The sequence below is a fragment of the Perca flavescens genome, chromosome 2 (genome assembly GCF_004354835.1).
Source record: "Perca flavescens isolate YP-PL-M2 chromosome 2, PFLA_1.0, whole genome shotgun sequence".
Taxonomy (NCBI): domain Eukaryota; kingdom Metazoa; phylum Chordata; class Actinopteri; order Perciformes; family Percidae; genus Perca; species Perca flavescens.
Window position 1 is genome coordinate 17,356,523 of NC_041332.1, and position 59,022 is coordinate 17,415,544.

A 59,022-nucleotide genomic window follows, 5' to 3' on the forward strand; every position below is an offset into this window, starting at 1 on the left:
GCAGGGATTGAGCATATTGGTTGCATATGTGTGTACCAGATTATCATGTGCATGCTAAAGTAATGTGTTGAACAGCTGAAGAAGTATATAAGTGATGTACTATATTGCTCTTAAATCAGCTGTTTTCCATCAATAAAATAGATAGAAGCTGTGGGCTTCTATTATGTGCAAGACCAAGCACTTCACCACAAACAAAGTTTTGGAAAAGATGGCGCTTCTTTGTGTGCTCTTTACTGCTTTCAACTGCAGAACGTATGCTCTTACTTCTGTACATGTAAAAATGTAGACATTTTACAGAACCTACTACAAATCACGTGTCATGTGCTTTGATGGTACAATATTTCTGTTACATGTATTAAGAAATGTTATGAACTACACTTTTAAAACGACATGTAGTTTATTCTAATTGAGGTATTTACGACGTATTTTTATTCTGACTGGGCTCTTGTTCAAACAGGTTCCATGTTACAGTAACACAGTTACTTCCATGCCCACTGCATCATCCCAAAACGTTTTTGGTTGTCACTGCATGTATGGTTCATCCTTTCAGACTGATCTCATTAACTGGCGTATGTATGACACGCCAATTGGTATGCCATGTTGGCGTGTTATCAAGATGCATAATCACATTTTAGTGTTTATCAACTTCGTTTGGCCTCCATTGACTTACATTATCTTGCGATTGTGTGTCAATTTACGCCAAGTTCTCCTGAAAAAAGAACGGTAGCGAGTAGTATGAAAGGCCGAAAATCCGCATGGGGAGGTTGGTTGGGGTGGTGGATGGGTCAAACAACACAGTACTTTCTCCCAGGAGACCTGTGATCGTGTCCCGCGTGTCACGTTTCCTAAACCCAACCGTCGCTTTCTTCTTTTACTAAACCCAACCCTCCCGTTCTTCTTTTCCTAAACCCAACCATGCCGTTGTTGTCCCGCGTCCCGTTATTGTTTTTCTAAACCCAACCATCCGCTGTATATGGCGTAGACATACACGTGGATAGCTCAAAATGTGTACAGATAACACGCCACTTGGCTTTAGAAAGTGGCGTGTATGTTTACGCCAAGTCATGATGTCACGTTGATCCTTTGAATAATATTTCTTGGGTTCCATCAGTGTACTTTAGACAATCCAAAGCTTCAAAGTGACTGTGCCATGAGGTGAGGCAGCTGGCTCTTTGTCAGCAATGCCTTGATGTACAGAAGTGAGTCCTACTGAACCACACATTTCAGGCTCCTTTTATCCTGTGTTAGTGGGAAAATAAGATTACAAAAAAAAACTAATATTAGCTGAAATATTACTGACAACATAAGCACACAGAAGTACCCATCCAGAAAATAGGTCTGATGTTATGTTGCTAATGGCAGGTAACTTTGAATGAATGCATTCAAAAAGATCATGAAAGGATTTCAAAAGGCCATTCACTGAGGATATTCTGCATGCAGACACCTAAATCATTGCTTTTTTGCTACATCCTGCCTCAAGAAATGGCACAGCGGCATTAAGTTGCTGTCCTGAGACATAATCCACCTTTCTTTGGACTGCAGCTGTGCCATGAGGCAGACGTTCAGCATCCAGTGCTATGCTGTATTTCATTATCAGCTCCACTTTGTCCCGGGGCAACAGCTTCAGCAGATCAGATGCAGCCTAAGTATTTCCACAATAGACGTATGCACATAGAGAGGGGAGGAAGACGAGACATGAAAAAAGAGGTTTTGCACATGAGTGGTAATGTCCTAATTTAAGACCAAAGTAAAGGGTACAATGATCACTAAATGTGGGTCATAGTCCATCCACCTTTATATTTACTATTACATCACTGGTGCTTTCTCTATGCTATCTACTTCTGTGTACTTCTGGTACACTGCTGACCACCATACTGTTTTCATACTTGTGTTGCTCTTGGCTAAATATTTCCATCTCCAAAACCTTCATCCTTTCTGTAAATCACAATTTTCAAATATGTTATGGAATATGTGTGCACCTCAAAATATTCAAAATGACTCAGTGGATTTTTGAAGCGCAACACTACAGCTGTGTTTTCATGTGACAGCAGTGCTATGTTAATTTGCCCTTTTTTGAATGGCACACAGTCCCTGTGGAGCTCTGCCATACATATTTTGGAATAAAATGCTAATGCAGTTTTCAAATGGCATTCATTGTCAACATCCGTGTGTTTTATAGGCTGCCACAGCATCAGTGTATTCAGTGTAGTCACTGTATTATCATCCCAGTAGCTGAGGCATAGGTTGGAAACTTTTTCTGTTTTGGCACATATTTATGGTGACTCATTACCTGGACACTGACCACATGCTGACATGTGGACATTTGAACTCCTGTTGTGAGACTGAAAAGACTCAACAATACAAGAATAACATATCACTTTTCACAAAGAGACAGAACAGTACGGGGTGCCAGATTACCATCTGGCTGTTTGGATATTGTGCGACAGAAGCCCAATGTGAAATGCTGTTAAACTCAAAACAGTTTACAATGACGCAGATTTGGAAAACTCAACAATCTTATTTAAAAGCTTTATGGGGTGGTCACGAACTGAAGTGAATTGTGCAGCTTATTGTCTGTATGGGATACTTGTAGAGAAAGATGTGAAGAAAGGAAAATATTGTTTGGGCATGCTCAGCTCAGCCTCAGTGAAGAATAGTGGGTATGGGTCAAGAGCAAAAGTTGCCAACTTCTTACAACAAGACGAAGAGACTATAAATCATAGGCACATGAAAAAATAACCCACGCTATACTGTAGCATTGGTAAACAGTCAGAGGACAAAAACAGGAGTGTGTGTGCCTTTGTGTGTGTGAGCATGCACTCTGCTGTTCTTTCCCAGCGTTTCGGCTATAAACAAGGTGATGGATGCTTGTGCCAGAGTGTGTTAACTGGACACAGCCTCCTGTGTTTTGATTAATTGATGGGAGATGCAGCAGTTTAAGCTCCCCTTGGTCCTCTTCGTGCTCTCTGCCTGTCTGCCTCACCATGTGTGGAAAGGGTGGCAATGTTACTATGGGGGGAAATTGCAAGGACAGAAGCACTTTCAGGGGCAGGAAAGGCTTATTTTAGAGCTGATGATGGCTTAGTCCAGCCTCAGAAACAAGGTTAGGTTAAAGTTATATCACATTCTTTGTCCCTTATATTTGTCCTCTATCTGCTTTTTTGCTCTGTTTCTGCTGGATGTTTAACATTTACATGATACTATAACACCATATCATTAGCTTTAAAGGTGCCCTGCCATACAAAACCGTTTTTACTTGCATTTTTTGAAATATGTTACGTCTATATGTGTTTGTGTTATGTTGTGAATGTGAAAATGAACTGCTACCTCCTTTGTCAGCTCTAGCCACTGAAAGGAAATAAGCAGAGAAATCAGGCCAATTACAAAAGCTGGTCAGTCTGACATCATATTGCCTGAGCTCATTATTATTTATTAGCTCACCCAGATGGGCTGGGTAAAGGATTCTGACAGCCAGGCTCTCATTGGCTAGCTGTTAGCCAATCAGATTAAAACAGCTTAGCTTGTTGAATATTAATGAGAACTGGCAGAAATCGAGCTGAGTCTTCCTGTAGGCTTTCTGTACCACGCAAGAATGGCTTGAAACAAGGTAGCCAAGGCATTTTATCCACAAAAAATGTTACAGAGTCCATGGTAGAACTTCAGACATTACCACAAAGTAATGAAATACGTGTGGCAGGGCACCTTTAAAGGAACCATATTATGCTAATTTTCAGATTCATACTTGTATTTTGATTTTCTACTAGAACATGTTTACATGCGTTAGGGCTGTTACATAGTGAATGCGAGCGACGCGCTCCCTTTCATATTTTGCATAGCGGACAAGAGCGGACACAAGCATTGCGCTTCGCCCCTGCATAGTATTGGGTGCATCGGCGCGTCACGTAACAAAAACTGGGACTACACATTTTGCTACGCATCGACGCATAATGGTGGTCGAAGCATAGCGATGCGTAGCCTTGCGTACCGATGCGTTAACTATGTAGTGACCCTCAAAGTCTGTAGCTATTGAGGAGGTGAGAGGGGGGCAAGGATACCAAGGGCTCGGTTTACACCTATCGCCGTTTCTAGCCACTGGGGGACCATAGGCAGGCTGGGGGAATGCATATTAATGTTAAAAAATCTCATAAAGTGAAATTTTCATGCCATGGGACCTTTAACACCTCTGATATGCTACCTCCATAGCATATCAGGATTGTCTTGGTGTGAGGTTGTTCAGGAATATTTTGTGCCCGTAGAGGTCAAATAATCAGTTAATCAAGCTTTAACGATTCATCTCAAACATTTTAGTTTCAGTTTTTTCATCATCATAATTGGTTATGAAAGCATTTTATTCATCAAGTGAATTGCCGATCTGGAGATAGTATCATCGATCAGTAGGGTAAGGAACACAAGCTATCAGATGACCACACAACAACCTCCAGTTTAACCATGTTTCCCAACAATTCACTATATGGTAATATGACTCATAGGAATGATCGGCAAAACTGTGAAAATAAAACCCTAAAGTTGTAAAGATTTTTTTTTTTTAAAGCCGGTGATGCATCCGTTTAGGGGAAAGAACAGAGAACATCTACTGTAAATGATGTGCTGCTGCCTAGTTTTTTTTCAGCTTGCCAAGAAAATATTTTCAAGGGACTGTTTAGCTGACATTACTCCACAGTAGATCCCCGGTCTGCCAGTGGAAAATGAAATATAAAGGTTACAAATATCTTAAGGACCTGATTTTACCTGTCAGATGCTTAAACACTTGTCCTCCCAAACCTTTTATTATTATAACTATTTTAGAAAGAAGATATGGGACTAAAGATACTGACCTATCAGTGAGCTATTTTTTACTTAATGCCATTCCTATGTAGGAGGATTTTTTGGTATTTTACACAGGGGGGGAGGGGGTCAGATGTTAGGCTGCATGCTAGCAGCAAACTACATATAACTAACAGCACAACTGTACAGACCCACACTGTGTTTGTTTAATTTGTTTCATAATGACACTTGAGTTCATGATTTTAATGATTTGTTTATTTATTTGTATTTTTGGGTTTACATGACAGACAGTTGAATTCCTGAATAAAAATAATAAATAATTTTGATGCAGAGTTTTGAAATTCATGTTACCCCCCCAACCCCACCCTAGTATGAACTGAATCTAAAAGTGGAACAGAATAAAGTTACAAGTTAATAAATGAAAATACTTGTAGCAAACACTAAAATACAAAGCACGCCATCTACCAATCACTTGTTAAAACTGCTCTAAGTAATATATATATAAGTATTTTTATATTAACAACTGATCAAACGACTGTGTAATGTGAAAGATACCTGTAGGGACAAACAGTGTTTTATCACTCCTCTCTGCAGTTCCTCTAAACTTGACAAAATGTATTAGCAACTTTCAATTCATTGTTTTGGTCTTACAGTCTGCAACTTCACTGTTTTCGTTCAGTCTTATTGCTCTCATCAACCTTTTTTCCAGCAGCAGCAGCAGGCAGATCAGCAAAAAAAGCTTTGATAAACCCACGCTACCTGCTCAGCACCAAACAGCAGACAGACACAGTTGAACACAGTGGAGCAATTAGTAGCTAAAGAGCCAGATATACTCCCTTAAGAGTTGGTGGAGACCAAAAACAGAGCTAAAAGGAGAGTTTGTCCAGTGGCCAGAAGCAAGACTCTGTATTGCTGGATGTGTAAATATGCAACTTTTTACTAACATTTTGCCATAATTATATATGCTGCTGTAAACCTTTGTAACTTGTCATTTTAACAATACATATTTTGTATAGTGGGTATTTTATGTTAAGTGCAGTACATGTTTGCAAGTGTCGTTCTTTTATTTATTAAGTGCCTTTTTGTGATATGTCTGTTCTCTATGCAACAATATTCATGTTCTCCAAGATACATTTCTCTTTTATTAGACAAAGTAACCTTGAACCTTCAAGGCATGCTTAATGAACTGAGAACTAATAAATTAAGAACTGTGGGGACATGAAAGCAAATCTTACGCAGATTGGATGTTAATCTTACATGTTGTCTTCGGTTATGATTCCAAGCATTTGCACGAGTTACACCTCTGATGTGCTTTCTAATGTTTCTTTTCTGTTGAGATTGTGAAAATAAAATGGATCCTTCACTTGGGAAATAGTACATTTATGTGTTCCCTCCCTCCCTCCCTCCCTCGCCCTCTCTCCCTCCCTCGCCCTCTCTCCCTCTATGCTCAAATCTCATCCTGCAGGAATATACTCTCTTCTTCCTCCGCTGCTGCAGCCTGACTCTGACACAACCGGCATGTCTGCAAACTGAGAGCCGCAAAGGAAAACACACAACCCCCCCTTTAAGACGCACAACTTGTGTTTTCTTTCTCCCCGCTGAAGCAGAAAAGGAGGCTGGTTATAACACTGCGACGAGGGTTTTCTTTTTGGAGGGAAAAATACTTGGATAAGGCTCAAAACAAGGTAAACGAAGCCCGAACAACCAAAGACAAGGGATGTGCGTGTGTGTGGCTTTTACTGTACGGGACCGGATGGTGATAGGTTTGTGTACGGGGTAAAAAGATGCTGATGCTTTCACAATGTGCATGTAACGTATTGGCTTCTATGGGATATCTAAGCTTGCGGGTGCAGTAATTTAACAGGGAGTAGGCTACATACTGTACGTTACTGTAATTGTGCCTTAATGCTGCACCGCACCAGGAGATGTGAGTGAATACTGAATGGGTTCACGTGAGGGAAAACTGATGCTGCTGCGCTGCTGCAGAGACTGATGAAGAAGAAGGAAACCAGGAAATGATTTCAGGTCGCCCAGCTAGTGCAGATTCGACTTTGGGGCCAATGAAAATGACTCGAGGACGAAGCAATGATAGAATAATGAGTGTAGCAAGTTTTTCAGGAGGATTTTTTCCCCCCTTCTTGTCTGCTGTGCCGCAATGGCAGAGGGATGCTGTAAAATGCAGCAAAACTACCCGTGGGGTTATGTCGTAAAAAAGATTGTAAAAAAAAAAAAAAAAAAAAAAAAAGTACAAAAGGTCACCTTAAAGTCGGTCTTGAGCTAAAATGACCATAAAGCACATACGGTCTGTAAACTCACAACTGAGTACCTTGGACACAAAGTCCCAGCAGCAATTATTATAGAAAAATAGCAGTTTTCATGTAAGGTTATTATGAAATGTGACTATGATTCACTTTAAATCCCAAGACAAATACTATCCGGTCATATGATAGGGAATAAAATGCCATAATGCCAAATAAAAACTCACGAATGAGAAGTGTAAGACCTTGAAGCAGTCATTCTTTTCTCTGTCATGTAATGCCCTTGCAGTTATGGTCTCCAAGGCCCATGTACTGACATAAACCATGTCTACTTGCTCATCTCTGACCTCTGCCTCTGCTTTTTTATTTATTTATTTTTTCATTCTGGGAGTTATTTCCAGGCAGCGTAAGCATAAATCCACACAAGATGAAGTGTTGGTTGTAAATTGAGGGCGCAGGTGCCTCGACGAAACTCAGGACACCGTATTGTATTGGAGTGTAAAGCCATAATAACCCAGTTTAATCAGCCTTTTTGTTCCTTCAAGTTGTTCACATTTTGAGTCTGTTTAAGATGTAAATTCATACTTCTTAGGAGTTAAAGTGATCTAATGTATATGAAGATATTGTGATTATTGTAAAAGGGGAAGATCGTCTTCGTCCTTTGCCAAACAGGGATCTCCTTCTGGAGGTCATTTCTTGTTCGCGTCGAGCCTCATCATCATCATCCTCCCCCATCCCATCAAACACTTGTGAAAACCAGGAGAGTAAAACTATATGTCCTAACAGTGGTATTCATGCAGTTATAGCTTGTGTATTTTGTCCCTGGCTGCAGGTCTGTCCCCGATTACGTGACCACTGAAGGAAGAGAACACAGAACTGCTTCATCATGAATTTTGTAATGAAAGCTGCGATGGGAGGTGAGTAGTCTGCCTGGCTAGAGTTTGATTTAACAGCACTGCAGTGTAAAGGATTTAAAAGGTTGTTCAGCAGCAATAGTAGCAGTACTGTACTAGTACTGGCCTGGTAGTTGTGGGGATACTGGGCTGAGATAATCCATCCTGCACCAATCTCCTGACTTCAAAGCTACGCATTCCCTCTTTCTTTCTTTCTTTCTTTCTTTTTTTTTCGTTCTATCTGCATCCATCTTTTAAAAACCTCTCAGGGCAGGACATGACATCTTGTTGGTCAAGTCCTTCACAACGCCAGACTGTTATGCTGTAACCATATTCTGCTGTGCACTTGCCTTGTGAATAGTATTAATGACAATAAAGTTAATCTTGAATGACATGATTACAATTATAAAAACCTGTTCATGATTTGAAATTTGGCTATTGTAGAAACAGTGTTTTTTTTCGACCAGTGATTCCCTGAAAGCGTATCAAGTCTCTGTAAACGAGGTTAGGAATGCTGCAGAAAAATAGGACAATAACTGCAGTAGTAGGTCTAGTCAGATACTAATGATGTATCTGTCAAGTGAAACGTGTCCAAAATGTAACCAGCAGTAGCCTTATTTTTGGCTTGATCTTCATACATTTTTAGGTTTACTCAGTGGAATAAAAAAAATAAAAAATTAGAGTTGAGATTTTTACGTGACTTTAATTACCAGGCATTCTATGCTTTTCAAGCCAACTGTTGGCGTCTTTTCAGGCAAGAGAAATAGAGAAGTGCTATTTTGCCAAGAACTATGACTAACATTCTTTTCACAAGACTTTTGTCCTTTAAAGCCTTCAGGTATTATCCTTTAGAATATTATCTTAGCTATTATTTGCCCCCTAATTAGTCCTTCTTATGGCCCTGTAATTCATCCTCCTTGTCAGCTAGGTCTTCAAGGGGAAAGGCAGGAAAGTGGCACCAGTCGTTGTAATGCAGCAGTCACACACATACTGGTCAGTCATGCAGGATATTGAGCTGTTGTTGTCAATGTTACAGAGGTGTTAGGCAGTTACAGTTGGGATGTAGAGTTGAGCCCCTGCTCCTCATTGGGATGCAGAGGATGCCGGCGCTGCCTCGTTCTGCATAGCTGCTGTGCCTCGTGTCTGCGCTATGAAATCTTAAGTCAACTGCATTGCATTGGATGCTGTTTTTTTCCTCAGCAGAGGTCGGGCTGCTCTCTGCCTGCGGACTTTGGGAATAGATTTGACAGTGTGGGTGTTTGCCTGTGTGTGCGTCTGTACCCTGCCCGTGCTGGAGAGATGTTTTATAGATATTGTATAGGACAGAGTGTGTGTACTGCATCTCCAGGTGAGATGAATTATGGAGGCTGCACAGGCGTACTTTAGGGTATAGATTTTTCTGTGTGAGAAAGATAAGATACTGAGAAAGGGTGCAAGAAAGAGAAAGTTTGATAGTGTGTGAGAGTGTCTGTCTAATAATCAATATGTATGCCTATCAGGGTGATTATTCTGCTGTCAGTGCAAGCTGTCTTTGGTTCTGGTCCATGTTTATTGACGGGGACACGGTGACCTCATTCCACTATGTCTGCAAAAATGCTGACAGTGCACTGGACTTTTGAAGCTGCCTGTGGGGGGAGGGGGGAATCAGATAATGAAATAAACCAAATAGCCAGCTAATCAATAAGCCTGGCTATCAATCTGACGGTCAGTGCCAGTTAGTTAATACGTCAATATTAGTGATTTTCTTAAGCTGCTATTGGGTGTGGCTGGTTTAGTGGTCTAAACTGCGTACAATGAAACGTCCTTGGTTTGATTCTGGCGGGGGATGCTTGTTTCTTTCTGACTCTTCCTTTCCACATTTCCTGTCTGGCTTCACTGTCATCTATCAAATAAGGCAAAGAAATTAAGGATTAATATGGTTCCCCTACTTCTAACTTGCAAATAGAGATACCACCATTTTTATCAGCAACGCTAATAAACAGCATAGCTCTAGGCATGGCATTGTCGGTTGGTCGGTCCACCGACATCATATAAACTGTCATGAAATTTTTGCACAGACATTCATGTTCCCCAGAGGATGGATCCTACTTACTTTGGAGATCCCTTGACTTTTCCTCATGAGGTTGACATTTTTGGTTTTGAGTGAAATATCTCAATAACGTTTGGATGGATTTCTGTAAAATTTGGTACCCACAGTCATGTCTCCCTCAGGATAAATTATATTAACTGTGGTGGTGAACCCTTGATATTTCATCTAGCGCCTTTATCAGGGCAAAATTCCTACAAAACTAACGACATTCCCATCAACATTAGTGTTGATTAGCAAATGTTAGCATGTTAACACACTAAACTAAGATGGTTAATATGGTAAACAATATACCCACTAAACATCAGTATGTTAGCTTAGTCATTGTGAGCATGTTAGCATACTGGCGTTAGCAGTAGCAATTTGAAGGGGGATGTAGTCTTGCATTGCCAGACCTAGCTCCACTGGCTATGTCATTGCTGGAGTAAGGTCTGGCTACACCATACATTCTGTAGTCTGTTCTCATGAACCAAATGTTTGAAAAGCTACAAAAAGTTAAGCACTGTAATTTGTATGATTTAAATGTTTTGTTTTTGCTGTATGCACCACATTTACTGCTGCTGTATAAGAACGTGGCTGGCCGCATATGGAGGAGGTGGGGGTGGATGGGTGGGCGTACGGTACAATGGAGAATAGTCCAGCAGCAATTTTTTCATCTGTGTCTTTATCTTGCCTGGCGTATAAAGCTGTAGCCCCCCCCCCCCCCTTGACTGCAGGGTTTTCACCTGGTCCTCCATTTTCGCCCATAGGGGGGCACAATCAAAACCATGGCATTTTCATGCCATGTCTCTGTGTTTAACGTTACACTCACTAGCTCACTGCAGACAATAAATCATGCTTGGAATATAAATGTTTTTTTTTTTAAGTTTATAATTAACAAATTGCCTAGTGGGCATAAGCATTTGGCTCAAAGCAGTGCCGTGTATATATGGCCTCACGGAATCGTCAGTGTGGCTCTAGATTCTAAAGCTTAAACATGCGTGAACATGTCTGCTTATGTAGACACGTGATGTACTATTAACAGTACTGCATGTGTGTCTCCTGTCTTTTTGAAAATGAACCTCTTCCAACAACTTTATTGGAATTATTTATACAACCTTCTTGAGAGATTAGAACCTGAATAAATCAAACCATGTTTTGTCACTCTGAAACTACGAAGGCTCAGATCGTATTTTGCCTGTTGTCACCTTGCTCTTTTCCATCCTGTGGTTGTTCTTCTTCTGTTTGGATGTGGATTTGCGAGACCGTCACTGAGTGTTTTGCAGAGTATGTTAAGTGATGATGAGTGCGTGGATGAGTCTCTGTGAAGAGATGATGCTGCCAGTGCATTAACTAATCCTCCAAGGCTTCTTTGGTTGCAGATATTTGGAAGAAAACAGAGTGATGTTTAACTGCAATGATTCAGCAGCTCTCAAGTCCAGAGCCGCATAGATGCCCAGTTCAGATGTTTGTTGGATGTTCTTTTCTGCCGTAGCCATGCTAGCTCCATATTCCTGCTGTATTGTCTTTTGCAAAGTCTTTGCAAAATGTCTTTTTCCCAATGCATGGGACCACTGGTTACTATTGTGTTGACAACACAACAAGAAGTTTAATCTAAAACTTGTGAAAATGAAAGCTTTAGTCAATAATTATTTGGAAATTATATACCTGGCTGCTCTTTTTACGAGAGCTTTAGTCTTTGCTGTTTCACTGTAAACTCATTAACCTAAATGGGCTACTTGATTACACGCAATTCTGGTACAAATTTGGATGTTAAAACTTGTCACTATGAACTTCTTAAATAAAGTTTATGAGGGATGTGGTCAGTTGTATAAGATACAATAAAAACTTATGTCAACAAAGAAAGATAGAAAGATAGTTGTGCCTATTTTATATTCTTAATCCACACATACCAAACAATAGAGATAACATGAGCTTTCATGGATTGTCTTCTTGCATAGCCAATTTTACAGTAGGTCATTGGATTGTGTTTTAAGTCAGTGTAAGTATTACATATCTTGTGTGCAGACTACATGAGCCCCCCATATCATAAGAAATAATGGTGCACCTTGCCATCTCCATGAACAGTTTAACCTTATGAACAACAGGCGCAGTAATAATAATAATATAATATATAATAATATCTTACAAACGGGCCCTTTGTAATAAGATCCATCCAGCCCACAAGAACAGAGGGATACAGACTTATTACCGCTGATGCAGCTTATACCTCTCATATGTAACCACTAAATAATTGACTTAACTTTTCGATTAAGTAATTTTGAAATTAAAATCTGCCGCACCTTTGGCCCCCTATGTTACATTTTGTTAGTCGCCACTATAGCTATGAAAGCTGTAAAATTAGTTTTAAAATCCTCAGCCTATAAACAAAGGTGATTAAGTGCTGCTTCATTTTAAAATTGGGATTATCAATCCAGCAGTGTTGTTATTTGGGAGCAATGAAACAGACCCTCACACAGCTTTTGCACCTTATCTTAAATTCTTACTTGTGCATTGATTGCCTATGCTCCTGAGAGCTGCAGTGCTGACTCTGCACTTTCCACCTCCTAAAAGCAGAAGTTAGTTTGACAGAATAGGGAGCTGTTAAGTGAGGTAGACATTAGCCCCAAGGTGTGGAGCTCAATCAAACTCTGAAGGCCTCAGGCAGCAGTTAAACCTTGACTATATCAGCAGAAAAGTCAGCGCTACGCAGCCAATAAGTGAATGGTAAGGTTTAATTCCAACAATAAGAAATATTTAACTTTTCATGTCTCAATGATGTCAATTGGAATCTGCTACAATAATAATAATAATAATAATAATAATAATAATAATAAAATCATATCTGTACATAGTAGTCAAATGTTTATGTTTACTTTGTTCAGCTTTGTTGTCCTTGTTTTTAGACCTATTTTTTGTGTATGTACATTGAGAGCAAAAAAAGCCAGAGTCAAATTCCTTGTGTGTTGGCTATTAAAGCTGATTCTGATTCAACAGGAATAAAGAGAGTCTGGCAAACAGTAGTTATTAAATCAATAAATCAGTAACAGATAAATTTCGAGGCATAACTGTAAGTTTAATACCAGGCTCTGCTTGCCTTTACACATACGTTTATATTTATGTATTTTATCCAGTTTTTGGATTGATTTACAGCACCAAAGATGAAGCTATTGCAATGTGAGGTGCAATGGAGTTATGATTTTAATGTTAACCATTTTTTTAGCATTAACAGTTTCATTTGTGTGAGATGAAAACTACCAATTATTTTTTGTTCATGGTAGTTGTACTAAAATGTAACATTGAATTAGACAATAATTTGATGATGTTTAAAAGCGATGCATGAAGCTTCTTTGATTAAGCTATTTTCCTGTAAGCGGTTTCTTTCTAGAATTTCTTATCCATATCATGAGTGTAAGGATACAGGCTGTTGTACAGGCTGTAAACATAAGTAACATGTACTTGACTTGAATAAGGAGGGGACAGTTTTCATTTTGGACAGTTAAATGAAGAATTAGATAGAATCATTGACTCATTGTCTCTAGGCTGACACCAGAAGTGCTAAAATGTATGTGCTTTCTGGATAAGAAACTTGGCTTGTTACTGCGCTGTGGATACCTTAGAAAGCTCATGACAGTGAGTGGCCTTGTCCTGACTAAAGCTTTTAGGGAATTGCCAATTTTTGTTTTTGTTTAGTTTTGTTTTGCAAAATGACGCAAAAATGATGTGCTTGTGAAAAGCATTTTTGAAAAGCTTGTCACTGCTGAGACCTGCAGAAAAGACAAGCGAACTAGAGTAGACCCCCTCATGCTCAATGTTTTGCATTATTTATCAATAACTGTCTAGCATGGGTTACATGCAAAATTAGCAAACAAGCTAATGCTACTTTGACATGATATTGAAAGGCAGTTGACCCATCAAACTGTAGTTTTTGAGTGCAGTGGATGTGTTTGACAAGACCAATAAGGCTGATTGTATTATATGATTGTATTTTCCTATTCAAATTCCATAAAAAAAAAAAACCTGTTTATTCAATCAGCTGTGAGCGAGCAGGTACAAGCATATGAGTAGTGAGTGAGCATCTCTCCGCAACGCGTAGCTCCTATGGTGCCATTTTGATGCTAACAAGCATTCCCCCGCTGTTAGCATCCCATTGACTACCATTCATTTTTATGTCACTTTGACAGTGAATAACTTTACATCTGAAGCGTTTAAAGACTTTATTTGTCCATTGTTTATTTCTAAAGAGACAATGTATAAAAGGCTCCATTACCTTGTATCTCACGTTATGGCTCCGTAGCAGACATTTTTGTAAAAATAGGTTAACAATTATGTCATAACCACGCGACTTACTGTCGCATAGTAGAGGAATTACCGTATAGTACAGGAGAAGCTTGCAGGCAGTTTACATTATGAGTTACATACATTAGCCGTTTAAGTTTAATTACTAATGTTAACTAGCATTTTAGTTAGCAATAATTAGCCTGTGCCTATGTTATCTCCTTACATATACCTACGCTCTCCGTCTCTGCAAGATTCAGAATGATTGAGATTTCTCTTGGCACAGCTACCAGAAGACTTTCAGATAGGTTGCTCACGTCACATTTACGTCTTCAAGCTCAGTTGGAGGCTGCGCAGGAACGCTCAGCCCTCACCGGAAAAGTGCTTCTAATATATTTCACTGATCTCCGTCCAGAGCAACGGGATCTGCTGGTCCATTTCTGTCTATGGATCCTGCTAATAAAATCTAAACTTCCCACCATTTTAACAAGAGTATAATCCCGTATTTTGTCTATACTTGAACTCAACTACTACAGCTCACATGTGCTGTCAAAACCTTTCACCTTTTTTTATAATTATTTATAATTTTTTTAAACCTAACTTCACATGCATTTGATTATATGTCGACATAGTAGGCTTAACAATGTGTCAGCAAGTAGATCAGTTTTCCACTAATGAGTGACATTTTCAGTGGTTAAGTGTGACAAAGCTTTGTGATTTGAAGTGAAATGAAAACAGAAGACACCTTGAGATGTTCTTCCCTCACCATGTCTCCACAAAGTACAGATAATCACATTTAGTAGCACTCAAGTATGATTGGCTAAGAGAATCCGGTCTTCACCGCTGACACACACACACACACACACACACACACACACACACACACACACACACACCTCCCCATCTTTTTGTGCGTTACTCATGCAAATCAAATTCAGTTCATCAAATTGACCTTGAGCTCCTCCTACAGTGCAAAGTGTGTGTGTCTACGCACATGTGTTTGACAGTATGGCCACATCCTATAAATAATGCATTCAACCATCCAAGTCACGAATAGTGAGAGAAAGACTGAAAGAGAGAGGAAAAGCTGTTTCTGTATTAGAAACATGCAGGTGTCTTTGCCCTTTATATAATTCTTTTTTTAAACATATATAAATGTCTTGCACCTGCTCTGAAAGCCAAAAACGTGTTATTACTTTTGGTATCTGTTAAACACTCACAGTAATCATCTTCATCATCGTCATGACCACATGTCAGCAGCAGCAATGGTGAATCCCAACCTTTTATTGTGGAAACAGGGATGCAATATTGCTCCCACCCGGTTAGTCATGTTGATTACAGCTGGTTACATATTATTTGCGACGCCAGGTATTCAAATTCCGTTGTTTCAGTCTCAAATTCAACACCAAACTTTCCACCACATCCTTAATGGAGCTGCAGTATGCAGATGATAATGCTTTGTTTATCCAGTCACAACAAGAACTGTAGTAGGGTTGGATTCAAATCCTTTGAAATCCCTTATCAAATCTAATTAGGTTTCTTGAATGTGTAAACATTGTAAAATAAATTGTAACATACTCTTAAAACTCAGAGATTCAATTTTGTTGCAAATTAAATCTGGCACAACAAATACACTTTCACTTAAAAAACAACAACATATATTTATCAAACTGTGGCTCAAGAGGGTAAGCTTTCATTTGTTAACTTAAGTCCCAGTGCAAAATAAAGCTGCCTCACTTTGTCCTGCCTGATTCATTGTGCAAAGCTGCTCCACCTGAGGGAAATTTAAACTGACCCAAAGCATAACTTCCACCAATTATACAGCGAAACAACAGTGAGCACACTTTCTCTGTCTTACCCATTTGTCACCCTTCCACATTTCTTCTGCTGTTTAATGAGCTGTGTTGAGACAATTATGTCTGTCCTGAAGGCCAAATCTAGATCTTTACACTTATCCGCTTTCCCACCACACTTTGGATTTTTAAGAGGGGATTTGCCTTGAGAACCTGGAGTGGGAAAAACGTAGATAAGTGCTGTTATCTGATGCTGTCAAAAGTTTAAGCGCTGGGAGAGTTAGCTAAGGTTAGTCTTCTTTCCTTCTTTCCCTCATGACTTTGGATTTAACAAAGATTTAGCAAAGAACTTTCAGAAGGAAAGGATTCGAGAGATGACTATAGTACTTTTTATCCAAGCAGTGTCCATGTATCGAGAAAAGAATAACGGTATAACTTTACCTCAAACGGCAAAGTTGGATGGAGATTGTTGCCACAGGAAAACGTCTTAAAAAGCTGAATTTGGCAAGGAAGACAAAACTCCTTAACATAGGGATCAGCTAATTTTTTTTCATTATCATGTGGGTTTCATGTGTGGTATAACCAATGATACAGACCTCTGAGTCAACACCTAAACATCACATTTTATTTAGTCAACTGGCTTTTTATGGGCATTATGGTAGAATAGAATTTCTCTACAAAGTGCCTCTTTGTCTTTGCTGATATTTACTTATCTAATATAATGTGCATTATACAAAAATGGTGAAAAGAGACTAAAGGCTGAACTGTCAGCTTTCCATTACAGGCTTTTATTAGCTTACATACTGAATGTCCTTCCGACGACTACTACAACCTTATGGAGTATGCAGGGATAAAGTAGTAGAGACACTTTTATCAAAAACATAGCTCGACACAGCTTATGTGATGCCTGAGAGCTTAATAGAATTATTCTGGTTTGAAAGGACACTGCTGTATCTCTAAATGGGCTCACAAAGCATGAGCCGGGATCATAGCTCAATATAACTCAGGGCTTTGTCTCTCAGGATAGGATCCTTTTTTTTTTTTTTTTTTTTACATTTGAGCAAAGATGATCTGAATGTGCTAATAAGATTTTGTGAAACAAGACCAGGTTTGTTTTGGTTTGGCACAGTTATATTTACAAGAGGTACTGGAGGGTTTTTTCTGGGCTGTGCATGAGAAGGAAATCTTTTGACAATGAGGCTTAGCTGGTTGTGAGTCATTGCTCCACTTACAGAATTCAATAGCAGTGTTTACATGGACTGTATTGAAGATACTCAGGTACCCAGATCATAAACTGATCCTGAATCCTGTTTGCCATCAGATAAGCTCTTACACTGGCACTGTGAGATCTGGATACATCTGGGATATTCTGAGATATATTGACATTTCTGAGGATAGATGCATGTAAACATTAAGTTTAATTTTATACAGTATGTGCACTCTCGTTTTGCCGACCGAATCCTAAGTCAAAGGAAGAGGGTGTATCAATGAATATCGTTTCTCAGATGCAAACACTGATTCTTAATTGGTCCAATTTAAATCCCTGCGGCAGTGTTTGCGTATATCAGCAGCTGACAGGAAATAAACTTGGATCCAAGCTGTTTCCTAGCAACGCAGTTAAGATGAAACAGACTCTATAAAGTATATGTATGTATGGCGAAAAGTTCAGAGTAACACTTTAACTGTGATATCTCAAATACTGTTTGTATTGTAAATCATGCAAAGTCACACCAGATAGTGTACATACATACACATACTGTAATCTGCACATTCAAACACACATAAGAAGGAACTGCTCAACCACACAAGATGCATGAGAGCTTAAAATGGAACTAAGCAATTATTTATATCCACATGTTTATATAGGGACACTCACTGTAAGTGCTCTTTAGCTCTATGCATCCCTCTCTTCCTCACTATCTTCCTCCCTCACGCATACACATACTTGTAAGAGAAGATGTGCATCATAGTCCGCCAGATATTGCTATGTCAGCTTTTCTGTGCTGTTCATCAAACGCTGTTTGCAGCGCTGTGGAGATAGGTCTAGGAATGCGAGACTAAGCAATACCTCACTTTGGATTTCTGTCTGAATTTCTGTCTCACCTGTCTCTTTCACTTAAATCCAAAGGGCTCATGTATGTGACTGAGCTATTGTTTTATTTAATTATTTATTCGGTTTCCATCTTTGGTGCCGAGCCCTCATTGCTGACGTGTGTTCTGCAACTCCCAGAGAACACCTGTGCATTAAACAAGGTGGTCTGTACAGTGGTGTAAACAGCACTGATCGTTGATACATTTGAAGTCTCTGTTGGGGACCATCTTCTTTGTCTCTGCAGCCATGACTATCATGCTGCCACAGTTCTTTGGTTGGTGTCCATATGGATTGTGCATGTTATATTAAAGTCCAACTGAAATGTCTCACAATGGTGCCCCCATTTTTTGCATAAATCCAATAACACCGTTAGTTCTCTGTCTATGTAGATGGCCAGCCAATCAAATATCTTCATTTTCAACTATATATTTGCGTTAATATAGAATACATTTTAACCAAATTTCCAGAAGGTTATCCAAAGAAAATGCAAGTTAATGTGCATTTCCATCTACTACCATTACGCCATTATTAGGAGTTGGTTCATTCGTTCATAGGTTTATTTTTAGGAGCTTTCTCAGAGAGCTCCTAAAATAAACGTCATTCACTTTTCATAGCCTGCAGGTTTCCTGGTGTTTTTATTTCTTTTTCTACCCTTCCCTTTTCTCCTTCATTGGTCTTGCACTCATCCCTTTCCACTTCATCCTCTCCTCTGTCTTTCCTGTCTTTTATCCCTCCACATTTCGCTGCAGTTTGTTTTTTGCTTTATGCTGATGAGTCAAAACAAATGATCCCGGGGGCAGCTGCAGACTGAAGGAGTACTCTGGCTTTCTTTCCCTCCTCAGATGCCCTTTGCCTGCCTCTCAACCTTTTCCTCTTCCTCCTCCTTCTGACTTAACTTTCCCTTTATTTTTTATCTTTCTTTATCACTCCCCCATCTTCCCTCCCTTCATTTTTTCAACTGTCACACAACCTCCCTCTCTTTCTGGTTGCACAGAAACTGCTGGGTAATCCCACTAACTGGAACAGCTCATAATTGGACTCAACAGTTTCTGACAGATTCTCTCCCTCTCCTTATGCTCTCCTTGTTTTTCCTAAATATGTCTTGTTTTGTCACAAAATTCAGCAGTATGCTGACTCCCTTTCTCCCTTGTCCTTATTACGTCTTCTCTTTTTTCCCCTTCTCTTCCTCCTCCTCCTCCCCCTCACTACTTATCTGCTCCTGTCTTTGTCCACATCCTTCAGACCTTTGGCTTTTCTCCTCATCTTTTCTTTTCTGTTCCATTGAAGCTCAGCATTTTCATGCTTTGGTATCGCAAGACATTATTTTGTGGGATTTACAACTCCTACAGCGACAGTAAGAAGGCTTGCGTAAGACATATTCCAGGACTTGTGCCTTGTTGTGTAATGTAATAGGCAAAGCTCATATTCCTACTGTTTATTTTCTCACATCCCTTTTCCTCCAGTTAGGGAACCAGCGGGGCTGTAGCTACCATTGGGGACATCAAGGTCATGTCTTTAGTATTGCTTATAAAAATTTAGGGGGTTTAAGAATGAATGATAGTCTAAATAACAATCTCTTTATTTCAATTTAATTCGTCACCATGTGTAATTTGTGTTATTGTAATCAGAATTATATTCATTGTAGAGAGGTCTTTGAAAGAGCATTTAGATCTTGTATGGAAATGAAATAGCCAGACAACACGTTTTAACTGAAAGGAATACTGAAAAATGTGAAATAAAACCTGGTGGTTGCAAGTCAACACTTTCCAGGAAGGGTGGAGTTGAGCCGCATGGGAGAATGCAGACTCATGACGGTCAATATTTCTCATAGTCATTAAAACTTGGCCTTGGCACTAGTGGAGGGGACACTGGGCTTGTACCCAGCATGGAGTGTTTCCAGTCAGTCGGTAAACAGTGGGGGGGAGGCATCGACAAATGTTAAGTCCAATATTTGTATTTAAACATCAAATTCAAATGTAACAAACACAATGTGCAAAAAGTGCTTTGTCTCCAGATTGTGCAAAATTAAGAAGCTAAAAGGTAGCAGATGTACAATAGGATTAAATGTATGATAAGTAACAATAAGTGTCAAATTTACAATAAACTAAAGGTATAAGCTCAATATAGACATAAAGCAGGAATACTTTGTAAAGCATCTATAAACATTATTTAGATAGCTATTATCAGTGCACAAATAATCAGTCATCTCTTTTATAGATCACCGAAAAATGGGGCCAAATGCTTTATAAACCACTTATTAATCCTTAATAATCCTTAATTATTATAACCATCAGTTGCAACTTATAAATATAGTTCATAGATGGTTTACAAAACAATTACTAATCATTGATGTTCTAATAACTATATAAATGTATAAACTCATTTTATATTACACTAAACTAATGATACAATAACATAAATTATAACATTACTAATAAGTAAACATAATAAATAATAATTTCATTGTTTGTTATAGGTAAAATAACTAATAACTGAAGTTTAATTAACTATCAATTTACCTTTTATTAATGATGATTATTATGAAGTGTAACCGTCCTACCAATGCATCCAAATGACTAAAACTGAAGGTATATATATATATATATATATATATATATATATATATATATATATTATTATTATTATTATTATTATTATTATTATTATTATTATTATTATTATATTACAACACACCAGTTTTTATAAAAATGGTTCACGGGGAACTGGGTTGTTGAAGTAACAGGTAGTAGTAGGATATAATAAAGAACATAGTATATGTTAATATTAGAGCAATGAGACTTTTATGAACATAAAAACACAGATTTTCACTAAATCTCTGTACTACGAATGGGACAACTGAGTGAGTTCAGCCATTTGGAATATGTGCTTGACATGGGTTATCCTGTCTATAAACTAACAGTAAAAGACAACAAGTGTCCCTTCACGGTCCAAATGGTATTTTAAAAGGCTTCTCCGCCTTGACAAGAATACAGTCCTGCGGGAAACAATAAATCTCTCAATCCCCTTGGAAAGATAAGGAACAAAGTTATTAAACTTGACATCAAACAATATTGGATATTGGCACAATATAACAGCAGCTTCTTATGGCTTCACCTGATGTCTGTAAATTCATCTCTATTTCCCAGAAGTTTATGTACCTTGTCATGTGTCTGCCTGACTTCTCTTCTGCATCTTACAGAATAATGTAGTAGTTTGGCATCTCAGTTTTAGAGGCCTGTTGGAGCTGTCATTGTGTCTTATATTTTTCCCCCTCTCCCTTTTACAGGAGGTCCTCCTGATGTGGGTAAGATGCTGGGTGGGGAGGAGAAGGAGGAGGACCCTGACGCAGACAAGAAAGAGGAGGAGCGACAGGAGGCGCTGAGGCAGCAGGAGGAGGAGAGAAAGGCCAAATATGCCAAGATGGAGGCTGAGAGGGAAAGCATGAGGCAAGGCATCCGGGATAAGGTATAATGACAATAATGGACAATATGCTGTCTAATAATGTAATTGAAAAAAAGTAAATTGTAATAAGTTGTCAATAACCAAACACAAGGAACAAAGTCAGTCGGTGTCTCAGTCAGGAAAACAGCCACCAATACACATAAAACAGTTTGTTTTTTTTACAGAAATGTGAACACCAAACTGAAGAGAAAAAAAGAGACAAGCAAAACCAAAAATCACTGTAAAATAGTGTCACAGATGTAAGACGTTTTGATGATTTTGGATGATGGATTTGAAGTAGCTTCTGAAGGCTTCTCATCTTGGCGGCATGACAACAAAACCCTTTTTTTTGTACATCAGATCTGTGTTTGAAAAAGACTATCATCAGACTATTTTTGTTTGCTTTAATGTAATTTTAAAATAGATCAGTGGAGGATCAGGAAGGAGCTGTACACAACTGAGAGAAGTAGAAAGCAGTAGATGAAGAAAAGGAGCCATGATTAATATGAGTAAATTAGATTTTTTTTTTTATTAAGACATAAGAAATGGGTGGATGCTATATACTGCTATATAAATTATTTTTCAGTAATCTGTTCCAATGCTTTAGGAACAACTGTAACAACAGGATATTAAATGTACAATATGGTATGTATTAATTCTGAAGCCGTTGTCCAGGTATGTTCTTGTTTAGCATGTTTATGCATTGTAATCTGTCTAAAACACGATATACAGTAATGGCTTTGCATTCTGAATCAGCATTAGTATAATGTGTATTTTAGTCTACAGTTAGTATGTTTGCTTTGAGTTCCCCTCTCCACAAATGTGAGGCTGTGGGGCTGCTGTGATGGTAAGGGCTGCAGTGTAACCACCTGATTGCAGAGGCAGTGTGAAAGACAGGCAGTCTGTGGGTGGGGCAGGTCTGAGGGGAATACTGTGAATCAGCAGAATGAAAAGCGTCACTCTTCCCCTGGCTCCTCACCTCCTCTATTCTTCTTAAGTTCTCCCGGAGGAGAACAAAGAGGGAGGAACAAATCCCAAAGTGCTCGTTACCGGAAAGGTTTTTGTCAGCGTCCTCCACAGCCAGATACTGCGAGATGCGTCCATATTATAGCTGAAGTCTGTATTTTTACACATGTTCAGACTAGAGACAGATGACAGAGCAGATTGTGTCAGGTGTAGAGCTGTTTCATCCAGTTGTCAGGAAAATTGAATGGCATTATTATTAACAGTTTTGGTGGCAACAGTTTTCAAAGCAATTGTTATTTCTGTTGCATGCCTTTCAAACAAAATACATATCGCAAGTTTTGACATGCACTGTCAATGGTGAACACTCGAAAGCAGCACCCAAGACATCTACTCTGTTTGTGACATATTCCAAAGCTTTGCTCAAAGACACAGACAGGAACAAGATAAATAGAAAGATGAAGGTTTTGCAGCTGCTCAAAACACAAAAACAGGAAAAGGCTCTATGGGATGGGTGAATCTCAATGTTCTGTAGGATGAATGAGTAGAAGTACATGCGCATGTCGCATTCATGATAAAATGGAGTTACCAACTCGCATCACCATCTGAGTGGCTGATTTGCCTGAAACCGCCAGTATATCCGACTTGGAGCATACCTTAATATGCAAATATTAATATGTTTTCCAAGCAAATGTATTATCACACACACACACACACACACACACACACACACACACACACACACACACACACACACACACACACACACACACACACACACAAATAAATAACTTAAAATTTTGTTTCCAAAAAGAAAAACACTAATCTTAAAGGTCCCATGGCATGAAAATGTCACTTTATGAGTTTTTTTTTAACATTAATATGCGTTCCCCCAGCCTGCCTATGGTCCTCCAGTGTCTAGAAACGGCGATAGGTGTAAACCGAGCCGTGGGTATCCTGCTCTGCCTTTGAGAAAATGAAAGCTCAGATGGGCCGATCTGGAATCTCCTCCTTATGAGGTCATAAGGAGCAATGTTACCTCCCCTTTCTGTGCTTTGCCCGCCCAGAGAATTTGGCCCGCCCATGAGAGAGAGACATCATGGCTTTCAAACGAGCAAAGTGGCAGTTGGTCAAGGCCACACCCCCACCCTCCACCCCCTCTCTCCTCCTACAGACACAGAAATGGCACATCCTAAGGAAAGCTCATTGTGGGACTGGCTCTAGTGGCTGTAATTCTGCACCAAGGCTGAATTTTGGGAAAGAGACTTCAGATACAGTATTAGGGGACCACTAAGGCCTATATAAAAGCATCCAAAAAGCACCATGCCATGGGACCTTTAACATTTGTGTTACTGCAATGTAAAATCCTGTAATTATGGTGTTTTTCCTTTGCCTGCATTTCCTTTGCACCGTTCACACTTCTAACTTCCACATAATTCTATTTCTGTGTTCGACGACCAACAGTATGGCTTGAAAAAGCGTGAGGAGGCCGAGGCTGAGGCTGCAGCTGCTGTGGAGGAGGCTGCAGAGGGCAGCTTGACTCGACCCAAGAAGCTGGTGCCGGCCGGCTGCGGTGACGAGGAGGAAGAGGAAAGCATCATGGACACAGTGATGAAATACCTGCCAGGCCCGCTGCAAGACATGCTGAAGAAGTAGGCTAGCTTGCTAGCTAATGCTAACGTTATCTAGCTTAGTTCATAGACCGCATTCACAAGGTTGGCTTAAATCAGGTTTTTTTTTCCATCCACATGACACGTGGACATTGCAAGTACATCAAATGAAGATTAATCTGGCGTGGTGTTTTGTTGTTTGGACAAATCTAAGTTTTATGGTGGGGAAATGAATCAGATGTGAACCAGCAGTGTGGATTGCAGCCATTAGACTAAGCTAGGCTGACCCAACGAACAGGTGGATGTTAGCTTGACTGACGTTAACGTTAGCTATGTTACACTAATGGAGCTAACAGCAAGCAGAGGGGCTCAAAAAACACAATGTTAGATGGTTTATCCTTCTAGTCTAAGACGTTTTAAACTCCCCTTTTCTCCTCTGCAGAGCTCTCGCAGCACTGACAAATAATATAAAAATAATAATAAATAATAACCCTGTTCACTCAATTTGTACATAAATGAATTAATACATGACGAGCCTCAGTGTGGGCAAACAATCATAAAATATTATATGAAAGTAGTATACTAACTGTGTGTCTGTCTCTAAAATAAATAAAAAAATTCCGTGATAACTTGATAAGCCATATTTTAAAAAGGAAATTTAAAGACTACTGTTGTGTGCTCCTAAAGCTACTGTTTTGTGTTCGACCATGTCTGAAACTTACGTAAAACCTTTTGCACACAGTGTTACACATTCTCTGCCAGACCTATTGTCTGTCTCCCCTACACATAAGTGTAATAACATTCATGTAGTGTAGTGTTTAAAAGGTTTCTAAACCCCTTGTTCAGTGCGTCTCCTTCTTATGTCTTGCATGCCATTTGTCTAGACATGTTTGTTGCGTGAATATGTACAACCCGCCCCTTTTATCCTCTTCTGTATCATGCAAAAAATATTAAGGCAATAACTCCTAAGTTTGTGTGTGTTTTCACTACCATGTCGATATAACCGTTAATAATCTCAGTAATGAAAAAAATATGTATGCATTCAGGAAATTTCATTTACAGGTTTGCAGGGTTTTCTTTTTTGTAGTCTCATTGTTTCGATGAGGAATGACCGTGTAAACGTACAACAGCCAAAACCTTAAGCTTTCAGCCATAAAACCAGAACTTACAGAATTATACAGAAATATACTATTACTATCAGGAACTACTACTAGGGAGAGAATTATGAATGAATATGTATTTAAAAAGAAGAACTGTGTATTTATAATAAGCAGTGTAAACTTGGAAGTGGACTACAAGTCTGAATGTTCCATCATGTGAAGATTTGCGGGAAAGAGATCAATCTTCCTCAACACACACACATACACACAACTGATGGCTATTGATTTAGTTGCACAGCAAAAACCAGACGTAAAGTGATGCTTGATTCAGTTCTACTTATTGTTGGTTTAGATGTGAGGATGAGCCACAGTGGAATGCCATTGAGCAATAAAGGATTATCATGTATGTTTCTGCCTGAGATTAAATAAAAACTTTAAACCTTGTTCACAGACATTAAAAAATGTGTCATCTTCTCTTCTTTGTGATGTGTGGTTGGCTTCAAAACGTGAAACAGGTATGGACAAAATAGCAGGAACAATTGTACAATCTATTAACTCAGAGTGCATAAAATTATAGAATACCATACAAAATGGTTAAAGGAACACGGCGACTTATTGGGAATTTAGCTTATTCACCGTAACCCCCAGAGTTAGACAAGTCGATACATACCCTTCTCATCTCCATGCATGCTGTAATGCTGTCTGACGGCTCCAGCGGCATCAGGCCAGCACAGGAGATGCAGGTGAATGGTTCCAGCAATCCTACTGCTCCGAATAAGTGACAAAATAACGCCAACATGTTCCTAAACATGTTGTGATTTATAGAGTCACAGCGTGTACAAAAAGCAACGTAACATGAGACACAGCCGTCTTCTATCTGTAAACAAACCGGGAACTATATTCTCAGGTGGAAGAATATAGTACTTGGGCGGAGTGATATGCTCGTAGCAAGCCTGTCTGAGAATATAGTTCCCGATTTGTTTACTGTTAGAAGATGGCTGTGTCTCATGTTACGTTGTTTTTTGTACACGCTGTGACTATACAAATCACAACATGTAAATAGGAACATGTTGGTGTTATTTTGTCACTTTTGTCACAATTCGGAGCAGTAGGCTAGTTGGAACCAGTTACCTGCAGGATCTGTGCTGGGCTAAGCTAATGCTGGAACCGTCAGACAGCGTTACAGCACGCACGGAGATGAGAATGGTATGTATCGACTTGTCTAACTCTGGGGGTTACGGTGAATAAGCTAAATTCCCAATAAGTCTGCGTGTTCCTTTAAGGCAGTATGTTTATTGCTCAATATCTTGGCTTTCATCTTTCAACGGCATTTAAAAATGTGTCAAAATACAGTCTTAAAGGAGAACTCCGGCCGATATTTACCTGAATCTTGATCTCTAGATATCTACGAGTACTGTCTCGGCTCACAGGACAACAGCTTCAAGCACAGCTTAATAGTGGTCGTAATAAGCAAGTCTCAGTTTCAACAAAAAGAGAAGACTTCGAGCTGCAGGTTTGATAGGTCGAGTTGCAGCAAGAAAGCCATTGCTAAGAAGTCAGAATAAGAAAAAGAGGCTTGCCTGGGCCAAGAAACACAGCCAATGGACTACTGAAGACTGGAAGAAGGTGTTATGGACTGATTAATTAAAAATTTGAAATCTTCGGTTCATCACGCAGGATTTTTTGTACGCCGTCGAGTAGGTGAAAGGATGGTTCCTCAGTGTGTGACATCCACTGTCAAACATGGAGGAGGAAGCATGATGGTCTGGGGCTGTTTTGCTGGATCCACGGTTGGTGATTTGTACAGAGTGAAAGGCACCCTGAACCAAAACGGCTACCACAGCATTTTTGCAGCGCCATGCAGTACCCTCTGGTATGCGCCTAGTTGGTCAGGGGTTCATCCTACAGCAAGATAATGACCCAAAACATAAGTCCAAGCTATGCCAGAACTACCTTAGCAAAAAAAGAACAATATGGTAAGCTTAAAAACATGGAGTGGCCAGCACAGTCACCAGACTTAAACCCCATTGAGCTGGTTTGGGATGAACTGGACAGAGAATTGAAAGCAAAGCAACCTACAAGTGCCACACATTTATGGGAACTTCTTCAACAGAGTTGGGAAGAACTTTCTGAAGAATATTTGATTTCCATTGTAGAAAGAATGCCACGAGTGTGTTCAGCTGTTATATCTGCCAAAGGGGGCTACTTTGATGAGTCAAATCTTTAGAATACATTTTGGTTTATAAATTGATTCCATGATTTCTTTTTTAACTTTAGTTATTTATTTGTTCTTTCATTTCATAGTACAATAAGACATTGAACTGCATGAATTTCAATAACAACCTGAAAAAATTGGGGTGTTCTAAAACTTTTGACTAGTAGTGTACGTGCATGAGAACTGGTGTAATAATGGGACAATTATAGACAAACACTGTTCCCCTGACCTTGAGTACATGTCTGTAAGATGCCAGCCTTTTTTTCTACCAAGAGAGCTAACAGTAGTGATCGTCACAGCTGTGTATATTTCATCCAATGCCAATGTAAACACGGCAATCTCTCTCCTGCTAAACACCATAAACAAACAGCAGCGGGCCCACCCCGATGGTGTTCATATAATCGCAGGAGACTTTAATAAGGCACAGTGAATGATTTTTATGCAACTATGCAAGGTTCAGAATACTGTGACTAAAAGGCTGTCTGCATACTGAAAAGTAAATTGAACTCTGTGAAGAGAACTAGAAGTCATTAAAAGTAAATGCGTTTTAAATTTTGATCACAGTTAACAGAAGTGCAATACCATTAATGGTCTGAAGAGGGCAATATAGAAAGCGATGGACTGTCCAACTGACTTGGTGTATTTCTTCCATTTTGCCACAGAGTGTCACTGTTGTCTTTATATGGGAAAACACTGTACTGTACATGTCCAACCAAATGCAATGAAAGTTTCAGAACAAAGAAATATTTTTGAGCTTTATTTATTATTAAACAAAAAAAAACAAAAAAAAAAAAAAAAAATGTAACCATCTCACGAAACAAGTCAAGCACTAAAATATCAGAAAACACTAGACAGAAGAAAAGAACTGGATGCACAAAGACTCAAGAGTCTTGCACATGGGACTCCAGGTCCTCTTTTGCCTTTAGCATTCAGCTACTTACTGTTTTTTTTTACAAATGTTTACATCCATAATTACCTTTTGTTGAACAACACCCACATCACTGACAAGAAAGTAACAAAGCAGTGATATTACATGACATGAAATGGGTTATCTAATTAAAAATGTTGTTGACATCAAGGAAACATGGATGGTACAGTAGGGTCAGATTAACCTTTGAGTCTGCAACTTGTAGTTTACCCATTTTCTTTAAGCAGAAAAATACAACGTAACAAGAGTGCAGACCATTTTCCGGTGATTTTTACTGGAGCCGTTTGATTTTCAGACAGCAACATATTAGCTCTAGTTCCTGGTTACATAGCAGCTAACTGTCCTTTTTCTCATTGTGCTGTTCATTTGAATTAAGTGCTGCAAAATACACAGCAGAGTTCATCATTGGCAGCATGTAGTTGGAGTGCGCAACAAGGACATAATCATGTATTCACAGACATGTTTTGTTCCTGATGAGAAGAACATTTTCATCGTGAACTCTTTAAGGATCCATCCAGTATCAGAGTGACATACCATATTTCATTTTGAAACTGCAAAAAGTCTTTAGTTTTATTTAAATACAATGGATGGATTTTGTAATCTGACAGCTGTGAAGACATTAGAGGTTTCCTTTGTTTTTAAAAGATCCCATGGCATGAAAATTTCACTTTATGAGGTTTTTTAACATTAATATGAGTTTCCCCAGCCTGTCTATGGTCCCCCAGTGGCTAGAAATGGCGATAGGTGTAAACTGAGCCCTGGGTATCCTGCTTTGCCTTTGAAAAAATGAAAGCTCAGATGGGCCGATCTGGAATCTTGCTCCTTATGAGGTCATAAGGAGCAAGATTACCTCCCCTTTCTCTACTTTGCCCGCCCAGAGAATTTGGCCCACCCATGAGAGAGAGACATCATGGCTTTCAAACGAGCAAAGGAGCAGTTGGTCAAGGCCACACCCCCACTCTCCACCTTGCCCCTCCCTCTCTCCTCTTCAATAGCTACAGACACAGAAATGGCACATACTAAGGAAAGCTCATTGTGGAACTGGCTTTAGTGGCTGTAATTCTGCACCAAGGCTGAATTTCGGGATATAGACTTCAGATACAGTATTAGGGGACCACTAAGGTCTATATAAAAGCATCCAAAGAGCACCATGTCATGGGACCTTTAAATCTCTTTACCACCCTAACTGAAATAATCCAAACCTGGATAGAGGCATTATCATGAAACTTGTAACAAACAGTCAATAGTAGCAAACATTTTGCATTAAATCACACGTTTTAGCTCCAGTAAATAAAAATAACAATCAAACACAAACAATCATCAAACCAGACCTGGATGAAAGTGTAACAGAAATCCATTCAAGTACTGACAGTTATTTTGGGTTATTATAGTCTGACTTACATAATGGATTGTAGACAACAAATTCTATATTACAAAGTGTTCGTAGAATATTTTACAGTGAGTTTATAGAATATCTAATGTCAAGCAATACAACTTAAATTGGCAGTTGCCATTTCCAGCTGGTCTGAATTGTCAGACTGATCTCATAACGTGGCGTATGTATGACACGCCAATTTGTATGCCATTTTGGCGTGTTATCAAGACGCATAATCGCTTTTTAGCGCGTTTATCAATGCAGTTTGGCCGCCAGTGACATACATTACATGTGAATTTTCGCCATAGCAAGTAGTGCGAAGGGACATAAGTCCGCAGGGGGTGGTGGATGGGTAAAACACAGGACTTCCGCGTGTGGGGTTTTGTGTCGTTTTTTTTTTTTTTTTTTTTTTTTTTTTTAAGCCTTCCCAATGTTTCTTTCCTAAACCCAACCATTTATTGTTTTCCTAAGCGTGTTTTTGATGGTTTTTTTTTGTGTTTTTGTCATTTTTTTGTGTTACTTAAGCCTTTCCTAATGTTGTTTTCCTAAACACAACTTTTTTTTTCTTTTTTTTTTTTACACGCGTGACATTCTCGCGATAGTACGTCACATTCTCGCGATAACACACAACGTGGTGTGAATGTTTACATCTGCTGTATACAGCGTAGACATACACGTGGATAGCTCAAAATGCGTACAGATAACACGCCATTTGGCTTTAGGAAAGTGGCGTGTATGTTTACGCAAAGTTAGTTGTTGGAATTCTGGATAATACAACAATGTAAGTGTAATTAGAGTGTACATTTTGATTTACAAAAACATTTACGTTACACAGGTAATTACTCCATCCAACACAATCGATCTAAGATATTAAGTATTTGAATGGCTCCTGACCCTTTCCCAGGCCTTTCACAAATAAATATATTCTGTATATAGCGACACATCTCACAGTAGCCAGGTTTATGAATCTATCTGCCCATTACTGAAGAATCTGTATAGCTTAGTATCTTAAGGACTGTGAGCCACTAAAATACTGTTTAGACCGAATAAGAAAAAGGCTGTTAACATCAAATTTACGGTTCATGATCCAGTGTCACAGTATTTCTTAAAATGTTTTATTAGGTCTATCAAATTCGAATGGGACATTAGCTTTGGTGTGTAATTGGTGGAAAATACCTTGTATGTTGACCTTGAAGCAACATCTGAAGCTTTTTGGTTCAACAGTAATGACAACACAACTCATTTACAGCATGATATTAATAATTAGAATTCATTCAACTCATCAATAGAAACAGTGATTTCTAAAAGTGTCCTGTCACCTTTCAAAGAGCCCTCAGTCAAAACCAGACCTCCAAACCGCTTTATTAAGGAATCTAGACACTTGAGGAGAAATTAATGGAATTAGGATGACACAGCCTCACCTTGTTAGTTTGTATAAAGAGCTACAGCAAATGTCTATGTCTGGAACCCAAGTCAAAATTCAAACTTCAGAGTACAAAAATAAGCAAACAATCTCCCCTTTTGCATGCGCTGAAAGCTCATAAGGACACTGCTGATTAATCCCATTGGATCCTTTAATATCTACTAAAAAAAAAATTCTGGAAGAGTCTGGAAAAGTAGAAAGAGCTCAGAGACAATTGAACCTGTTGTGATGGGTGTGGTCTTCTGGGTTGACCATCGGAGGGTGTGAGGCTGGAGAGGGTTACAGGACGGGGTTTGGAAAGATGGTAGGGGGCGAAGGGAGGGTTGAGGGTAGCCCTGGTTTCTACACATTCGTCCGACACTTAGGGAAGATGGGTCCTCCCTCAAGCCTTCTCTTTCTTACTGTAGATGGAGAGGAGATGGTACAGGTAGAAGAGGAAGAATTATAGATGCAAAAGGATGAGGGGGAAGGAGGAAGGAAGGGAAACAAGGAGGAAGAGAAAAATTAAAAAAACAGAATGCAAGACGGTTCATCATCATCATCATCATTAACAACAACAACTTGATGCAAAGCAGAGCAAAGTTGTAACAGAACAGGACAGAATGATTTAAATTACAGCACTTTGTCTTCAAGTGGCTGCAAATGGCTTTAGCAGGAGCTCTTAAAGGGGAAAAAACACCAGACAAAAGGTAAGACACACTGATAAGAGCAGAGCTGGATTCACCCACTTTAGCCCTGGGACAAAAATTAGGTGTGGGCCCCTACTGACCCCTAGTTAGTGATCATCATTAATTAGTCTGTGGTAACTTAACTGAGCACAATTTTATTTAGCAAAATACACCATGTGATGACAATATGTACTGAGACAATAAGGGCCAACACAAAGGTAGATCTAGATTTAACCTGTTGCCTTACAATAAGAGTACTCTGATTTAGCACTGAACTCCTAGAACATTGTCACACTCAAAATTCAAATTTTAAACTTGTAGTCTACAGGCCTTGCTGACACTGCCGCAAGTGACATCAATTGAGGCAATTTATCAGATGTTACGCAACTAAGAGAGTTGCGTGAAATCTGATAAATTGCCACAAAAGGTTTAATAGAACTTTTTTGAAGATATACAGTAGTACACCCCAAGACCTGTAAACAGAGTTTGGTATGTAAGATAGGCGCTCCTTCCCTTTAAGGCCCCTATCTTGTCAGTTTATACTGTAATTTAGTGGTGCAGAAAGTATTAATAAACACATCTGCAATGTATTAAATGATCACAAACCGTGAACCTGAATACTTCGGGGCGACTGAGGGTTTGGGGACCCGGGGCAGTAACCCACTTTGTCAGGTTAACAATCCAGCTTTGGATAAGAAAAGTTTAAAAGAGTAGAAGACTATTTGTCTAGAGACTATTGTCTGGAGGCCAAATACCTCCAGACAATACAGGAATGGCAGAACAGCAGGTCAGGAGAAGATAATGATCAAATGGGTAAAAATGCCAAAGAGAAACGTACATAAAGTGGCCAAAGAATAGATTATAGCACTGATTTATTACTGGGAAATATACTGGGAATGTGATGCAGAAAATACAAGTGAAGACCATGAAGGTTTCTGCAGCTTTACAGTGCAGCCAAAAGAAGATGGCAAGCAAAAAAAGGGAACAGTTTCATCCTGCTGTTGTCCTGTTAGTTAGGGGATTAGTGTCTTGCTCAGTGTCTTGGCTCTTGCTCGGACATATGACAGAACATGTCCATTTTTGGAAATTAATCTTATCTGCTGTTCGTTGTTCTGTATTTCAAAAGTACAGGTTATTTTAGCCTTCCAAAAACAATATGTCATAGTAAAGTATACTTGTCATTCTTTTACTTCTGTTCAAAAAGTAATTCAGAATGTCCTATTTCCCTTTTTCTGGATCTTCCAGTCTTCAGTATTGTTGCTGCCTTGTTGGGCAGAGGCTCTTACACTTCTTTTGGAAGAAATTGTGGTAACAAAAAATATATTCAGACTATGGTGGGGGCCGGAGAGCAACAACAGCTACATAAGGAGACACTGTAAGTAGTCTCTGCAAAACCCAACTTTGACTAGAAGATGAAAAGAAGGAAGGCGATGATAGGTGCTGTGGAGAAGTCACAGAGGAGTATGACAGGTGGTGGCAGAGGTTTCCAGTGGTCTGGAAAAGAACCAGGTGATGTTGGCAGAAGAAAGGCAAGGCTGAGCGGTCAAACGGTGCAGTGTTTGTGTTTCTTTCTCTTTTACTTAGTCTTAGACTTGAACTTTTTCCCAAAGGCTCTCTCCAGCTCAGGGACAGACAGAGTGAGGGTGAAGGAGCCGTCCGACTCTGACCTGACGACCCGAGCTTAAAGATGACGAGGGGAAGGAAAAGGTTATGACAAGATTATGACACATACTGTAACTTCAAGTGGTTTGTGATACAATACGAGCAGACTATAAAACCATCTGAACCAAAACAGCCTATAAACAGATATGCAAATGTAACCATCATTCTGAACTTCAACTCAATCCTTTGGTGGAGGTGCATGCGATCGCTTCATATTTATCCTCACTCTCTAAACTTTAAACTGCACCCACACGCAAACGTAAAAAGTACTCTATTTGTAAAGCTGATGATATGAGGTCAAATGTTTAAGACTGTCAGAGAGGAGTTGACTCAACTCTTTGGTACAAAGACAGCAAGTAAAGTAATTGCTGTAGTAATTTGTGCAGGTGCATAACAAGAACCATTTCTTCCACCAGTTTCATTTTGTTTACTAGCTCTCATGCACATGCTCATTAATCTTTTTTTAGTGCTGATGTCATAACTTAAGAGGCAACTGTTTTGATTGGCTGGGGCTTTCTGGCTGTACTACAGAGTTACCGGCCGATGATATCACTCTGATTCTTCTATTACAGTCTGATTAAAGTAGACCCCAAGGAGATATAATGAAGATAAAGTGTCAGCAACAACCAACGCTCCCAAATGCAATACTACTGAAATACTGTGTACGAGACGAGTAACATAACTCACTTAAAAGCACTGTGAGGTGATTATAATACGATATTCACTAGAAATGTTAATCCGTTTAAGTCCAGCTCATGAACTTTTCTCACGTTCCCAATTCAGTTTCTCAAAGCAGGCGTAAACAAAGAGTCTGTGTGTGTGTCTGTAACCCACCCAGGTCGTTGTTGTTCATCATGGCATTGGAGCCTCGGAGGCGCGGGCCCTGCTGGGTGAAATGATATCCAAACTTCAACAGCGTGGTGTTTTTCTCCAGCATGCTGGCTATCTCCATCTCCACCTTGTTGCCTAACGGCTGGCTCTGGAGTTTGGAGAGAGAGAGAAAGTGTGGGGAAGAGAGGGAGGAGGAGATACAAAAAGAGATGTAAAGCAATGAATTCAAAGCGGGTAAAAGAAGGTGATTTGTGGTAGTGACATGAATAAAAAAAAAAAAAAAAAGAGACAACAAGAAGACTACAAAAAATAACTGACATCCTCTCCACAAACCGTGCCACTGCGGATAAAGTGGAGATCTACAGTACATTGGCAACAGAGGATAAAGTTGCAGGTGGTAACATGCTTTTTCAATTTGAGATTTATAGAATTTCAATCAATCAATCAGCCAAATGGAGCCAAATGGCAAAGGAAGCCAGGACCATTCAACAAGTTGAACTAATGAGCGAGCGTGAGTCACAGATGTACAACTCAGCAGTATGACACATAATGCAATCAGGGAGCATTAGACTGAAGTGGCAAAGATGGCCTGTGTACACAACCGGACACACAAACCCACACACACTCATGTATGCATGGTAAGTGTGTATGAGTCTTCATGTCCTCTATGCAAGTGGGTTGTGCATGTGCGTGTGTGTATTTATGTGTGCTGGTACCTGATTGTCTATCTTGAGCTCGTGTAGTGTGGTGTTATTCTGCAGTGACTCTATGAGGGACAGGACTCCAGTCCCTGTAATGAAGTTGGACTCAACGTTCAGGCTCTTCAGCGTCGTGTTCACCTTTAACATCTCTGCCAGGGCCTGAGACAACACACAGCACATACTGTATCTTACTTCACGCAATTCTTCGCTGCCTTTTCTTGCTCTTTATTTCGGACTGGTTGCCAAAATAAGGTAAACATAAAGCGTCTTTGTAAGACTGCTTTTTGCATATGTATTATTATTTCAAAGTATAAAAAGCGGTTAATTGGTAAAGGGATGATATGCACCATCGCTATTAGGAAGATTTTAAGGACATATAAAACAGTTTGGGTTTTTATTAGTGGCATTATCACCATAACCGACAACAAACACAAGGCGGTTGGTGGAACATTTTCAAGGCAAAAGAGACAACTATTTTGTTTAGCCATGAACATGATTTGCATTGAAATATACAGTTACTCAGGTTAAACCCTGACACAAGTTTGAAGACAGAAAAGTGTTAATATTAGAATGATACTTTAACAATGGGGTGGTCTGGATTTCAGAGAAATGGAGCAATAAACCAGGTAAAATGGATTCTGTGCAGCATTTTGTGTTAAATGTTACAGCTGTGACTTACAAATGCTACAGGGTCGTTGCTCCTGGTTCCTACAATACTAAACCTCTCCACCACAGTGTTCTTTATCAGAGCCTCAGCGTACGCTTTCAGAGTCCTGATGGGGATGTTCTGGGGAGAAAAGAACATTACAGCTCAGTAAATGCTGTACGTTTTATTTATTATTCATTCTCCCAAAAGGAGTTTGTGGCACCAAATGAATGTCCTACACACACAAATCCATATTGTTCATTATATAAAAACATTACATAATTTTTTTTCATTAAATGCCTAAAATGCGTTTCACTAAATAACATACATGCTGTGTTCCAAAGAAATCTATTTTATGCTCTGAGAATTAATTATGTGGGTGTATTAATTACACCCACACACCCACACCCCCACACACCCACACCCCCACACACACACACACACACACACACACACACACACACACACACACACACACACACACACACACACACACACACACACACACACACACACACACACACACACACACACACACACACACACACACACACACACACACACACCTTGATGTTGTTGAGGTTAACCTCCACCAGATCAGGGTCGTTACTCTTCATTCTCAACAGGGTCTCTTCTACGTCAGTGGAGTTGGGCTCTTCATCAGGGACTGGTTTATACTGGGTACACTGGATCACACCTACAACACATTCCCAGTACACACTCTCATGTACAGCAGGATACTGTTGATTTATCTAGTCTTACTGTTGGAAAATCACATATTTAGACATGTTTGTAGCCCTTTCCCCAACATCAATGTCTAGATTAAGAGTTTAAGACAGCCAGACTTCACTGAATACGGTAAGCAGTTTTATCTGGACAGCTGACTGCTTGAGACACCATTAATGTAACATATACATTAACATAGCATTCTATACTGTGTATGAAAGTGTTGCATGTTCCCCCAGTCAGATATCATGTGGATTATGGGGGTCTCTGCTGGTTCAGAGGTGAATTTTCTCAATCCACAGAGAAGCCCATCATCCTTCAAAAAAAGAACATTTTTACAACGAACATTTTCCTTTTTTAACTTTTTTTAAGTTCATGTTTTGATGTTTCAACAGCACAAAAAGAGAACAAAACATAACAAACCACACCCTGTTTTTGCATAAGATTGTACAAGTCATGTATATAAAGGATAACACCATGTGTATAGTTGTATTGTTTATCCCGCTTTTCAGTCAATCAGTTTCCAATAATTTTCAAATGTTATGAACATTATTTGTTAAAGAATAAAAACATTTTTTTTCTTAATATAGGTAATTCATCACAGTGGAAGTTTTTTTTTTGCATATAATGCAAACTGGTCAATTAATCTGCACATGTAGCTATTTTGCCACACAAGTATATACCACAGCGGCAGATGTGATGGCTTATGTAACTCAAAAAAGTTTCAAGTCCCTTGACATTTATTTTGTGCAGTAATGAAATTAATATAAAACAGAATAGTTTACTTTGGAAAATGCTTGGCAGTAACCTGTAGTAAGAGTATTGTTTAGGCTTACTGGAGCAATAAATGTGTGTTTTATTTCATATATCAGTAAATAGTTTTAGTAATCAGCTTGAACCAATGTTTTGGTCAGTATACATAATTTCTGTAAGTCTACAGAAAGAATAATAACATTATTGGGACACTAAATCCCATTTACTAAATTAACCAATTTAAAGCATATTATGCATTTCCCTTCCCTTTCCCATTTTTTCCCAAATGTACAGTATCAGATTGGGCAAAAGCAGAAGATGTCACTGTTTTCTTTTAAAATATAGATCTTGAATGTTTTCATGTGAAACAATGCTCAAAATATAACAAAAAAGACCCATTGTTCAAACACTTTTTGATGTCCTGTGTCCTGTCGGCGCTAAAAACAAAACAACTGGCAGTTTCAGCAGGCGAATCACAAGTTCATAGCTGGTTCTCTTTATGAGAGCCGGTCATATTTGGAAGAAAGATGCTCAGCCTCTGTGTCTGTTTAGAGCTGGAAGAGTATCTATAGGGTGAGCCACCATGCAAGATAAACGGGCTCATTAACGTGTGTGTGTGTGTGTGTGTGTGTGTGTGTGTATCTATACACTTAGTTTTTATCTAGTGAATTACTTCGTTTTAAGCGGTGTAATTATATCTGTGCATGCATGAAGTGCAAATAAAGACTGAGTCGATCATTTTTGGTAAAATGAACCAACATACTGCCAAAATGAGATCATTACATTCCAAGTCAAAACTCACTTCAACATTTTTGTTCAATGAGGTGATTGTTTTTTCATTCTTCAAACTAGTTGATTAGTTGAGATTATACTTTTACTTAAATCCCTACACCAAATGTATCTGTGATTGAACCATGCAACTGGCAGATTTCAACAAAAATAAAAGACTCATAGTTACATAAGCTTCAGCACATGTGTGGCAGCGTGTGTGTTTTACGTACTGTTGAGGCCTTGCTTGTTGACTATGGTGCTGCTGGCCAGGGCCTCATAGTACTGCTGATTACTCATCAGAGTGTGCATACCTAGGATGGCTGGAAGACAGTAAGAAGACTGAATGAGGATGAAAGGAACGAAGGGAATAAACAGAGGTTCAAAGGAAGAAACACAGAGAGAGAGAGAAAAAGAGTCTATAGATGTAATGATTGTCTAGTTTCAGCCATACAGTGGACCACCATGCTAATACAGACAGCACATCAGCAGTTGCAGCATCCCAGTTTCAACGATCAAGCAGTTGTATGCTGTAAGGTTTCAGGCACAGTAGTTTTAGGCTCTGTTGGCTGACTACACATACATGTGCTGCTCCAATATCTGCATGTTCAAGGATGTCAACTTGAGGACTACTTGTGTGCTGGCAGCAGTGAAAATGAAATATGTTTTTTTTGACTGGGCAGACCTGATGACGCTACATAAAAGAAACGATTTGGAGAGAATTATCACCTCATCTTTTGCTCAGAGAGCAAGAACAGTTTGTAAAGATGTAAACAGTTAGGGAACACAAGCTACCAAGCTGCTCTTTGTAAAAGTGGGGGATGTTACAGCAACTCCAGGGACTTGTTGTGCTCCTAAAATATTTCTAGATTAGTTTTGTAATAAATGTAGAGACTCTGGTAGTGGGTTAAACTAAATGTGTTTACGTATTGTAATGTATCTCTCTCACAGAGATTGAATTTAGTATTTACATTTATGATCTATCATCTTAACGTAATGCTAATTACCTTTCAAACTTTCATACAGTAATTTTCTGGAACAAAATACTTGTAATTCTTCTAAAACACAATACTTGAGTTCAGCAAATTTCAAAGGTTAATAATGAGACCTCTGTGTGCTGTGTGTGAAACATGGAGTGACCCATCTCGATTGCTCTTTATAACAAATATATTAAAAGTTTGTACATGCAGCAAAATATTTGCCACAGAAATTACATTTGCTAGCCTGGCTTAACTCTCACTTTATTGATTGACTGAATGTCTGCCTAACACAAGCTGACAACACGAACATGACAAGAGGACCAAACTCGTTCCATGCAAACACCGTGCGCAGTCTACAGATACCCTGGATGGTGTTCAGCTAGCGAACAGAGAAATCCAGCAGGGATGGAGGAGGTGGAGGAGATGGAGGGATGAGGGGAAGGGTGGAGGGAAGATGGAAGGAGCACTAGAGGAAACGGAGAAGATTTGGATTAAGGAAAGGTAAATGAATGAGGGGAAGTTGAGGCCACTGATTAGTGAGAGAAGATGAAGAATAATCAGACACCTGCGCTTTAGCGCATTCGACAGATCGGATCCAGTCTATGAATATCATTCATTCAGAGGCTTTTTTTTAAAGTGTGTGGGTGCGCGGGTGAGTGAGTGTGCTTATTTTTTGTTAGTTATTAAAGTTTATCTATATATATTATAGACGTCAGATGAAACAAAACAATAATGTGAAATTCTGGATGAAAATCTGATTATATTCTCCCAATTTGTCTATTCACTCTTTACTATTGAAAGTATGTTCTAAGCTTCACCACGAGGACTCTGTTAACTGTGGTAAAATCAGTGTATTCTTTAAGTAGGAAATAGAACAACTTTTTGATTTAAAACCCAATTAATGAATAATGAAACCAATTTGCCTTATGGATATAGTACATGTAGTCTTGCTTTGCCAGACCCTCCTCCAAAGCGCGCTCAAAGAGGGTCTGGCTACTCCATATAACAATCGGGGATGGGACGAAAACGTGCTCTGGTTTAATGGCATTTCTTTAAACCAATCAGAATCGTCATGGGTGGTGCTAAACTCCGCACAGAGCCGCTGCAAAACAGTCGCGCGAGAGAAAATTCAGATTGGACAGATAGTCTAGCTAGCTGTCTCAATTTACCCTGCAGAGATCTGAGGAGCAGTCAACAATAGTCCTCAGAAATCCACCGAATTTAAAATTCCAACACAAAGAAAGCGGAAGGAAACGGAAAATACATGCATCCGGCAGAATTTCCTGCGGCACCGGAGCAATCCTGGAAGTGGAACGTCAAAGATATAGACTATAGTACACGTGACTGTGAGGTGATGTGACTTGGTGTGATCATGTTACCTGCAATATCACAGAGCTCAGCATCAGAAGCACTAGCCAGGGCTTCTTCTAATTCTGGCTCCAGGGTCACATTCTCCATGATGGGGTCCACCATCTTTTTAGGCACCCAGGCTTTCCCTGTAACATGAGAGGACAGATTTAATACAAAGACATACACACATAACTTGAAATATATTTGCTGGAGACAATTTGTGTTCCCAAGGAATTTAGGAATTAACAGTTTCACTTATACTGGCTAACCAGACCAGAAATCCTCTAAGTCCCAATCATGTGGAAGTTGTCCTGCCCCAACAGGTGCAACAAAGTCGGATATATATTGGACCTTTCAGAAAAATATGAATCTGGATTTTGATGGGAATGCCTTTTACAAGTCGGAAACTCGTGATTACGGTAACTGCTATATGACATCACATCAGCGCTACACAGACACAGTAGAAGAATATATTTATCCGTAGGCAGAATAAAAATATCTCCTCAGTAAGTCAGTACGACCCAGAGATTTGTGTCTTTACTGACAGGTACAGTTTCAACCAGACATTTTTTGGGATGGTTACTGACAGCCTACTGCTGGTGAGGGTGAAAAGGGTGGTGGTCTTGTCAAAACCAGTTTTAGGGAATAAAAAAAATGATCTTCCAACTCATGTATACCTGAGATGTCAATGCCAGACTTCTAAATTAAGGGTTTTTATGAGAACGTTTGAGGTTTGCGGCTTAGTTTAGGTCGTGATTAATTTGAGTGTTAATCTGAATATTTTGACTGGGGGATCCTGAGGCGTTCCCAGGCCAGCGTGGAGATATAATCTCTCCACCTAGTCCTGGGTCTTCCCCGAGGCCTCCTCCCAGCTGGAAACGACTGGAACACCTCCTAGGGAATCGCCCAGGGGGCATCCTTACCAGATGCCCAGACCCCGTCAGCTGGCTAGATAACCCAGCTGACGGGGGTTCAGGCTGAGAGGGTTACTATTTAGGGAAATCAAAGAGTGTTGACGTCCAGTGTTCTTGTCACATCTGTTCATTTCATAAAACACTGCAATGAGCCAGACAAAGCCACATTTTAATCTAAGTTAGGTTTATTATGAGAACAACATTCCATACCTCTCTTCTCCCCTGTGAAGGGCACCGGGTCTTCTTTGTCAGGATGCTCTTTGGCCTGTTTCTCCAGATGGGCCAGCAGGTTGTCTCTCTGAAACGTTCCTGTCGGAGCTTTCTTGGTCTGGTCCTTCTGCCGCATCCCAGCTGGCAACAATGCATTCTACACAAGAATGAGAATGTACGTCATTTAAAGGGCTTGCACTGGGTATCGAATTTCCTTTCCACAGTTTCTGTCTGAAATTGTTTCATGTCTTTTTTGTCCTATTATAGTAGTTAAGTCATATAATACCTCATAACATGAGTGCAAAACAATGAAGAACAAGTGATTCCAGGATTGCTTCCTTGCTAAAGTAATACTACTGAATAAAACACTGATCTCAATTACATATCTTGCATGCACCAGTGGTACCATTCAGTGCACTCTTTATGAGCAGCACTCCAGTCAGGGCTGAGGAACAAATCCTTTATTCATGCTTTGTGGTGATTTAGAGTCAGAGTTAATCGTTAACCTCAGTTTTTTATTCTGAAAAATAAAGACACCTTTAACTCACTGCAGCTATACATACACATACATATGTTCTTTACATTTTGCCAGTTATCAATCAAAATAAGAATAAATAGGATAATAACTCACCAAATACATAAAAAAGACCAAGAAATGCAGGGCAGCAACGTAATTAGCAAGTTTAAAAGAAACCTGCTTAAAAAACAAAAGCACCCAAACCCCAGTGGGAGAATACATTGTGCAGGTGTTCATTAACAATATTACAACGCTGATATGGTATTATTTGCATTAAAAAAATGTTGAACAATTTTGAAGATTCTTTGAGTGAAGATAGATTTAGAGATGGTGGTACAGTATCTTTTCTCTGGTTAATGTTAACTCCCACATCAGTCCTTATCTCTGCTCTAGCCCAACACAGGACCAAGACATTACCCAGAGCTCTGCTGCCCACCAGCTTATTTTCAACCTAAAGCAACATTCAAAACCAAGCTCTTACAAGTGCTACTTCTAGCTTCATATCTTATCTGTCCTCTCAGCACTCAGAGGCCTCTCTCCTCATGACTCGGTGTCTGTCTTTACCTCTCGTACTTAACCCGCCCCCGCCCCCCCAGCAAACAGTTTTCAAAAACAGCAAACAATATACACTGTCAGACCACATTAACATGATTATTTGCTTTGAAATATACTTGTTAAGAATAATCTCCTTTACTAGTTTGTCCGTAAATGTTCACGTGACTTACATTACAGTAGTATTTATAGTAATGTACAGGTTTATCACACTGTCACTGCCCAGCTTTTAACGTCACATGTTTTATCAGCTGTAGGTAACAGGCACATTTCCAGTCCAAGCATGTTATTTTTACCAGCATGAGACTCTGGCTTCCTCTCCTATCCTTTCTAACTGTACTCTCCTCTGTCCTTTCCCCCCCTGTCATCCCACCCCCTCCCTCATTTGGTCTCTATATATCTCTCTTTTCCTCTCAGCAGTCACAGCAGTCATCTATAAGCACATGAATGTAACATGCTGCCATTAACAGAAGGCTGAGATGCCAGGGCTAACTTTTAAGAACTTTTTCTTGGCTATTCAGGAGCAGGGAACATTGACATATTATCACGTTAAAAAGTGGATATGGCAAACCTAGCAAACAGTTGCTTAATATTTACACATCCAGCAGATACAGAGCAACATTAACACTTACATAGGGTCGTGTTTTCTGGCCGCCGGATGAATGTAAGCCCAATATTTACTCTACTTTTAGCTTTGTTTTTAGTCTCTACCAATCAACAATTGAGAAAAAGTAAATTGGCTCTTTGCCAGTAAATTATCCTCTAGGTTCACCAACCTAGTAGCTACCAGTCAGTTAGTTAGCCCCTTGGTGCTGGGCAGGAAGCGTGCAGTGGGTTTACTAGAGCTTTATTTTGCTGAAAATAGTTTCCTTAAGTTGGGGAGCGAACCAAAACAGTAAAATTGCGGCCGGTAAAAACAAAACAACAAGCCGAAAGATGTCAAAAAGTTAAGTAAAAATATGAATGAATGCAGCTTTAAGTTATGTACTTTAAGTGAGTGAAAAAACAACAACATTTTCACTTTAAGTTGAACTTTCCATGAATCATAAAATGTTACCAGTAATCTAGGTACATGGGATTTGTTTTAACCTATTTTAAAAAGGATGTTAGAGCTTTATTCCAAAGATTTCACAAATCTCAGCATTCAACTTACAGCCCCCAGGATGTGACCATGGTGAAAGTAAACAGTGTGAACCAGTTCAAGTTGTAGTGTGTCATTGTATGACCGAGAGGCAGTGAGAAAATACAAAATGTTCTCTAAATGATTGACAATAAATGTATCTTTCTACAAAACAGCTGCCAGACATGTTTTTTTTTTTAAATCCAACATGATGATTTTTTTTTTTTTTTTTAAAGGCTTACTGAAAGTTCTTGTGGGAAGCCTCGTAGGGAAGGTTACAGTGTGTTTCAAAGCAAATGGGTACTTAACTGTTGTGAAACGGGTTACCCTTATAAACAGGCACAAACAAGGTAAGCATGAACGCACTGCCTCTCACTGTTTACGTCACGGAGACCCTCCGTTTACTCACTCCTGGCATCAGTCTCTCTACAGTACGTACACTGAGTCCTGCACATTATACCCTTGCAGTCATCCCTTGGCATTGAGGGGGAATCCAGCCTCTTTATGAGCAGTTAGTCATTCATCAGCTATTACAGCTGCTGTTACCTCCTTGACCCATGATACATCACTGAAAAACACGTCATAAAAAAAAGCACCAGAAACTAAACACAAGTATAACTGTAGCTACTGTAGCATAATTACTAACAACCCTCCCATAGACAGCACGTGATGCTAGTAGGGAAATACTGTAAATGATGATAGGGAAGAAAGCCATTAAGCAGTAGCAAAGCTAGTGTCACTGAGTATTTTCTAGAATTGATCTCCATTTCACTTTAGCCTTAATAACCAACGCTTTTTCCTATACTTTCTCTGTCATGTATTTGACAAATTGCTAATTTCATCATGGATTAATCTGGATGAATTGTTTATGTTTTTCGATATATTGTCTAGAAAAATTACAATAATTGTAAAAATTCATTTACAATTATGTAAAACAGAAAAAGAAATAGCAAAGCCTTATATCCGAGAAGCTGGAACCACCAATGTTTCGCTTTTTTCTTGATTAATAATTAGAAATTCGCTAACAGCAATTCAGATGAAAACACAAGGACATGTAGGTATAGCAATATACAGTACGCTGTAGTATCACATCAGGGGCCTCTGTTAAGCCTGTGTAACCACATAACTCTCCACTGACATCAACATAGTGACAGAAGCTCCTCCTTATGGACTTCATATTATAAACTTACATCAGGATCCAGTTCTTCTAATTCATCCTCTAATCGCTGCAGCTCTTCCTCTGATAGTTTCTTCAGCAGCTCGTCCTCGTCTATGTCCCTGTACTTCTCCATCTCCTTCCTCAACACCGACATGATGGACAGCACACCTACGATCATGGATAATGTCACTTCAGTACAACATGCATGTGAACACTTGCAAAAAAAAAAGAGCTGATACACAAAATTAAAACATTATTTGTTGGTTGGATTTTCAGTTCAGGATTTATCTCATAAAATAATCATTTGGATAGAAGCTATATATTTTGGCCAACTTTCGTCTGATTTCTGGCAATGACGGTGTGCTTTCAAAAGTTTCCTACAACATCAATCTTGTATGAGCAATTAGCAATTAATCCAAACTTTTACTTCAATCGTCGTCTTGTATTCTATTTGTGAGGTTTAGATTTCTGAGATGTGAGATCTGGTGCTGCCAGGGTAAATATATACTTTACAAATACACAGTGGGATCTGGGAAGTAATACAATGGTTCCCTCACCTCAATCACCCCTGCAAATAAGAAAGACAAAATGTAGGAGATCAGAAGCCTGCAAGAAAAGAAAAAAAAACATTTAACTATGGATAGAAACAGCAGAGAAAGCACTAATAAAATAAAAAAGTTGATATAACGTTGTGCCAACTCATAGTGTTTGAAGGACCAGAGCAAAGCAAAGCTAACTGTGATGGTCAATTAGCAAAAGAAAAGAAAAATCACATGCTTTTGGCAAGTGTCACTTGACGCTGCCGTTTGCCATTTTAAAAGGTCCCATGGCATGAAAATTTCACTTTATGAGGTTTTTTAAAATTAATATGAGTTCACCCAGCCTGCCTATGGTCCCCCAGTGGCTAGAAATGGTGATAGGTGTAAACCGAGCCCTGGTTATCCTGCTCTGCCTTTGAGAAAATGAAAGCTCAGATGGGCCGATCTGGAATCTTCTCCTTATGAGGTCATAAGGAGCAAGGTTACCTCCCCTTTCTCTGCTTTGCCCGCCCAGAGAATTTGGCCAACCCATGAGAAAGAGAGAGACATCATGGTTTTCAAACGAGCAAAGTAGCAGTTGGTCAAGGCCACACCCCCACCCTCCAACTTGCCCCCCCACCTCTCTCCTCCTCAATAGCTACAGACACAGAAATGGCACATCCTAAGGAAAGCTCATTGTGGGACTGGCTCTAGTGGCTGTAATTCTGCACCAAGGCTGAATTTTGGGAAAGAGACTTTAGATACAGTATTAGGGGACCACTAAGGTCTATATAAAAGCATCCAAAGAGCACCATGTCATGGGACCTTTAAAAAAAACGTGCACCTGAACTCACCTCAATGACCCCCAGCTCAGGGGTAAAATAACAGCAAAGGCAGCCAAGTGCCTGTAGCAGCACTCCTGGGAAAGAGACAGACCTGGAGGAGGCAGAAGCACACAGTGAAGAGAGATTGATGGCTCTCAAAATTAGAAAGCCATAGATGCAGTAATACATCTAGGGAGAAAGATATTTAGCATCATATTTCGCTGCTTGCTTTCCTTTTTTTTATTTTTTATTTTCCCCGTCTTAATTTCTTCCTAAAGTAACTGACAAGGTAGCTACAGAAGGCTGGGAAATTGCAGTCTTGTTTTAAACTGTTTAAACAATTTTTTTTTGTCCCACGTCGTAAAAAAATGTTTTGCAGTTTTTAGTGGTTCCTTATTAAACGACCACATCTGAAATACTTGTGTAAGTTTTCACTGCAGATGCACCCACTTTACATCTCACAAAATTCTCTGCTATTCTAATTGCACGTAGAAGCATTTGGATATAGCTAAGATACATCTCAAGTTCCAAGTTTCCTGATAAATCAACTGGGGTCATTTTAACCTCAACACATTTGTTAGCTGGATTTCTTCAGGGTAGCTGGTCTTGACATTTGGGGAAAAGAATGGTACATTTATTTCCGTTCTTGCCGAGAGTTAGATGAGGAAATTGATACCACTCCCATGTCTGTATGGCTAATATACAGCTACAGGCAATTAGCTTAACTCAGCATAAAGACTGGAAACTATTTGCTTGGCTCTGTCCAAAGTTATGTGCCAGAATATTTCTTGGCTGTAACAACCTGGAATCTGCGCTGGTTGTCTGAAAACTCCCAGCCAAGAAATAGTCCATAAAAACTTAAGCCCCCATAAAACGACCAATTGTTATTTTTACACAACATGATATAACATGTCAAATCAGTGAGCTTGAGAGGTGCTGGTTGGTGGATTTTGTTACCTTTGAACAGAGCCAGGCTAGCCATTTCCACCAGTTTCCAGTCTTTGTGCTAAGCTAAGCTAATTGGGTGTTAGTTGTAGCTTTTATATTTAACGTAGTGGTACGAGAGTGGTATTGATCTTCAATGAGCGTATTTCCCATACCGTCAAGCTATAATTCTTTATTGGAGATGTAACACTTTGAGGTTTGGTCCATATGTTTCTATATGGTGTAATTTACGGTAACAACTGGACAAAATATATATATATAAACAAGTCAAGAATGTAAGGTTGTACATGTGGACTTAGCTTATAGGGATAAATATTGGTCTAGATGCCATCACAAGATTATTTACTGACTGAATTCTCGCTGTAATAAAGAGTAGTGTTAGTTTTATGATGTTTGCCTCATTTTAAAAACAACAGTGTAAAACCTAGACAAGGCTGTTCTGACTGTGTGATTGGTTGGAAGTTGACAAATCTACTGGGTAATGTAGAATGTGTTAGGACAATGTGTTTGAAAAGTAAAATAGAGTTAAACCATCTGAAGTCACTGCAGGTGGCGACATAGCTGTGAAAGTTATAACAATGACAGATCGATGTCTAACAGCAGAAAGAAAAAAAAAAAACATTCGTCCAACATTTAACATTCAAAGTTCAACTACAGACTGCTGAAGTGTGACTTGCTGGAGCAGCTAAAGTATATGAACAAGTCCCTTTTATGGGATTATAACAGCAGACAAGCTTTAAGCTAGCACTACAAGTTTTCACCTGTTCACTTGTGATCTAAACTGACACTCTATATCCTCCCAGAATGATATCCTGTTGCTGACCCCTCTGCCATGAATCACTGTCACAACTACTGTTTTTTTTCAAAGCACTCAGCAGTAATACGTAAAAGTAAACCCTGGATAAACCAAATCTCTTGTCCAGGAAAGTGTTTTTCTCATGCTTTCCTTCGCTGCTGGCAGAGTGGACAGATAGAGATCTGTTTTCCTCTCTCTCGCTCTCATTTCAGTTTGGGCTTTGGGACCAGATGACTGATAATGGATGAGCTGCAGCGGGACATTTGTGGGTCACACAGCACCAAAACGCTTGGCATATGTGCTGTCTCTAAGCCCCAGCTCCTTAAAACTGTGGGTCAGGGTTTGAAATGTGTTGTGACCTGCAGCTGATATATTGCTTATAATAATAATAATACTTTTACTGAGCCTGGATCAAAGGATGACAATGTTCTCAAAGTAGGCAGAAAGGGTTGAGATGTAACTTGAAAACCCAACCAAAGTGCAGACAATGATGCACTGAAGGAGTACCAAACATTTCTTTTTGATCTTAAGTATGACAGCAAGTGTGTTCCCAGCAAGTGGAGTCAAGCGTGCCGTTTTTTTTTTTTTTTTTTGCTTTCTCTAAGCTCTACGACAAGACAAGTTTCCAAAACCGAAGATGAAGAACTGGGCTGAACTCCAAATAACGCTGCAAGTCTGCTGGAAGAAGCCCGACCTGCTCTGATGATATCAAACAGATCCGTGCCTGTATTTATAACATTTCTACAAGCTTCTGCTTCATTGGAGGACCTTCGCTGGGCAGAAAGGGAAGACAATTTAAAAAGACCTGAGCCAGAATGTACCCTGTAAAGTCATAAGCACTTGACCTAAACAAGGCCTGTCCTGTCCCCAAGCCTCTAAGAATAGCAGCACTGATACAGGATCCTTAATCAAGTCAGATGTGTGTAAAACATTTAAACTGACTGTTAAACAGCATTTGGTCTCTCATGAGCGCAGCCTTTGTCACATTACATTTAAAAAAATAGAGAGTTCATAACTGAAATATCTGCTTTACACCCATATACACAATGCAGCTCCTCCTAAGTGCTATGATGGCCTGCTTTAACTGCTATTTCTTTGTAAATCTTTCAGTTTGATATTAAACATAAACCCTGCAAACGTTTTTCACCCATCAAATACACACACATCTCTGTAAAGCTCACACATGCTCTCAGAGTGGCCAAAAACTCTTACAGCCAATAAATCAGCACATAAAACACAGCTGAGAGCACAGTGGTGGACTTTTAGATGCTACAGCAGACGACTTCCTGCTTAATGTCGTCAAGCGGCTTACACAGTCATGAAAATCATGTATCATCTTAAAATGTCTTCAGTTCAGGAAGTTCAAGACATACTCTAAGCTTATGTCAAACTCGGTTAACACAAGAGCTTGAACTAGGAGGCGCTATCCTCCACACGTTTGTACATAAGTACAAGTATTTTATAGATTTAGATGCGAATAAAAACGTTTTCAATGCTACCAACTCCAGTTCCCGCTATGTTTAAAAAAAAAAAGAGCAAAGGAGGATTGACAAATTTAACTCTAAAACATATTAAATGTCCTTATCTGGTCAACCTGAGAATTCTAACCAGATGTTTACTGCAGGTTTGAAGGTGGACCAGTGGACTTGGTAACAACAAATAACCACGATATTACTATAGGAATAAGTTTTGCATTTACAAACTCCATTACGCTTTAAGCTTTTTCTTCTTTTTAAGCATCTCCTGTGGTATAGGAATTAAAGCTTAATTGTGACATTTGTTTGGTGTCTGTCTAAACTAATTTGCAGGATTGCAGTCGTTAGAATGGTCTCTGAAATGACCCAGTAGAAAACAGCTGAGAGGCAACTGATCAACTTTCCTATGCGCGTAAATGAGATAAGCTGCAGGACTATGCGTGCGTGCGTGCGTGCGTGTGTGTTTTATGCTGTGACAGTAAGACGGGTGTCCATTTACATAGTGGTGACCACTGATACAATGCACAGATGCTTACCAAAATAGATTAGTACGCTACAGAAAGTTTATGTGAACTTGAGATAACAGAGTGTGAAAGCCATCAAACCAAACATTGTCTAATTCCACTAACTTTTAGTGCAGACAAAACTAAACCAATCGGTGATGGCTGCTGTGCCATTTGTCTCCACTTTGGAGTCGTATATCATGAAGCGTGTAATCAGGAGCCTTGCTGCTTTAGACCTGTTGTCTGAACATTTGTGCAACAGCAGAGGTCAAAAAGTCCTATGTGTCTCACTGCACTAATCCGAGCGTCATTTCAAGCTATCTGCTAACATGCTACATTACTAATCCAAGAGATGAACAGATTTACGAATGCATGTGTGCATGTTTAAGATGGTGGAACGCTGTGCAACAATGAGTGTAGCGAGATGACCAAAGATGCCGTTTTGTCTGTCTTTGTATGCACAGCTATGTTAAAACTAAGAGGGAACGTTAACAAAGATCACAATGATCCATTTACTCTACAGTGATGTATGGACTGTATGTATGTCACAGAGGAACTGACAACCAACCTGTCACCAGACAACTGTTGCATCTCTTGATGAAATCCTGATTATGCAAGGTGGTTTTACATTTTCTACTTAAATTAACTGTAAAACTTTACATGAATAGCTACTGATTTTTATTACATCATTAACCACTAGGGTAACCCACTTTAGATCATGACCCCAACTTACCTCAAGCCTATTTTTCTTTTTTGTTAGGCCTATAGTGATTATTTTAAAATCCAGCTAAAGTTTGTACAATGAAGTAGGCTACGTGTAGAATACACATTTGCCAATTGAGAATAACTGGCATCAAATTAATCACAGTGTAATAGGCTACTTCACTAATTTTCTTCTATCAAGGACCCCCAAAGTGGTAAATGAGTGCATTAAAATCCCCATCTGTACAGGACTTTGGCGTTATAGGACTCGCAGTGACAGTTTAAGAAGGAAGCCCATAACAGCCAATAAGACATTCTCTCTCTATAAATATTTAAATATAAAATATTCCAGTTTTACCGGAGAAGTCCCCTTTATTCTCAATGACCTTATGGTAACCAATTTTCTCCAAGTAATTCTAAAAGTGTTGTACTGTACATTATTTTAACCTTGATATGCAAACTTAACTAATTTGACTGTTTAACAGTGTGCAGTATCACTTTTGCATTTTATTTCCGTACCTCCTCCAGCGCTATTTATAGCCGGACGGTCCCGCTGGGTGACAGCAACGAATACTTTGACCAGATATGGTTTCCTTCAGAGCCGCCTGGAGTCGCACTGCGCGGTCCGCTCTGCTGCAGGCGCACAACCCGGGAATCTGCAAAAAAACTCCAACTAGACGAAACCGTCCATGACCCGCAGATAATCCTGAATTCAGCAGATTTCACAGCGTGCTCACAAAGTTTCCTCCCCCGTTCCCTGATCGTCTCTCGGCGGAGGCTGAATCTCATCTCCCGCAAAGGGCAAAGTAAACTTATGGGGAAGAGATCCTCCTCCCCCCCCCCCCAACACGGCTGCTCTGTCACTCCAGTGATGTCATGAGGTGGAACTGCGTCCATTATCGGACACGTGGATTCTCTAGCATTCATAACGTTTAATGCGTGCGAGCCTTACGTCTGACCGCAAGTTTGACCCACTCGAGTTTGTTTCGTGACACGCAGAGGATAATATTGTGGAGTAGTTATTCAGATAATGTAAAAAATATGCCATTAGGCATGTGAAAGTCCTTTAAAAAAAAAAAAACTCCTACATAAATAAACGTAGACGTAGTTCGACATTTTCAAATATGCGTATTCGCTCTCTGGTCGACAGTTGGCCTTGTAAATGTATACTCCTATTGGCCCCTGTAGCGGCCTGAGAAGTAACACCCAGTAAAATGGTAAATTTACTAACGTGTTAATTAGTCCGCTTCAGCTCAGTGGTTTCTGCTGTTCAAGGCATGCTAGCTAACCCACTGCTGAGTGTTCATTATTTTACAGGCAGACGCAATCACTTTATAAGCATTCACCTAAAGGATTATTAGGAACACCATACTGTGTTTGACCCTATCCTATCAATATGGGCCAACATTTCTAAAGAATGCTTCCAGCACCTTGTTGAATCAATGACACAAAGAATGAAGGCAGTTCTGAAGGCGAAAGGGGATCCCTCACACCATTACACCACCAGCAGCCCGCCCAGTTAACAAGGCATGACGGATCCATGTTGTCATTCTGTTTACGCCAAATTCTGACTCTACCATCTGAAGGTCTCAACAGAAATCGAGACTCATCAGACCAGGCAACATTTTTCCAGTTTTCAACTGTCCAATTTTGGTGAGCTTGTGCAAAATGTATCCTCATTTTCCTATTTTTAGTGGAGATGAGTACCCGGTGGAGTCTTCTGCTGGTGTAGCCCATCCACCTCAAGGTTGTGTGTGTTGTCTTTAATGTAAGTCTTTAATGACATCCACTCAAATACAGATAGTGGCAAAACTTCAGTCTTGGTATTACTTGACCTTAGTGCTGCATTTGACATAGTTGACCATGACATATTACCAGACCGATTGAAAAACTGGGTTTTTCCTGGCTTAGTTCTAAACTGGTTTGAATCCTATCTAAAGAATAGAATAGAGACTACTTTGTGTCTATAGGCAATTATGTATCTGAGCATACAAAAATGACGTGTGGAGTTCCCCAAGGTCGGTTCTGGGACCTCTTCTGTTCAACATCTACATGCTTCCACTGGCTCAGATTATGGAAAACAAGATAAGTCACCATAGCTATGCGGACAACACAACTTTATATAACTATCGCCAGGAGACTATAGTGCAATACAAAAACTGACTAAATGCATTGAACAAATCAATGACTGGATGTGCCATGTGTCTTAAATGAAGAAAAAACTGAGGTGTTCGTTTGTGGAGCAAAAGAGGAACAACTGAAAGTCAGCGCTCAGCTTCAAACGGCAATGTTAAAAACAGAAAACCAGAAATCTTGGTGTAGTTATGGACTCAGCAGCATTCAGTTTTTATGCTCCACATATTTGGAACAAACTACCAGAAAAGTCCAGGTCTGCCGCAACTCTCAGCTCTTTTTAAAATCAAGGCTTAAGCCCTTTTTTGATGTTGCCTTTCCTTAATTCTTATACTGTACTATGAATTTTATTCTTGTATATTATCTCTTATTAAATCTGTATTCGGTAATATTTTCTATTTTTGCTCTTTGCTATTTAATGTTTGATGTTTTATGTAAAAGGACTTTGAGTTGCCTTGTGCTGAAATGTGCTATATATATATAAAATTGCCTTGCCGCGTCACAAATGCTTTGCTGAATACCTCGGTTGTAATGAGATAAAGAGATCCTTCAATTACAAAACTAGAGATGCACCGATTACAGATTTCATTTTTTGTAACCACTTTACAGCACACACAAATATTTCTTTTCTGTCTTTAATAGAACATTTTTTGAACAAATAATGGATCATTATAAAATAGAACTATATAAATTACTCCTGTTGGGGGAAATTCACACACATCTAAAGTGCAATATTAGAACCATTTCCTTCTTTTCACATCCAATATCCAACTAAAAAAGTATGATTTTGGTTTTTGATGTTGTCCCTCCACGCCCTACTTTTTCCTTGCAGGTGTTGCATATTGAAAACTTGTTATATTCTGCACACATGCTGAAGAATTTCCAAACAGCTGACATGTTGCAGGTTAATTCCCGAGGTTCCCTACACGTGCGAGAATAGCGCGGACACTCTTCACGCCACCAGCGGGTACGCACGACACACGGCAGAAAAGTTGAGAGAAAGGAAAAAGAGACTGTGCTGTCGTGTGTGTGCTTCCTTGAAAACTGTAACCCGTATAACTTATGTTGTCAGTTAATTGTAGCACTGACCGGCATAAAATCAGCATGTCAGACTGACCTGCCGGTTGCCGATCATGGCCGAGCACATGAAAGCTGGCCAATTCCGGTCACCGGCCAGTCTCTCGGTGCATCTCTATTACAAACTCTATTGCATCTCTATTTTACTGGCAGTTCATCCTGACATAGCAGCTCACATTGGCAGAACACTGCACACTTAAAAACAAAAAAACTTAAGGCTTTCAAAGTACACCTCATTTGGCAACATGTTTTAATAGAACAAATCCTTGTGAACAAAGTAAAAGCATATATACATAGACACAAAATTAAGTGCAAAATGAGCCACACCACTGCATGCATGGGGCACGGCTAACAGAAAACAAAATAGATTGAGAGTAATAAAAAACAACACATGCAACAAACAAGTGACTTAACTTGAACAAAAAGGTTCACAATGATTACGGTAATGGACATATTTTTTTGCTTTTTTCCCCCTCATTAACTGAACAACTGCACTCAATAGTGCGCCTGAGACAACAGTTTCATAGGACTTAAATCCAGAAAAAATGAACTCAACCAAAACTCTTCTGTCTCAAGTTGACATGGCCCTTATATACAATAGATATAACCCACACATTAAAATAATTCTTTAAAGTCTTTGGGAGAAAGACCCACCACACTGAAAATGAAGTGCAGAAAAGGTGATTTTTGGCCTCCAAAGTTTACTGGGCACTTTCACCATTTTTAGAAAAAGAACTGTCAGACTCACAGTCAGCTTGCTAGTTTATTTACCAACATGCATGAGAAGACATCCTAGGCTGCCGAAGACAGCTCACCGCTGATGTCGGCCATGATGCTGTGAATCCAAAGGTCCTTGTCCTCCAACGTAGTGTCCACCAGGTAAACAGTCAACCTGCGTTCCCACATCTCACCTTTAACCTCCGACACACTGTCCACCAGGGCTACCAGCGCTCGATCCTCCACGTGGTTCCTGAATAACATGGAGGCCTCCTCTGACCAATGTTGCTGTGTCATACCTGCAGGACCAACAGGGTATTAGTAATTGACTGATCCACCTAGTGTTATCAAGGTGGGATTCAATTAATCATAATTAATTGGTTGATAACCTGATAATGAAAATAAACTTAGTTGAAGCTAGGGCTGCAATATTACGGGAATATGTAAGGTGGAAACCTTCCATGGAAATTAACAGGAAGTAAACAGGTTTTATTTACCAATTCATATGCAGATAGAAACAGACATAATTGTAAACGCTTCTAATAGAAATTTTAAAAAAGTTAAATAAGTCAACTCATTTAATTTGACAATTTGGCATTGCTTGAAATGAGGCTTGACAGTATTGGCAAATGTACACATATTGTCCATCTACATTGGTTAGGGTGAAATGTCGACACATGAGATGGTGCATGGGACATGTTCTTTGGAGATAAAAAAAAAAATTCAGTAATTTGCCAAATACATGCAATGTGAAATGTGTCACGTGGTGAGTTACAGTGAGGAAAATAAGTATTTGAACACCCTGCTATTTTGCAAGTTCTCCCACTTGGAAATCATGGAGGGGTCTGAAATTGTCATCGTAGGTGCATGTCCACTGTGAGACAATCTAAAAAAAAAATCCAGAAATCAAAATGTATGATTTTTTTAACTATTTAATTGTATGATACAGGTGCAAATAAGTATTTGAACACCTGAAAAAATCAATGTTAATATTTGGTACAGTAGCCTTTGTTTGCAAGTACAGAGGTCAAATGTTTCCTGTAGTTTTTCACCAGGTTTGCACACACTGCAGGAGGGATTTTGGCCCACTCCTCCACACAGATCTTCTCTAGATCAGTCAGGTTTCTGGGCTGTCGCTGAGAAACACTGAGTTTGAGCTCCCTCCAAAGATTCTCTATTGGGTTTAGGTCTGGAGACTGGCTAGGCCACGCCAGAACCTTGATATGCTTCTTAGAGAGCCACTCCTTGGTTATCCTGGCTGTGTGCTTCGGGTCATTGTCATGTTGGAAGACCCAGCCTCGACCCATCTTCAATGCTCTAACTGAGGGAAGGAGGTCGTTCCCCATAATCTCGCAATACATGGCCCCGGTCATCCTCTCCTTAATACAGTGCAGTCGCCCTGTCCCATGTGCAGAAAAACACCCCCAAAGCATGATGCTACCACCCCCATGCTTCACAGTAGGGATGGTGTTCTTGGGATGGTACTCATCATTCTTCTTCCTCCAAACACGGTTAGTGGAATTATGACCAAAAAGTTCTATTTTGGTCTCATCTGACCACATGACTTTCTCCAATGAATCCTCTGGATCATCCAAATGGTCATTGGCAAACTTAAGACGGGCCTTGACATGTGCTGGTTTAAGCAGGGGAACCTTCGGTGCCATGCATGATTTCAAACCATGACGTCTTAGTGTATTACCAACAGTAACCTTGGAAACGGTGGTCCCAGCTCTTTTCAGGTCATTGACCAGCTCCTCCCGTGTAGTTCTGGGCTGATTTCTCACCTTTCTTAGGATCATTGAGACCCCACGAGATGAGATCTTGCATGGAGCCCCAGTCCGAGGGAGATTGACAGTCATGTTTAGCTTCTTCCATTTTCTAATGATTGCTCCAACAGAGGACCTTTTTTCACCAAGCTGCTTGGCAATTTCCCCGTAGCCCTTTCCAGCCTTGTGGCGGTGTACAATTTTGTCTCTAGTGTCTTTGGACAGCTCTTTGGTCTTGGCCATGTTAGTAGTTGGATTATTGTCCACCCCATACTTACTGATTGTATGGGGTGGACAGGTGTCTTTATGCAGCTAACGACCTCAAACAGGTGCATCTAATTTAGGATAATAAATGGAGTGGCGGTGGACATTTTAAAGGCAGACTAACAGGTCTTTGAGGGTCAGAATTCTAGCTGATAGACAGGTGTTCAAATACTTATTTGCAGCTGTATCATACAAATAAATAGTTAAAAAAAAAATCATATATTGTGATTTCTGGATTTTTTTTTTTAGATTATGTCTCTCACAGTGGACATGCACCTACGATGACAATTTCAGACCCCTCCATGATTTCCAATTGGGAGAACTTGCAAAATAGCAGGGTGTTCAAATACTTATTTTCCTCCCTGTAGCTAGCAGGTTAACTAACCTGTTATAAACCACCTTTTTCTCTTATTTTCACCCATTTGCCATACCCAAATAGAAAAGTTTATAACAGAAGAACTGCAAGAGTGCATGAATGAAGCTTTATTTGAAAGCTAAAATTCTTTTAGTTTCTGAAAATGTGCTTGTTTATCATGCGATTAAAACAATCTACACTTCAGCTTTTCTTAGACATAAGTAGGGGGGGCGCCAAGGAAAAAAGGTTGGGAACCAATGCTTTATGCGACAATATGCAAATCACCACACAACAGCGCTGTGTCAGGGCTGGAGTATGGTCTGGCTAAACCACATATTTATTGTGGGATAAAAATTCTCTGGCATGTTTGCATTTCTTTAAACCAATCACAACCGTCCTGGGTGGCGTCAAGCCCCAATGGTGAAGATATTGAAAGGGGAGGGACATGATGTCATGCTTTATCCTATCAATGTACATCCGTTGAACCTGACTACATACAAAATAACATAACTTTAATGCATGTTGACCAGTAAAGCCACAGAGAATTATGTTCTAACTCACCAGCAAGTTGTGCAGTGATAGCCTGGAAGGGCAGCTGTCTGAATTCCTCTATCAGAGGCCTGAGGAGAGTACTGCGGACCAACTCATGTTTGCCGTAGTCCAACTCAAAGACAGAAACCAACCCATTGGACAGAATCCCCTTCACCTGCACACGGTGCCAGCTAGGTAGAGGCATGCATCAGTTAAGCCATTAACCATCAGACAATAGCAAGCTCTTGATTTTACATTTTTCTTTGTCAACCCAGCACAAAATAGACAGGTTACCCCGCCCACCTCCCCAAATCTCTGAGATACACACAACCAGTACAATGGCAGTAATCTAGATAATGCATTCATTTACTAAATTATTTTGTCAATATGCATTTGTCCTCATAACACAGGACTTGGTCCTAAAGTGCTCCAAGATCTAATGAGATCAACTACTGTATAAGGAGCCCATGTGGTTCTTGACTTATGGTCATAAGGAGTTTACCTACTTTTTGACTATTTTGGCAGCGTAGATCTCTCCTCTCTGGATGTGTGGGGCTGAGTTGGTCTTCAAAGTCTGGTTATAATAGAGGATCATCTCCCCCATCAACACCACCAGCTTATGCAGGTCCTGCCACGGCTGCAGCACAAAGTAACCAGGGTGGCAGGCCACAGGCACAAACACATCCATATTTTGACCAGGCTGAAAGAAGACGGGGAGGAGAATGAGGTGTATATTACCACGAGGCTTTGTTGAATATTTGTTTCCATTTGGCTAGTGAAGGCATTCTGAGTTGTTTCTTACCATTTCCGGGTTACAATTATTCTACAGTCAACATATATGTCAAAAAGTGAGTAGTAGAGCCATGGTTGTGGTCCAACTCTGTCAGAATGAAGTGTGTCCAGGTTTATTTGACCTTATACTGTGAATTGTTGTTTATATATTATAACACAGCAACTTCAAAACTAGAAATAACTGCCGTTGTAGGTCTCCGCCAACCAGTCAAGTTGCAGTTTACATCCACATTATAATGTCACCGTGAAGTTGACCTTAGGGATATAAAATATAATTTCATCCTATTAGACATTTTTGTAAAATTATATCATTATTTGAGTATGGATTCTTGAGTAATTGCCAAAAATATGTTACGTGAGGTCATACTGAGCTTGACCTTTGACTTCCAAAATCGAATCCTTTCATCCTTAAGTCCAAGAGGATGTATGGGCCAAATTTGAAGAAATTCCCTCAAAGCATTCCTGAGATATCGCTTTCATGGGAATGGGACAGAATGACTGATGTACAGACAAACGCAATGCTTCGGGCCACGGCTTTTGCAGGCACAGAGGCATAAAAATAAATTACCAGTTTGTAGTCTGTATACTGTATAGGCTGATGGTAAATATCTGACAGGCTAATACAATTTGGTTTGGATTTGATCCACAGGCCATTACAAATTATTTTTCTTGAATAGAAATCTACAAACAAACAAATGATGAATCATACAGTAAAATGATTAGGGTGATGATAGCCAGCAGCCTGAAGGAAAAGCCACAACGTGCATCATTTACATCTGCTTCCCTCACATGATAAGTGAGCCCCTACAGAAAGTATGTCCATCTCCACACACCTGGGGGAATTCCAG

At 39.6% G+C, this 59,022-nt stretch overlaps 3 protein-coding genes across 6 annotated transcripts in view; 1 reads left to right on the top strand and 2 right to left on the bottom strand.

Moving 5' to 3' along the window:
• The first annotated feature begins 6,240 nt into the window (after positions 1-6,240).
• On the top strand, positions 6,241-25,740 carry cplx2a (complexin 2a). Its single transcript, XM_028603340.1, has 4 exons — positions 6,241-6,470; positions 7,876-7,960; positions 21,451-21,629; positions 24,033-25,740. Exons 2-4 carry the CDS (start codon positions 7,930-7,932, stop codon positions 24,222-24,224), a joined length of 402 nt encoding a protein of 133 aa, XP_028459141.1. The 5' UTR covers positions 6,241-6,470; positions 7,876-7,929; the 3' UTR covers positions 24,225-25,740.
• Positions 25,741-31,229: 5,489 nt separating this feature from the next.
• Positions 31,230-51,358, bottom strand: tmod1 (tropomodulin 1). 4 transcript variants are annotated; one of them, XM_028598678.1, is made up of 13 exons: positions 51,059-51,358; positions 46,149-46,230; positions 45,334-45,382; positions 44,808-44,944; positions 41,429-41,585; positions 40,334-40,450; positions 38,208-38,297; positions 36,294-36,424; positions 35,761-35,868; positions 35,097-35,240; positions 34,384-34,528; positions 33,468-33,567; positions 31,230-31,620 (listed from the first exon to the last, which is right to left on the bottom strand). In XM_028598678.1, exons 4-13 carry the CDS (start codon positions 44,928-44,930, stop codon positions 31,602-31,604), a joined length of 1,134 nt encoding a protein of 377 aa, XP_028454479.1. In that variant the 5' UTR covers positions 44,931-44,944; positions 45,334-45,382; positions 46,149-46,230; positions 51,059-51,358; the 3' UTR covers positions 31,230-31,601. The 4 variants fall into 4 exon arrangements, with proteins under 4 accessions (XP_028454479.1, XP_028454488.1, XP_028454496.1 ...); XM_028598687.1 differs by lacking the exon at positions 46,149-46,230 and having other exon boundaries at positions 45,334-45,344; XM_028598695.1 differs by lacking the exon at positions 33,468-33,567.
• Positions 51,359-53,977: 2,619 nt separating this feature from the next.
• Positions 53,978-59,022, bottom strand: part of tdrd7a (tudor domain containing 7 a) — a 30,675-nt gene continuing 25,630 nt past the window's right edge. Inside the window, exons 19-22 of the mRNA XM_028600214.1 lie at positions 59,008-59,022; positions 57,889-58,082; positions 57,413-57,573; positions 53,978-54,765 (exon numbers count right to left, since the gene is read on the bottom strand). The exon at positions 59,008-59,022 is cut by the window's right edge and continues 155 nt beyond it. Coding sequence (XP_028456015.1) covers positions 54,542-54,765; positions 57,413-57,573; positions 57,889-58,082; positions 59,008-59,022 — 594 coding nt within the window. The 3' untranslated portion in view covers positions 53,978-54,541. The remainder of the gene's footprint in view (positions 54,766-57,412; positions 57,574-57,888; positions 58,083-59,007) is intronic.

What these genes read in the sequence shown, in the direction of transcription:
- tmod1 (XM_028598687.1), bottom strand. Translation starts at nt 44,930, where the DNA reads ATGTCGGTGTTGAGGAAGGAGATGGAGAAGTACAGGGACATAGACGAG. An exon ending in CAACAAGCAAGGCCTCAACA is followed by an intron (nt 36,425 to 38,207) that starts GTACGTAAAACA and finishes AATGTGTTGTAG; the next exon opens with GTGTGATCCAGTGTACCCAG. An exon ending in GCAACGACCCTGTAGCATTT is followed by an intron (nt 35,241 to 35,760) that starts GTAAGTCACAGC and finishes GTGTTGTCTCAG; the next exon opens with GCCCTGGCAGAGATGTTAAA.
- cplx2a (XM_028603340.1), top strand. Translation starts at nt 7,930, where the DNA reads ATGAATTTTGTAATGAAAGCTGCGATGGGAG. An exon ending in AATGAAAGCTGCGATGGGAG is followed by an intron (nt 7,961 to 21,450) that starts GTGAGTAGTCTG and finishes TCCCTTTTACAG; the next exon opens with GAGGTCCTCCTGATGTGGGT. An exon ending in GGCAAGGCATCCGGGATAAG is followed by an intron (nt 21,630 to 24,032) that starts GTATAATGACAA and finishes GACGACCAACAG; the next exon opens with TATGGCTTGAAAAAGCGTGA.